This window comes from Anastrepha obliqua, chromosome 3, assembly GCF_027943255.1.
Source record: "Anastrepha obliqua isolate idAnaObli1 chromosome 3, idAnaObli1_1.0, whole genome shotgun sequence".
Lineage (NCBI taxonomy): Eukaryota > Metazoa > Arthropoda > Insecta > Diptera > Tephritidae > Anastrepha > Anastrepha obliqua.
Window position 1 is genome coordinate 22,524,762 of NC_072894.1, and position 60,948 is coordinate 22,585,709.

The 60,948-nt window shown below is 34.8% G+C and overlaps 8 protein-coding genes and 1 pseudogene across 12 annotated transcripts; 4 read left to right on the plus strand and 5 right to left on the minus strand.

The window, feature by feature from the left end:
* Positions 1–1,017: 1,017 nt before the first annotated feature.
* On the minus strand, positions 1,018–14,161 carry LOC129242932 (syntaxin-7). The gene is made up of 7 exons (XM_054879872.1): positions 13,811–14,161; positions 13,456–13,749; positions 13,317–13,386; positions 13,115–13,259; positions 4,344–4,610; positions 2,150–2,305; positions 1,018–2,066 (listed from the first exon to the last, which is right to left on the minus strand). Exons 2-7 carry the CDS (start codon positions 13,595–13,597, stop codon positions 1,971–1,973), a joined length of 876 nt encoding a protein of 291 aa, XP_054735847.1. The 5' UTR covers positions 13,598–13,749; positions 13,811–14,161; the 3' UTR covers positions 1,018–1,970.
* Positions 14,162–14,786: 625 nt separating this feature from the next.
* On the plus strand, positions 14,787–19,152 carry LOC129242931 (actin-related protein 3). Its single transcript, XM_054879870.1, has 8 exons — positions 14,787–15,020; positions 15,214–15,394; positions 15,520–15,726; positions 15,789–15,896; positions 17,540–17,831; positions 17,909–18,153; positions 18,216–18,299; positions 18,360–19,152. Exons 1-8 carry the CDS (start codon positions 14,977–14,979, stop codon positions 18,453–18,455), a joined length of 1,257 nt encoding a protein of 418 aa, XP_054735845.1. The 5' UTR covers positions 14,787–14,976; the 3' UTR covers positions 18,456–19,152.
* Positions 19,153–24,336: 5,184 nt separating this feature from the next.
* On the minus strand, positions 24,337–30,014 carry LOC129242930 (transcription factor 25). Of its 4 annotated transcripts, none has more exons than XM_054879867.1 (10): positions 29,885–30,014; positions 29,553–29,802; positions 28,994–29,179; positions 26,768–26,955; positions 26,399–26,712; positions 25,920–26,327; positions 25,721–25,862; positions 25,316–25,639; positions 24,983–25,248; positions 24,337–24,927 (listed from the first exon to the last, which is right to left on the minus strand). In XM_054879867.1, exons 2-10 carry the CDS (start codon positions 29,700–29,702, stop codon positions 24,749–24,751), a joined length of 2,157 nt encoding a protein of 718 aa, XP_054735842.1. In that variant the 5' UTR covers positions 29,703–29,802; positions 29,885–30,014; the 3' UTR covers positions 24,337–24,748. The 4 variants fall into 4 exon arrangements, with proteins under 4 accessions (XP_054735842.1, XP_054735843.1, XP_054735844.1 ...); XM_054879868.1 differs by having other exon boundaries at positions 29,921–30,009; XM_054879869.1 differs by having other exon boundaries at positions 29,553–29,777; positions 29,921–30,007.
* A 1,841-nt stretch (positions 30,015–31,855) lies between these two features.
* On the plus strand, positions 31,856–33,583 carry LOC129242306 (EARP-interacting protein homolog). The gene is made up of 5 exons (XM_054878878.1): positions 31,856–32,036; positions 32,127–32,250; positions 32,314–32,445; positions 32,504–32,707; positions 32,760–33,583. Exons 2-5 carry the CDS (start codon positions 32,197–32,199, stop codon positions 33,489–33,491), a joined length of 1,122 nt encoding a protein of 373 aa, XP_054734853.1. The 5' UTR covers positions 31,856–32,036; positions 32,127–32,196; the 3' UTR covers positions 33,492–33,583.
* On the minus strand, positions 33,483–34,480 carry LOC129242307 (kxDL motif-containing protein CG10681). Its single transcript, XM_054878879.1, has 2 exons — positions 34,154–34,480; positions 33,483–34,085 (listed from the first exon to the last, which is right to left on the minus strand). The coding sequence occupies exons 1-2, from the start codon at positions 34,345–34,347 to the stop codon at positions 33,590–33,592; spliced, it is 690 nt and encodes a 229-aa protein (XP_054734854.1). The 5' UTR covers positions 34,348–34,480; the 3' UTR covers positions 33,483–33,589.
* Positions 34,481–34,754: 274 nt separating this feature from the next.
* LOC129240974 (ubiquitin-conjugating enzyme E2 C) lies at positions 34,755–36,118 on the plus strand. Its single transcript, XM_054877072.1, has 2 exons — positions 34,755–35,057; positions 35,128–36,118. Exons 1-2 carry the CDS (start codon positions 34,960–34,962, stop codon positions 35,555–35,557), a joined length of 528 nt encoding a protein of 175 aa, XP_054733047.1. The 5' UTR covers positions 34,755–34,959; the 3' UTR covers positions 35,558–36,118.
* On the minus strand, positions 36,085–37,189 carry LOC129240973 (ubiquitin-conjugating enzyme E2 T-like). Its single transcript, XM_054877071.1, has 3 exons — positions 37,020–37,189; positions 36,774–36,965; positions 36,085–36,716 (listed from the first exon to the last, which is right to left on the minus strand). Exons 1-3 carry the CDS (start codon positions 37,090–37,092, stop codon positions 36,430–36,432), a joined length of 552 nt encoding a protein of 183 aa, XP_054733046.1. The 5' UTR covers positions 37,093–37,189; the 3' UTR covers positions 36,085–36,429.
* Positions 37,190–38,372: 1,183 nt separating this feature from the next.
* LOC129240975 (transmembrane protein 267) lies at positions 38,373–39,681 on the plus strand. Of its 2 annotated transcripts, none has more exons than XM_054877074.1 (3): positions 38,373–38,535; positions 38,580–39,199; positions 39,254–39,681. In XM_054877074.1, exons 2-3 carry the CDS (start codon positions 38,909–38,911, stop codon positions 39,626–39,628), a joined length of 666 nt encoding a protein of 221 aa, XP_054733049.1. In that variant the 5' UTR covers positions 38,373–38,535; positions 38,580–38,908; the 3' UTR covers positions 39,629–39,681. The 2 variants fall into 2 exon arrangements, with proteins under 2 accessions (XP_054733049.1, XP_054733048.1); XM_054877073.1 differs by having other exon boundaries at positions 38,619–39,199.
* A 3,872-nt stretch (positions 39,682–43,553) lies between these two features.
* On the minus strand, positions 43,554–44,300 carry LOC129241336 (tigger transposable element-derived protein 6-like; annotated as a pseudogene).
* Between the last annotated feature and the right edge of the window lie 16,648 nt (positions 44,301–60,948).

Below are 60,948 nucleotides of genomic sequence, written 5' to 3' on the forward strand. Positions count from 1 at the left end.
GTACGTTTGATTGTCAAAGTAAAGTATTGGTAAAGTAGAAAACAAATAATGTATTCGCCTTGTTTCATTCTGGGCTGACAGCCGCATGACAACTGCGAAAGAAAAAAACCAAATCAGCTGATTTACCGATACCACCCAAGAATGATAGAGAACATTGCGCCCTCCGAATTCACCGAGTCGTAAGAGTCCATCAATAAACAAACAAAAGGAAGGGGAATTACTTGTTTGTGTAGAAGAAGAGTAGACGAAATCAATGGAAACAACCAAACACAAGAAATTATACGCACACACACACGCTTTCTTCCTATGGCGTCTTCCGCATAAAAACGCAACAGACTGCATTTGGAGGTTTTATATTCATTTATGCTTTAACAATTTAACACTAGGGATACGGTACACTAGACAGGGCTAGTTTACTGGGGCGGCAGCCCTTGGTCGGGAAACACCCAAGTCATTCCGGTAACGTAGAACCGGCTGCAATGGGAATGATTTAACACTAGGCATTTCGTTTGCTTTAGTTTGTTTAATTTTAATCTCACAAATCAAAATACTACAGAGCCATTCACTGAATTTTCACAAGCATGTAAGTTCTCCTACTTTTGTTTGTTTTGTTCTGTATTGCGAAGGGAGCTGGCGTCAAAGTAAGAAACTGTTTTTTTAATGGCGCCACCTTCAATACTCAATTCGCCTTGGATACCACCTTTAATATATTCGCCTTGCTCCACTGTCACCAATTGTTACGAAATTTATTCAAGTAATGATTCTCAAGTAAAATTCTCTATATCAGAAAGTATTTCTTTCTTCATTTGCTTACAATTTCAAAAACTATTTGTATTGGTTTTTAAAAATTTATTTTCAACAGGTGTAAATAATTTCACATCTACTTGTTGAGACTACAGTGCCGCCTTCCTCTGGCGATTTTGTTACAATATTACCATTGTATCCGAAGCTTTTTGGGAAAGCACGAACTAACAAAAGCTTTTTACACTCAATTAAAATAAATAGAAGTTTACTCAGTGCTTTCATATATTTTGTTTATTAATTTCCAGATTATGTCTTTTACTTGGTTCTTACGTTAATCGTTCTTTGTAGGTTTTTGTGTTTATAAACGATTTTGAAATCTTTTCCCACCAAATCAAAGCTATACAATTTTTGCCTCACAATACAAGCACTAATTTACTGTTAATTAGAAACAAAAGTGAATAGAAAAGTCACGCAACAAAACTTAGAGAAATACATAATATAATAGATAGCATACGCGTGCCTAAATTTTAATACAATTTTATGCGAATAATGAGTAATGTAGCACAGTGTAGTGAATTAATATTAAAAGGGTTCAGCATTTACCACATAACGCATTTTCTTTCTTTTTCTTTACAATTACATACTATAATTCCATATATTTGCGTCGCTCATACAAATTTACCTTTATAATTGAGTGCTATATATAGGTATATAGATTAAATAAATACATATTTTTGCATACAGGTATAAATTTATATTAAGGTTAAATAATACAATACAGCATATGTTAATAAATATCTTTCACCACAAAGTAATTTTATAAATCAGAATTTACATTTCACATATTTTTCTTTCATTTTTGGTCTTAATTTCACGAAATTGTCGCTTTACAAGTTTACAGAAGACAAATTAAGAAACCCAAACCATTTTCAAAACTGGAAAACCTATACTATTCATATTGTACAAATTGCGAACTGACAATGGACATGGTATTTCATCACTTATTGGATTTTTGTAAGTGGTAGTATTCGTTTTAGTTTTTTATACTTCCTAAAAAGTGTTTGCTTTCAAATATCACCTGAACAATTCAATATACCTTTCAACATTTCCGTTGAGGCACGCAACAAACTTCAATTACAACTTTGCAGCAGCAGCATACGAGTATGTGTGAATGCGAAAGAAAACATTGCGAGCTAAAAACTACTTTCTTCTGCATGCAATCGCAATTATTGCTTGAACTCGAATACGAGAATCATGATGATAATAAATAATACTACAGAGAGAACGCCAACCAAAAACAGCTTCTTCTTGCGCAGTTTATTCTAAATTTGAAAGAGACAAAAAAATTGATGACCGATTAGGCAAATGAAAAATCATAAATTTTACAAGTAAAAAACTAACTTACTTTGTATGAACTGGCTTTACGCAGATTATCAGCGCCCTGCGACACGAACACACTTGTTTGCTCCACAGACGATTCAATCGAATCAACAGTAAGACCTTGTTCGTACACCATGGCACCGAGTTTCTTGTAGATTTCATTCACGCCAACAATATTTTCCTATAGGACGCAAAGACATAAAGACATTAGATCTGTTCATGAAGCAAATAAATAGTTTGTAATAATTGTTTTAAACCACCAAACTACAACCAAATATATCGAAAAAATTTGCAAAGTAGGGGAAAGTGAGAGAGCGAAATGACATTTCATTTTGGGGAAAATTTGCAAGTTTTTACTGGATGCATTAGGTTTGTTCATGTAAATATTATCGAGTAACTTAACTTCCGAGAATTCTATCTCAAAGAGGAAAATATCGAAAAAAGTAGATCAAGACAAAACCAGTGACAATTTGTAAGTTTTATGACTCAGCTGTTCATTGGCAGAAAAAATCACTTGAGCTACCTCCTATTAAATAAAAACAAAATAAAGCAAATAAAATGCAAAACAACGGGCTTCGGAATCACATGATTTAATTTTGTTCACAATAATTTGTTCCATTTCATCATCGCTGTTAGATGAAGAACATTTCATTAGCAATTGCAATTCGCAAATTTTAATTCGTGTTTATTTTTACTTTGCGATCAGCTGACTGACTAACTTGTATGAATTTGCAAATTAGAAAAACAGCTGATCGCAAAATAAACATAAACACAAATTAAGGGGTTATATACCTTGTGTTGGACTAAAAAATCGAAATTTTTTTATGGCATATTCTAAAAGTGCATCATCCTAAAAATATAAATTCAAAAAATCATAAAGATCGGAGCACTAGAACGAAAGTTACAGACCGTGGAAGCGCGCGACCTTTCTTGGAACGAGAAGTGCACGCAATACTTTAGACGCGATTATCCCGAAGTCGTGTTTTTTGAAAATTACCGTCGCGGTGATCATTATTTATCAAGAATTATTTGACCGATTTGCATAAACTTTTTTTTTAATTATTCGAAGTTACAACCTCGTGAATCTGAACGGTTCACTTTTTATAAATTTTAATTTTTCAACCCCTCAAAAATCCTTTTTTTTTTGTGCAAAGCCGTTCATATCGAGAAAAATTTTTTTTGGATAAATAAATCATTCAGATTCACTAAAAAACATTTTTCTACAATAATCGTTTAATTTTTTTTGATTTCAGTTGAGCTGCTCATGCGCTACCGTGATCACCGTAAGCCTCTTCTAAAAAATGGCGTTTCGGGGGAGGGGCGATATCAACAATAAATAATAACATTTTTTAAAATAAAACACCAAAATGTATTCTTCGAGAGTTACCCTTCAGTATGATATATGCCTCATTTGAATAAAAGTTCTAAAACATATACAAAAAAAAACATTATGACAATCGTCCATTTTTTTGGGCTCACAAGGTATATAACCCCTTAAGATTTGCGAATTAAATTTTAATATTTAATATTTTACTATTAATTTAAAGTTCTAAAAAATAAAAATTAAAATTAAAATGGAGAATGAAAATAAATATATTTTAGATAAAATTTATAAAGCTTATTTGAAGTCATATATCAAATAGGAATCGGCCAATGATATAGAGGTGTGTATATACTTCTGAACCACAGCCTCCAGTCACCGTTGCTGCAGTATCCGAAATACAAATCGAAAGCATTGAAGGTATCTTTTGTGTTTTAATCTTCTACTTCTTAGTTATTAACTAATTTAGCTATATATTTATATATATAATAAGCAAGGAAAATATGAAGAAATCTTTGATTGCCACAATGCAATTGCTGATGCAATGTTCTTCATCTGACAGCGATGATTAAATGGAACAAATTATTGTGGACAATATGAAATCATGTAATTCCGAAGCTCGTTGTTTTGCATTTTATTTGCTTAATTTAGTTTGCAATTTAATACGAGGTAGCTCAACTGAGAAAATATTTAATTTTTTGGATTTTCCCGCCAACAGTTTAATCAGCTGTTCGCTTGCAAATTGTCACTGGTTTTGCGTTCATGTACTTTTTTTGGATATTTTTCTCTTTGGTAGCTAATTCTCGGAAATTAAGTTACTAGCAAGTTACTGGATAATTTTTACATGAACAGACCTATTGTACGATGATTTTTCTTATAAGAGAGTCACTCTATTTACCTCCAGTTCGCGTATTTGCCGTTCTTGTTCTTCTAACGCTTGCAAATCGATTTCCTCTTGCATTTGTGTTTGCTGTTGTGATTGATTTGATTTGCGATTAAAAAAGTTATCCTCGAAGAAAGAACCGCTGCTGTTGCTGCCATTGGTGCCACCGCCACTATTGCCACTGCTGCTGTTCGTACCCGGTGGTTTGCTAATGTTGTAACTATGCGCACGCGCTTGTCGTACAGCATTCTTTTCGATATCGACTGTCTTGCGTTGAACGGCCTTCATAAACAAAGAAGAGTGATATATATATGAGTTTTCAAGTAAAATACTGTTGCCATTGAATAAATAATTACATATATGTGTATGTGTGTAGGTATGTATGTGCATTTTATGTATTTATGGTACTTATTTAGTTGCTTAAGAAATGAGTATCTGTAAGACTTTTAGGTATTTTATAATACATGGCTGTGGGAAGCTACAAATTTGAAATCAATTATTTTTATACTCGTACAACGCAAACTTAAAACTAACAATTTAAAGAAAGTTATTATTTAAATTTAACTGTAAATAAAATATAATGAAATGGAATCTAAAATAAACTTAGGAATAGTCAGAAACATACAAGATAAGGTTAAAAAAAATAATAATAATTGGCGCGTACACTTTTTTTAGGTGTTTGGCCGAGCTCCTTCTCCTATTTGTGGTGGGCGTATTGATGTTGTTTCCCAAATGGAGGGACCTACAGTTTCAAGCTCCGAACGGCAAATGTCTTTCATGAGGAGCTTTTTCATGGCAGAAATACGCTCGAAGGTTTGCCAATATAAGGATTAATAGTAGAAATTAGAGAGACAGAGAAATTATAACTTTTTAATCACAACCACTTTTATCATATAGAAAATAATCGTGTATTTCCACTTTGTAGTTACTCCTAACGAACACAGCTTTGATAGATTCAGTAATTGAGTTCTAAAGCCCCAGAACATTAATAAGAGCAACCTTGCTGAAGACAAGTACCAATACTTGGGGACAATCAGAATTTGATACCTGTTAGATTTCATCAATCTTAGTTTATCGTTAAGGTATTTGGGAGTTTTGACTTAAATTAGTTTATAAAGTACATAAATATTCAATTACTAGCCGCCAGACAATCAAAAACCCTGCATCCTAAAATTTTGTTTTACACAAAGAAATGTGGTCATATCAATGGCCGCACTTAAACAAATTTTAAAACAAATTTCTTTAACTGGACCAATTCTAAGCACTTCTTAAAAATTTGGGGGTTACATTAAATAGAACTTAGACATGGAGTAACCACATCTTTATTGCCATAGGCAAAGTTTAGGGTATACTCCGAAATTTATGGACTACTCAACATTTTACACCAGTAAATTTATTTGACTGCTATTAGCTTAAACGTATTTGTTACCAACATTACTGTATGGTTGTGAGTTATATACTCCTTGTGATAGTTTGTGTAAGTAGTAAGCTTAAGGGGGGAGCCTGGTTTATGAGGTCTAAAAATTGCATCTCTTTGCGATTTTGTTTTTAAGGAAAAAATTAATTTAGCACTGCAAAGTTTTTTCTATCTTTTAATAACATTTAAAAAGTATAAAAAATTTTTGTACTGGTTAAAATAAGTTGAAAAAAATTTTTAACATAGAAATTAGTAGAACGCTGCAACGCTGGAGTTTCCAACTGGCGTACAAGATACAGCTCGTAATTATTATCTAAAGCAAAAAATTCAAATGGATTTCTAATTATCATGATTTTTTATTCTAGATGAACTAAGAAAACTGAGAGAAATTCCAAAATTTCACCTTTTTGGAGGTTTTAAAGAAAAAAATGCCTCTCTATAAAAAAAAAATTCACTTCAACTTGTTATAAAAATCTTGAAAATTTTTTTTTTATCTATTTTGTTAGTTCAAATAGAAGAGAATTTAATAGTGAAGGGAACATGCTATGATTCATTTCAAAAGGTTCATTAGTTTTTTTTCATTCATGTACGCCAATTCAAAGAAATCATAAAAACGAAAAGTCGAGAAAAGAAGATAAAGTTTGTACTATAGCTGTCCGGTCACAGCTCTGTAACTTTGTGTGAATATTCTGAAATATATTAGGAATCGCTTAAGGGGGGACCCTCATTTAGACGGTCGAAAAATGCATCATTTTTGGGAATTTTTTTCTCAGGTAAAATAACTTCAAACGTTTTGTAATTCATAAAGTACTTTAATAAATGTCTTGACTGTCTACAAAAATTTTCGGAGAAGAAAAAAAACATTTTAAGTATGGAAATATACACCTCGTCCATGGCACCTCATTCTATCTGTGTACATTCTAGCGCTCTGAATTTTTTTCTGAAATAAAAAAACCAAATTTTTTTTAAAACTTTAGGATAATACCTTCGATGTGACATTTTGATTTAAAAAAAAAATGTCGAAATTGATATTTTTTACCCAGTTTTATGTTAAAAGTGATTTTTCATGCATAAAAATTGACTTTAAAATTACAAAAAAATATGAAAATCTTTTTTTTTTAAAAAACACTTAATGTCACATTGAAAACAGCGTTCTCAATTGTGTACACAAAATCGAAAAATGATGTTTCGAGAAAAACGCGTTTAAAGTTTTGGATACAGGCGATCAGGCCACCCGTCGCGTCCTGTTAAAAATTTTGTCACTCCTTCAAAAATACAGATATCGACTTGAAATTTTGAAAGTATATTCTTAAATAGTTGTAGAATAGATTAAAATTATTTCCAAAAAATCGATTTTTTTGACCCGATAAATGAGGGTCCCCCCTTAAAACGAAAAAAAAAAATTGATTTTTTTGACCTTATGAACCAGGCTCCCCCCTTAATGATTTGTATAACAACATTGCAAGATACGTTTACTGTAAAAAAACTTATTACCTCTTTTCTGTTTTTGCGAAAACATTGCTTCCGTATCTTTTGACGATTTGCTTAGGTTTAAATGTTTAGTATTACCTCAAATATCGATTTGTGTTTTCAAAGTCTTGCCGTTCGTTAAACTTAGTCCCGATGAAATACAGTTGTTTGGTGACTGAACGTCAATACTTTGTGTTCTCTGTCCGTCTTTGGAATACCTCAGCTCATAAAATTAAGCGTATAAGAAAGCTCGCGCTTCAATCTATTCCAATTAATCCGTACTCCTAATACTACTATTTTTATCTTACTTTCCTTTTTTAATACTTTCTCCAACTTCAACTTCTTTACCACTAGCTGTAATTTTAATTTTGATTGCATTATTAATCCTTTTATCTACGATCTAATTATGTCAACTATTCTTAAGGTCAATCATTGTCAAAATAACTCAGAGTTGTATGTTTGACTTTAATAATAAATAATAAAATAAATAATCCACTAAATAATAAATATTCCACTACTGGACAAATACAATTCAATATCATCAGCATAAGGATGAACATTGAGATACTGAGAGTAAATCACGCACAGAGAGTAAATCATTCGTAAAAAGACTAAACAAAAGGACATAACCTTGTGGCACACCGGAGACAACAACAAAACAAGACATGGAGCAGGCAGCCTTGCGCATTACCTTTTGAGTTCTTCCTAAAAGGTAGCTCATCATAACTATCCGCAGGAAGCGTGTCATTATTCTGTATTACAAAATTCTGGATGACAAAATTCTGTAAATTGCAAAAAAATTCTGCTTTTTAAAATTCTGCTTTCTAAAATTCTGCTTTTTCAAAATTCTGCATGTTTAATGCGAAAAATTCTGCTTTATTCAAGTTTTGTGATTTTCGTCATACAAGAAGAGAGTCAAAGTTCTCATCTCCAGGTAATATTTGATTGCAAACATATGTACATACCAATGTATAACTGTTATCAACTATAATTAATGTAGGTATGTACATATGTACGAGGGGATTCTGCTGTTTCCTTGGCGCCTCAATCTTATGGCGGATTCTTATAGAACTCGACAAAAGAAAACGAAATGAAGGAGTAAAATTTTTTGATATCTCGCTTAGTTTTCGAGATATTGAATAAAAAAAAAGGCTGGAAGGCCTCAATGGTTTTAACACGGAAAGGAGTTCTACGCAAAAATACTGTGGATTGCATAGCCGAAGTTGGACTGATGACGTTAATTTTTTTGAAGCGCAGCCGAAGGCCGCCCACGCGAAAAAAAGTTCTACGCAAAAATACTGTGGATTCTATCGAAACTGAAGAAAAAATTATTATTATTATTATTTTTTATTTAATATCTCGAATAAAAATAAAAAAAATAATAATAAATTAAATAATTACATTACCTCTTTAACATTGTTAACATTATATTTTAATACAGAATTTTGTAATACAGAATTTTGAAAGCAGAATTTTAGAAAGCAGAATTTAAAAAAAGCAGAATTTTAAAAAAGCAGAATTTTAAAAAGCAGAATTTTAAAAAAGCAGAATTTTAAAAAAGCAGAATTTTGTTTTTAGAATTTTGTACATACAGAATTTCGACACCAACCCCTATCCGCACTATCATAAAATCTAAAAAAGTACTTAAACTTTACACCGTTGTTAAACTGCATCCTTATGTCAAGTATTTTTATCATAGCCGTAGAGCAGCTAAACACCGTTATCACGACAGTCGGTTCTACGTAACCGGAACGACCCGGATTTATATCCGGCCAAGGACTGTCACTTCAGCAGCATTCCCGTATATGTATGGGGACAATAAACTATTTTACCAAATGATGAAATTTGCCTACCATCAGCGACTCGCACACCTTTGATTGGTAAAATGCTTATAGGCCTATAATCACTAGAGCTAGTAACATTGGTATTTTTGGCTACAGGCACAGCGACAGCTTTTTGCACTCTGTTCGAAAACATAAAGTTGTAGTAGGGATTAATAATATGTGTTAGAGTGCTTAGAATTAAAGGGTAGCTCAAGTTTCACAAATTTCAAGGTTACCCCATCCTCTCCAATGGCATTCGCCTTAATACCCATGAGAGATATCAAAACTTCTGATTCCGATACCTCATCAAATTGAAACTCATATTTTAAACTAAAATTGCTGATAAAATTTTAAGCTGGTGAAATATTGCTAATTCTCAAAACGCTAATAAAATAGTCATTAATCAGGATCAATCATACTTAAATTTTCCATGTACATTCAGGTTTTTTAAATTACGTCATAAATCTTTAGATAGTAGTGAAGGATTTAATTTACATCTATTGAAGTACAGCCGCTTTGCATTTCTTATAATGGCGGACCTTTATTTCTTGCATTCTTGTATTGTGACCAAGCGTGGTCAGTGTTGGCTCTACTCCATTTTGTATACAATTTGCTTCGAGTTTTTAAAGCTAGAGGGACTTTTTTATTGTACCATGGACAAGAGCTTTTTCATAGCCCGAACAGTACGGACGAGCTGTTGTTGTAACAGCATAAACATTTCACATACCTATACAGGAAATGCTGCTGAAGTGACAGTCCTTGGCCGGACATAAATTCGGGTCGTTCCGACTGTCGTGGGAAAGAATGAGGATAGGATGGTTTGTTGTTGTTGTAAAAACAGCAGGACATAATGGTCAAATAGTTCAGTGAGGGTTTTATTTAAAAAGTCAAGTGTTTCATCTAAAGGAGGAGGAGCAATATGGTAATAATAGAAATACATCCCATTTTTGAAAATTAACCCAATCTACCAAACAATATAAATAATTTAATGACAATCTCGTATACGCTACCCGAATGACCAGGTATTTCACTAAAGTAACATATCGAGCGTCTATGGTATATTCAATACCCTCTATTTGCAATTTTGACGAAAATGGGGTTTTTAGTACGTCCTAATAAAATCATCAATAAAAAGCTTCAATTAAGAAATTGTTTGTTATCACCTAATCCGAGAACCTGATTTCAACGTAATTGCTAACAAAAAAAAGACTCAATTTATAAATTAAGTGCTGCGCAATTTAATACAAGTAAAATGTTATTTTTAAGTGCGATTAGGCAACAAATAAAATGTACTTAAAATGATAAAAATTGGTTGTTTTGTGGATACATTCGCATACAGGCTCTTAAACCAGACAGCGCAGATTTTTTAAAATGATATATATTACAATATAGTTCAAGTTGTAACCATTGAAACATTGGGTTGATTTATTGGTGGCAGCTTTAGTACACACAAATTAAAAAAAGACACAATAAAGATACCATTGGACTAATTCGAAAACGGATAGCGAATGAGTAATGAATACAAAGTCAAGATAAGGAAGCTATAGGATTAAAATTTCTTAAAAGCATTTAAAACATATTTACTAAGTTCATACGTTGCTATGCACATTAGGGTGTTTCACAAAAAATGTAGCGGGATTTCCATCAGAATTATAAAATCTTATATATAAAATAAAGTCAACTTTTTGTGTGTGTTCGCTAACCGGCCGTGTCTTTGCACCGAATTAAACCAAACTTACACACATTGTTAAGTAGGTATTGAAGATGGTTTACGTATAGTTTGGATGCCTATTGGTGGATAGGGCTCGAGATATAGGTCAAAACGTGGACCCGGGTAACCTTCGGATGTGTATGTACCATATGGGTATCAAATGGAAGCTGTTGGTGAATGCTTTAGTACAGAGTATTTTTCATGCCGCTCCGTGACTGGGGTCTCGAAATATATGCCAAAACGTGGACCCGCCGTGTCTTTGCACCGAATTAAACCAAACTTACACACATTGTTAAGTAAGTATTGAAAATGGGTTTCGTAAAGTTTGGTTGTAATTCGGAACACTGGTAATGCGTACAGCGTTCTTTTGAACCAGCCATAATGTCGTTTACTTTTTTAATGCTGTCACTGAACTGAACTTGACAGTGTGAGTTACAATGTGTCAATATTTCTTTCTGATTTGGATGCCATAAGGAGAAGACGTAAGTGCAAAGTGTAAAAATTGTTTGTGAATTTTTTTATAAATTTTTTTGGAGTGGATTTTCATCAGTGAATAATTTCTTACGAAATTTGAGAATTTAATGTGAAATCCGAATGTTCAAATGAAATTATGTGTTCGTGGAAAAAAAAAATTTTCGTTTTTTTTTTTTTGAAAAATATAAATGGATAATGGTTAAAAGAGGTCTACGCTTAATAAAACATATAAATTGAAACGAAAAATTCATGAATGATCAGGAAAAAAGACGATTGTTTCTTAGTTATTCATTTGCGTTGATTTGAAATTTAAAAACAATACTTTTTCCTGATTTTCAATTTATATTTTATATTTACTCAAAAACAAATAGAAAAACAAATATTGTTTATGCCAAAGCGTTTGAATAAAGAATAAAGAAATAAATAATATGAAAACCTTATCTTTTCTGTTCTTAACCATATCTATTCTATTTTAGTGTGCCCAGCGAAGCGATCCGGGTTTACTAGTTTATTATATTTTAAGAATTCCGCTGAAATATGTCGGAAGCATATTAACCCTTAACAACGCAAAAGTGTATCGCTGAAACACTTTTAAATTATTTAGAAATTATTTCTGCGAAACCATCTTATCTAGGTTTTAGCCATATTCAAAGTGGAACCAAATTTTAACATAAACAGTTTAAGGGGGAAGTCTACTGTGAATTTTTCAAAAAATCGATTTTTTTTTATTAGCTTAAAAAATACTTTGAACCCTCTTAAATAAGGTACAATATGTGTTACAGCTGGCTAAATTTTTCTTCGTTGAAATGTCGACCTTTTCCCGAAGCGCGTACCTGCTATACTGAAACTTTAAACGCATTTTTCTCGAAACTAAGTTTTTGTATACGGTGTACACGATATCTCGAGTTCTGATAAATAAATCAGCTTAAAATTTTAATTATATATTCTCTGTAATAGTGTCTCTCGTCTGACATAGGATTTTTTTGATATCGTTATTTGTTAAATTGTTATAAACAGTAGTAACATCAATTTTAGGCAAAAAAAAAAGAAAAAAATTTCAAGAATTTTTTTTTCAACGCCAAAATTTTTTATCGACATAATCCTACGTCAGACGAGAGTCAATACTATGTATATGATAACAATATTTTGTTTTTTTGTTTTAGATCACCGAAACGTAAGATTTCATGTACACCGTTTAGGCACCTAAGAAAAGCGGACCTGCGCTTGCAGAAGTGCCACAGCGGCCATTTTGAATATTTTGACTTAAAATTTTTTTTTCAAAAACTTAAATATATAATAAAGATAAGAGTTTAAATAGATTTTATGTACGAGCAATATTTTGTTAGAAATAAAATCCGGAAAATAAGCCTGTTTTTTCCCTTGTCACAGTAGACTTCCCCCTTAATATTTATAACCAGAAAAAAATTTATAAAATATGTTTTAAGTTAATAATTAATTTTAAAGTTCATCAGATTCAATTGAATTAGTAAAACATGAAAGCCAATATATTGAAGTATATTATACTAATATTAAATATTTTTTTTTTGCAATCAAAATGTCTTTGTTTTTTTTTCAGAAATGTCTTGGATTTATTTAGTGTATCCGCTGGACACTACTGGTCAGATACGTTATAAAAGCATACTGGGTAGCTAGGGATTAAGATTGGCATGAACTGTAGAAATATGAAACTGTCTAAAAAATCAGATTTAATATTTTTCCGAATTATTTTGGCGGAAGTCTTGAAAAATATGCCAGTACCGATTTTATTTTATGGAGTGATGCATCCCAACGTTCAGCCATATTATACATATGTATAGATGTATAATTTCTTGAAGCAAATGGATATTCATAACACATATTAACACCTTATATTTGTAGGTCGTATGTTTACCTGAAACGCAGTTAGGGCAGCAGTAAATTCATCTACCAAGCGGTCGCGTTGAATTTTCAAATGACGTTCTTTGCATTTATCGACCTCTTTCAATTGATTATTTGTATCCGAAACCAGTTGATGTGTGTAGGTCATTATTTGATGTCTACAAAGAATATAAAAGTGAATATTACTAGCCTAATATACAACCTAACTGTCTTACAGCTGTTTCTTCAAATCTGGCGAGTCCTGTGGAGTATTGAATTGATTGACCATGCGTTGCATAGTAGAGACTGTAAATGGGAATTTTATAGTTATTTAAATTGGCATAAACATATTTGTTATCCATAAACATAGTTTACCATTTTGTAAAATTTTTTGTATGCTTGTCGCGATGGTTTGCGCCAGCCGTTGAAAGTCAGATTCACTGAAGCCGCCAGTGGGTACAACACCAGCACCGTGGCCACCACCACTGATGCCATTCTCCATATGCTGCAAATCCATGCTTTCGTATGTAGACACTGTGACTGATGGTATTGACCGATCGGCAATAAAGGAAATATGTATATGCGCCTACGCAATAATTTGTCTTGCAAAAGGGGGTATGAGAATGTACACTTGTCCACGAAATTTATACCTTTGCTCGTTGATTTAAACTAACAAAGCAATTTAAAGAATCTTGTTTGAATAAATACAGTTTATATCGCCTTCACACACCTTTCTTTGTTTAAGAATTTAATTATGGCCGAAGTACGTTGCTCACTTTCTACGTACTTTACTTTTTTGGTACCACACAACTACTGGCACTGCACAATTGTTGTTCGTCCTTCCCTTTACCTTCTAACTTTACAAAAATCAACATCAAACATGAAACTATTTATTGATTATCACAAACTCTTTCACTATACCAGCCTTCTAGTTTATTCTGCTTTGTGTTTCTTTATATTTAATTCGATTTGGAAACAACCCCTGACAATTATCTGCACTTTTACAATTTTTCATATATGATAAAATATTTTATTTTCTTTGCAAAAAACTTGGTCAACTACGTACTGTCAATTCCATTCAGAGATGCCAATACACTTTAAATAAATGAATATTACCTTATCTCATGTATTAGCTGCTTTCGATTCACTTACTACCTAGTAAGCAGTGAGCAAAACAATAAATTTCCCTTTAATCCATGATATGAAGTTTTCGTGACCAAAGAAAAGCAAGTACTTCTAAAAATATACAAAGTAACGATGAACGATTTAATTTGGAAATATATTAAAACAATTTCCCTATTATCACTGGCCTTAGCATGTCGCTTGCGTGCTAAGAAGTTAGAAACAAGGCGATTTTTGCTTAAGTTTTTAGTTTAATGGTTTTTCAAGAAATCGCTCTCATCAAAGTTGGTCGCCAGCAAACTTTGAGTCATTCGACCTTTCTTTCGACCAACCCAAATTTTCGGTCGCCGTCGTAACCGAAATATTCGTTTTGGGAAAAGACAAACATTATTTTTTTGTAAAATATTTGCGCAAATAGTTTCAAACAGTTGTATGCAGCAGATAGCCGAATTTATGAATAAAAACAGTGCCATAATATGCAACAAGGATTGTTGTATTTTTTGTGTTCTAATTTAGCTTTGAAATGGCAATTCTCCCAGCTAGTTCTCTTTTTATTCTTCTCTTTGTAAACTGTCAGTGTGACGCATAGAATTGACAGCAACATGAAATGTCAGTAATTTTTTCTTTTCTCGATAAAAGAAGGAAAAGTGCTTTGAACAAGAAAGGTGTGGTTGGAAAACATAAATTTTACTATTAGATTAATGCAGTTAGCTTATAAAAATTGTTAAAGATCTTCCGGAAAGTGTTAATATTACATATTAGAGCTTCAGCATAATGGCAGGACGTCTACCGGCTTGTGTGATCGACGTGGGCACAGGGTGAGTGAGCGAGTAATTGCTGCAGAAAAGGAGGTCGCTGGTTCATTGATCACTGTATGTGTACGTGTTGGTGTACAAGCGGCCCCCATCAAAGCAAAGTAACCATCAAAAACATACATAACAATACGACCGAAAAAGTTCTGTTAAAGAAAAATAGTTGATTGATAATTAATATTTTATATTACATTTCCAGCTATACGAAGTTGGGGTATGCAGGTAACAAAGAACCGCAATTCATCATTCCATCGGCAATTGCGATTAAGGAGACGGCACGCGTGGGAGATACGAATACGCGGCGAATAACAAAAGGCGTCGAAGATTTGGATTTCTATATTGGCGATGAAGCATTCGATGCCACCGGATACTCGGTGAAGGCAAGTATTAAACAAAAGCAGTATAAGTTAAGGCAGTGACTAATGATGACTAATAGCACAATTCAAGATAACTTTAAAGAATGCAAGAAACATACTTGATTTAACAACTTCGAATATTGTTTTAGTACCCAGTGCGTCATGGTCTAGTGGAAGACTGGGATTTGATGGAACGATTTCTGGAGCAGTGTATTTTTAAATATCTGCGTGCCGAACCAGAAGATCACCACTTTTTGCTAACCGAGCCCCCACTAAATACACCAGAAAATCGCGAATATACCGCTGAGATTATGTTTGAAACATTTAATGTTCCTGGTCTCTACATTGCAGTGCAGGTGCGTCAATGAATTAAAAAAAAAGTATATGAAAACTAATATATAATTGGACGTTGTTTCAGGCTGTACTTGCATTGGCCGCCAGCTGGGCTGCCAGGCCTGTGGAAGGACGCACACTTACTGGCATTGTTGTAGATAGCGGCGATGGTGTAACACACGTTATTCCCGTGGTATGTATTTAAAAATGTTGTGAAGCTTTGTTAGTTTTTTCTTATCTTATCGAAATATAAGGGCGATTGGGTACAGCGTCGAATACAAATTTTGTTCAATAAATTAATTGAAGTAAACTAGTAAGTGCAAATATTTATGGAAAACCAATTTGTTTGTATTAAGGGGGTCTTCTGGTCTCGAGGCCCTGAAATGAAGGGTTTTTTTGGGGATTGATTGTGACAAATCCTGTGAATATTTAAAAAAATTTTTTTTTTTTATTTTGATCACGGTTTTTCCACCTGGGTAATCAGAAAGCAAAAATTAGATATGCGTTGTCTTCAGAGTTGCCCTGGTTAAGTTTTCCCGTGACAGATTTTTTTTTTTTAATTTTTTTCAAAAGTTATGCAACAATTCGCAAAAAAAATTTTTTTTGCTCATTTTTTGAACTTTAAAAGGTTATAAAAATGGAATGAAAAAAAATTTCAAAAATCGTACACGGGGAAACTTAGCGGTAAGTTTTCCGAACCTTTTAAGACCAAAACCATTGAAATCGGAGTATAACTACTATGAAAAGTGTGACCAAAATGCCTTAAAAACACGATTTTCGGGGAAACGCGTTTAAAGATAAAGTTTATGATAAAACGGCCGGAGGAGGGTACACTTCGGTGCCCAGAAAAATGTGAAAAAATGCGATTTTCAAAAAATCCTTTCTGTGGCGTATTCTCACATACACATACAACAAAATTATGCAAAAAAAAAATCGATTTTTTTTTCGCTGGAGACCAGAAGACCCCTTAAGTGAAGTAGTTTAAGGGGTTATATGGGATTATAAGGGAATTTTTCAGAATATTTTCTGAGAAAATTTTTAAATTTTTGATCTTAAAATTTATAGACGTATTATGTTATCTTTTAACTGTATTTTAAGACTTAGTATTTGTAAAAGTATTCATTTGGAAAGGAGCTACAGAGAAAGAGCTCAAAAATACGTTTTGCGGTGACCACTATGTATATCGCAGAACTGGATCTTCTGAAATTAAAAAACCTAACAGATTTCGTTAAAGTTATACTAAATCTAGTAACTAATCAAAGGAATAAGCAAAATAAATTTTTTGGACAAAATGGCGGTTTCTCAAAAAACATCGATTTTTGACCGAAATTTCGGCCCTAAATTGCTTATAACAAAAGAAAATATTTATCGTTGAGAAAAAATCTTCGAGTAATTGCTAAAAAAAATATATTTAAGAAGCTCTTGTTAAAATTTGAGACTAACCGGTTTAGCCGTTTTCGAGTAATGTTGCTTACCGACTTTGAAAACACCGTTTGAGAAAAACGCGTTTAAAGTTTCAAAAGCACTCTGAAACGCCTTTTCAAATTTGTGTGTAACTTCGATAATATTCACCGGAACGATATTAAATTCTGTGCGTATTTGTAAATACATAAATGTACGAGGACATTAAGAAAATAAAATAAAAAAAATCGATTTTTTGAAAATTCTCACTGTATATAACCCCTTAAGTATTATTTGAATGTCTTATTCGTTAAAAAGTCTTAAAATATAATTAAAAAACAATAGCACCAAAAGCCCTAGTCGCCAGTGTGCTAATTAAGTTAGGGTTATATTGTATATATCCCCTACAAATAATAATAAAAACAAATATTTCAGGCCGAAGGCTATGTTATTGGGTCTTGCATCAAACATATTCCAATTGCTGGCCGCAATATCACCTCATTCATACAGAGTTTGTTGCGCGAACGTGAAGTTGGCATACCGCCTGAGCAAAGTTTAGAGACTGCCAAAGCAATCAAAGAAAAGCACTGTTATATTTGTCCAGACATCGCCAAAGAATTTGCCAAATACGATACGGAACCTGGCAAATGGATACGTAACTACACTGGAACTAACGCGGTGACCAAGCAACCATTCAGTGTGGATGTGGGCTACGAACGTTTCTTAGGCAAGTAAAAAATGTGCCAATGAAAAGCTCATGGATTAATATGAAATTTGTGTATGTACACGTTTATTTTCTTTTAGGACCTGAGATTTTCTTCCATCCCGAATTTTCAAATCCTGATTTTACCATTCCACTATCGGAGATCGTAGACAACGTCATACAAAATTGCCCGATTGATGTGCGACGACCTCTATATAATAATATCGTTTTGAGTGGTGGTTCGACTATGTTCAAAGATTTTGGTCGTCGTTTGCAGCGTGATATCAAGCGATCAGTTGATACGCGTCTACGAATTAGCGAAAATTTATCAGAGGGTCGCATCAAGGTATAAATTGTGTTGAAAAAATCGTGAATATAGTATTTTAATTCCATATCATGCATTCGCAGCCAAAACCAATCGATGTTCAAGTCATTACACATCATATGCAGCGATATGCAGTGTGGTTTGGAGGTAGCATGTTGGCATCTACGGTACTTTCATTTCATTTTCATGTAGTGTTTTATACTCATTAATCTTGTTTGTGCTTTCAGCCTGAGTTTTATCAAGTGTGCCACACAAAGGCTGCCTATGAAGAATATGGTCCTGGCATTTGTCGTCACAATCCTGTTTTCGGCACCATGACATAATCATACATCAGACTGTGCCCACATATTTGTTTTCTCTCCTATCTATTAGATTTCCATTTCTTTTTGATTTTGTTATATGCAAAAGTGAAAATATTTACGTCGCAAGCTAAAACAGATTTCAAATAGACGGTACAAGGCGGTGTAATGCACATAACATTTTTTTTTTACGTTGACTCGTTTTCGTAATATAACTGAATTACTGTGTTAAGCTGCTGAGTTATGATATCATATGTTTTATACTTAAAGTCAATAACTAATGATCAAGCTGCATGTTTTCTTATTTTCATAATTGTCACAGCTAAAAAGTAATTATTTTGATGTAGTCAACGCATTTCTTGAACAGTTGGCAGTTTTATACATACGTATACTCGTATACATATGTATGTAAGCATTTAAGATGCGAAGCTTGTGGAAGTGCTGCAGTGGAGCTTGAAATAATGAAATAAAAAAATTAAATAGAATTTATTACTAATTTTGTAACATTACAACTCAACTGCATTACTTACACAAATACTATGGTATGAGCTTCTAATATACTATAACTCTATTATTAATGTAAATGTCATTTTTATGTTCAACTATTAAAGTGAAACAGTATAGCAAAAAAAGGAATATACCTAAATATTTAACATTTTGGCCAATTACAATTAAATTGAAACTATAAATGAATAAAACGTGCTGATGCACCGGAAACTTATTGTGCGAAGGATGTGATTCTATATGAGAATTCAATAAAATCAGTGTGAATATAAAAAAACTAGTCGCTTATTCGATTTATGAGGAATGTTTTTAGCTGTCAAAACCGAGATATGCTATCCTAGCCTTGAAGACATCTAAACTAAAGTAATTAAGGGGTTAGGGGTAGTCAGAGGCGCGAAAAATGAGGATTTTCCATAATTTTTTTTTGTTTGTCAGTTGCTTTATTTTACAAAAATAAAAACATAGCATTAATACATCATGTTTCGACTTGACTTTAGCAAAATTTCAAAAAAAAAATTAATAATTGTTGTTGTTGTTGTTGTTGTAGCAGCATAAACATTCCCCCTACCTACATACGGGGAATGCTGCTGGAGTGACAGTCCTTGGCCGGATATAAATCCGGGTCGTTTCGGTAACGCAGAACCGACTGTCGTGGAAACGAATTAATAATTGTAAAAGTTATCGATGTTTGTGTGGAGCCCGTTTCTCCAGAAGTCCCTTGCGCTGATCATCACAAGTCCGAAGATTCATCTAAAATAAATCGGACAAGAGTTTACAAAAATCGAAATTTTTGAAAAAAAACAAAATCCTTCGATCAGGCACGAGTTTTTTATGTTTTTCAAAAGCAGTATAAATTTTATTGGAATCTACTGACAGTGATCACCAGTTCAAAAAACAGAGTTTTGAGAAAAACGCATTTCAAGTTTTACTATCGATTTATGTAGAGTTACACGAATTATTTAATTACTTACACTGCGTCAGGGGTCTTGGACCATAAAATAGTTTTTCAGTCGTCATAGTAGCTTCCAAAATATCGATTTGCTGTTGCCTACATAGCATTCAAACTTCTCGAAGGTTATCGTTAGCGCGCTTATCTGCCACTTTCAGACGTGCAGCATCCATTTATTCAGCATACGAACGCTCCGGAACGCCCAAGCGCCCTTTGTTAATTGTTGATTAACTCGAAAAGTATTTGTCGGATGCACTTCAAATGTTCACACAATATTTTTAAGGTATTAAACTTTAAGAAAATGCAAAAAAAAATCCAATTTTTTGAAAATTCTGACTACCCTTAACCCCTTAAATCAGTACAAAACACAGCGAGCCCTTATGATGTTGTTGTGTCGGAGTGACCATCGCTGGTCGAATGTAAATCTGGATCGGTTCTGTAAAGTTTGTTCCCTTGCCTACTGTTGTTCAAAAATCGGCACACCCAAGTCCATTAATACTGCAAAGTAATTTTTGTAAGTAATTAAAATCTAATAATATTTATATTTAAAATTAAATTGGTAATAAAAAATGGCTCCAAGATTAGAAGTTCGCGTAGACCTGTCGGGTACCATAAAAATAAATAACTACATATACATGCAAGCCTATATCTGTCTAAGGAAACTGCAACGAAATAAAAAAAAATAATAATTAAAAAAAAATTAAATAACAAGAAAATTCCGCTGAAATTAATATACTTCCAAGACAACATAAAAACTCACGCAAAATCAAACGAAATTTAATCAACAAATGAAAACGAATACACTAAAATAAATATAAAAAAATCGATTCAAAACAAAAATGACTCAACGCAATTTAAGAAATAGAATAAAATAATAATTAACAAAAATAATTGAAATCAGAAAAAACTAGAAGCTGTTATATTACCGGTAGCCCGTACAGTACAGTTTTACGTTAAAATTCAATTTGATCTCACAAACGATGGAATACCCTGACATTTTGTGGATTTTCATACCGCCACTTTAATTAAAATTCAAAAACACAAAAAAGCGGCGAAATGAGAAAACTGTGTTGATATCACAAACTAAGCTTGGAAATAAATTATGTGTACAATAAAATTTGAGCTTATTAAATAACACTGACAATTTAGCTTGGATTATTTAAATGAAGCTGCCAAATATGTTTGACTCTGGTTACTTTAGCGGGGCAAGGCAATTAACTGAATAAGATCTTGGTTCTTACGAACTTCTTTTGCTGAAGCTAGGTCATTCATTCAATCTATGCACAATCGGCCGAGGTGAATATAAATTTTTTTTTATTTTAGAGTGTGTGCGAACTGTACTAATTGCGGCAGTGTTAGTTTTTATGAGACAGCATCACGTTCTGCCACAAAAATTCCGCAACAATGCCAAGGATACGCGTTCTATCAGGCATGAAATCCTCCTGATGATAATAAAAATGAAATGGCTAGTTGGACGGAGAAAAAAGCTCTCCATATATAATAAAATAGCTCTACATAATGAAATTATAAAACCTGTGTGGTCCTATGTGGGTCCAATTACGGGGTTGCGACAGTCAAAGTATGAGTAATATAAATATACCTCAACGACTACAGAATAAAGCCGTTCTTAACTAACCTTGGCTCATTCGCAATAAAGATGTTCATGGTGACCCCAAGATCCTTATAGTCCCTGAAAAAATTAATAAACAAACGCCACTCTCTCAGACTTCAAAGGCACGCGAATGAGTATGCTAGCAAACCCCTCAACAACTCAGGCCTAAGCCGACGACTCCACCGTTTTAAACCACATGATCGGGCATGAGGCTGTTAACTTAAGGAAGGGACTATCTCCTCACAAAACTGTCTTTATGTTACCAAAATTGTATTGTACTACGGGGTAGTTTATTCGTTACTAGTTGCAAACAAAGATTGGTATGTATTTTTTATTTATTTATATTATATATGTATTTATATGTTTGTAATAAATAAATAAATAAAACAAATTATAAAAAAAAAATTTATAAAAATTTAAGTAAGTAAATAAATAAAATTAATTAAAATTATGTAACCCACATACAGTTAGAATTTTCCAAAAATCGATTTTTTTATTTTATTTTCTTAATGTACTCGTGCATATATTTAAGAATACACACAGAAAATTTAATATCGTTCCGGTTAATATTTTCGAAGTTACACGCAAATTTGAAAAGGCGTTTCAAGTGCTTGAAACTACAATTACAAACTTTAAACGCGTTTTTCTCAAAATGGTGTTTTCAAAGTCGGTGACCAACATTGTAAACGGCTAAACCGATTAGTCTCAAATTTTAACACAAGCTTCTTAAATATATTTTTAGTAATTAATCGAAGATTTTTTCTCTCCAACAAATATATTTTTTTATAAACAATTTAAAACCGAATTTTGGTCAAAAATCGATTTTTTTCTTTGAGAAACCACCATTTTGTCAAAAAAATTTATTTTGCTTATTCCTTCGATTAATTACTAGATTTAGCATTACTTTAACGAAATCTGTTTGGTTTTTTTAATTTCAGAGGATCCAGTTCAGAGACATAGTGGTCACCGCAAAACATCGTTTTTGAGAGGAGCTCCCGGAAATCAGCTGTAGCTCTTTTCCATATAAATATTTTTACGAATACTAAGTCGTAAAATACAGTTAAAAAATAACATAATATGTGTACAAATTTTTAGATCAATAAATTTAAAAGTTTCCTCAGAAAAAACTCTGGAAAATTCGCTTTTTTTCGGTCTTCTAACTGTATAAAACCCCTTAAAAAAGCTAATCAACCGCAATGTAGGAGTTGTTGTATACGATAACAAAATTAGTCATCACCAGCCATCAATAAAGAACGTAACCGAAAATTCTCTCCCAAAGAGCACACAAAGCAAATAAGCAAGTAATGGAAATGTGCCATCACTTGCAAAAACCGGTGGAAGATATGTACATATACGAGCTCATATCAGCTGAGATTGTTTAAACAATTTTGTTTTGCCCAAAAGAATTACCATAAATATGCTCATATACTCACATTTTTTGTTGTTGGTTGTTAAATTTTCCATTTTATTGTTTGCACAAAAAATAAATTTGCTTACAAAAATTCAATCATATGCTTGCAGATTATATTTTCGTGATGGATAATTTTTGCTGGCTAAAATTTCTGCACCATAAAACGAACGTTTCTCTTGCATCGCACTGTCGCTTTGCTCTCTCTCTCTTAATTTTTATGCTATTGATACTTCTTCGCCGTTATCGAACGCTTACTTGCAAAAATTAGAAATAACTATTACAAATTTTTGTGTTATCGAACGCGACTACTAGTGAGTGGGGCGAACACACTCTTATTCCTAAATAAAACATCGTTTGTTCAGGGTTAGCATTTATTTTTTTTTTTTTTGAAGTTTCATATTCTTTAAGATTTACCCGTTTATGGATGGATAGAAAATAAGACAAAAAATTAATTTTGCCATAAATAGAAGTTAAACTTTTTTAAGTTTTTTCGGCCCTTCGTTTCCTTTCAAATGCGATATACTTCGCTGCTATTCATTAACTTGGACTACAGTGGTAGCCAAATTTTTCAATTGCATCTTTAAATTTGCGCATAAATAGAAATATTGTGTATTTATATGAATATTTTTAGGAGCGTAGTAAATTTAATAAATTGGTGGTGCATACGTTGAGATAAGATATCGCACATTTTCATCGAGTTTATAACGGTAATGTTCTTTTTTAACAGCAATTCATTTATTTTTCTATTTAAAAATATTTTGAATAGCTAATAATATATAAGTTTGTGTACTGTGTTTGCATATCAAGCGAAAGTGCAATGGCATTGAATGTCTCATTATACCCGCGCACTTGTGCCCAAAAGTGTTATAATTTTGTTCACATAACATTTGTATGTGACAGCATAATATAATCGAAATGTGTAGAAAGAGTTCTTAGAATGATGGGAGACGTAGATATAGCCATGTCTGTCGTTGTTGTTGTTGTAGCAGCATAAACATTCCCCATACTTACATACGGGAAATGCTGCTGGAGTGACAGTCCTTGGCCGGATATAAATCCGGGTCGTTTCGGTAACGTAGAACCGACTGTCGTGGACAGTCTGTCCGTTAGTCCATACGCACGATAATGTGACACAAATAAAACGCGCCGCGCCGCCCACTTTTGGGCAAATGCGGGTACCTCCATAACGAATTAATCGCGCCCAAATTTCGTTAATTTATTGCATACCACCTCGTTTAGATCCGACATAATTATTATTGAGATCGTTCGAAACCACGCCCACTTTTTATATGTTAAGATCAAATTTTCGTCCGTCGCTGTGGTGTTATAAGCTTTCAAGGTGTATGAGTTAGGTTAGGTTGGCCTGGCTGGCTGAAAGCCAAAAGGCGTATGAGTTGGTTTGTTCCCAAAAATTAGCAGTCAGCTCAAATTGAATTTTATTACAGAAATATGCGCGGGTAATTAAATTTTTATTCGGGCCAATTTAACCCTCGTTACTTTTTTTAGTTTCGTTTCTTTTTTCTATTAAAATTTTATATATTTTAGCTTTCACTAAGTAATGTAAATATGTGTGTAAATATAAAAAGCAGATTTTACTAATTGTTTTGTTCTCTTTTAACAAATTTTGAATTAAATTTCTTTTTCTATGTTTATGCAAATGGCATTTGTACAACAAGTTCTAAATGGATTTTTTATTTTGTTCCGCGATTAAATAGTAGTTCTTTGCTTGAAGTACATGTCCAGATGTTCTATCTGGCAACCTGAATAATAGTCGCAATTATGTGGTTGTCTTTGACAGAAAAGCATAAATTTAAAGTAGAAGTAAAGATTAGAACATCAATTCAATCAAAATAATCACTAGTGTCTTCTTCCGAGCTGCCATTTTCTTCACCATCAGCGGCCTGCATGGGCTCCACTATACGGAAATTTTGCAGAAAATCACGCATCGCATCCACAATATTTGTCAATGAATGAGTGAGTTCACGATACGAGGCACCTCCTTCTGTGCCACCAGCAGCATCTAAAATGCCGCTTTTTAATATTAACTATTTATAAAAACAATTTAAGAATTCTACCTTCAGCTGCAGCATTTTCCAAATTTGCATTTAATGCCCGAAGGTGACGATCCACTTGCGCTACTTCGTCGTCATCGTGGCCTGCATTGGCTTGTGGTGCCGGCAAAGCGTTAGCTCGTACTGCCACTGCTTCAACAACAGCATTTTGCTGTTGCTGTTGTTCTTCCCCACCACGATTATTCAGGTTAAATGACGGCATTAGTGATTCGAAAAACATAAAAACCGAGCGATTTGGTCCTGTTGTTGGGCTGCTGGAGGACGATTTCCTGCATAATATAATGAAATTCATCTATATTATATGTATGTATATGCAACTACTATTTTAGTAAATACCGCTCATAGCAATTGACCGAGTCCAGTGGTGGCAATGGATCATACATCATCAACGGATCCTTCTCCTTGGCAAGGAATGGCGCTAATGGCACTTTTTCCTTGTAATCAGAAAGTATCACATGACGCAAGATTTGACGTGGAGGCGACACATAACGCACAGCACGTTTCTGATTATAATCGGTAATCACTTCATCCTTTTGATCCACCATATCCAAAACTACATTAACATTGCGCTCCAGCCAAGGCAGCATATCATTCTGACGCCAGACCACTTTCGCTCGACAAATGTACAGTGCCACAAGTTGGTGCAGTGAGGGTGATTGGCTGCATTTGAACAAATTATTAGTTTCGGGAGTATATTCATAAAGAGTTATTCTGAGTGCATTCTCTGTTTCTTAAACTAACCTGCTAGATATAGAAGTGTTAAAATATGACGACGCTTGAACTCGTTTATCTGTCTGCACAGATAACTCATCTAGCAACGGACGCAACACGCCGGGAAACATTAATAGAGCATACTGCAATGCCTTATCGGATTTTTCACATTCTATAATAAGGGCAATTAAAAATAAAAAAATAACATTCACATTAACGGAATACCCACCTCCCGTTTGGCAAAATAATGCCAGAGCATATGAATACGCCATGTTTGGTAATTGGGAAAGGTTACGCACGGCATCGTATTCCTCATAGAATTTTATAAGCCAAGCGTACTGCTTGCTGCGCAGCGCGTAATAATCTATGATCAGCACTATAGCCAGTGGATCTACTTCTGGGTTAAGACTCAATATCAATTTCGAAAGCTCAAACGCGGTACGGCAACAAGCGCGTGCTTCCAAATACTGAGCATGCTTAAATAACGTAATAAAAAAGGAGCGATTTTCTTGGCGACGGTAATCAAGACGACAGTTGCCCGAAGTCAAACTGAAACTTGGATGTAATGAAGACTCTAGCACAAGTACGGCACGCTCAATGAGCTCAGAAGCTAAACTGTAATTCTCCGTAATTTTGCCTGTTTAGAGAAATCATTCAAAATACAATTAACACGTGTAAGTTTGCAAAATATTATTCCTATTGACCTACACAATTCACTCAGTTGTATTAGGGAATCGACGTGGTAGGGACAGCGCCTAATCAAGCTGATAAAGAAGTCCGAATCAGCACGCTCTACTGCCTGCAGAAACAAATTCTGCACACTTTGATAGAATTGGCTGTGCTCAAAAGCGAACCATTGAGTTTTCTCTGATGCACTGTGACTGCTGCTTGTACTTGCCAATTGTTCTGGCAGTTGTACTGGCTTCATTGTAATGATATTCTTTGTAATTGGCGGCCAAGATTCTTTGGCAGTTACCATGTATGTGGATTTAAGTGTCAACTTTTGGCGGCCACGTTTGTTTCTTGAAGGGAATAAAAATTAGACGAAGGATTTAATCGATGACTAAGGATACTCACTCAATTTTAACGACACGTTTGCCAAAAGTGCGGCGCAACTCATTTTGTTGATTCAAATGTTTCAATTCAACTGTCAATAGCGATTTATCAATCTCTATACGTGGAGGATTTAGCTTTTGATTTTGATTGGTGGCGTCATGCACTTTTCCGATAAGGGAATCAATATCGCTCAGATACTTATCAGTAAGCTGTGAGGAAATAAGTTATTATTTTTATTTTTGGTTCGTGAATTTTAATTTATATATAAATGAAAGTACGTTTACACAGTCGTTGAAAAATACTTATGAACGATACTCAGTTCCATCCATTTGTGACTTTTTTTCATTAAAATAACTAAAATATTTTACATAAAAGGGTTTATTTTATAAATTAACAATGTTTTTCAATCTGTATTGGTCTTTTTGTCTAAGAAAGCCACAAATCTTCTTACTTCAAGTACATAATGCGAGATTCCTTCGAAAAAAATACTTGAGAACGAAGTAAAATAATAGTCAAATCATAAAAAGGCAGGCGAAAGGGAAAAGTATACATATAGATTTGGCACAGCGCACTTGAATTGAAATTATGAAACCTTTACAACGTACAACAGGAATGGATTCCCACGCTGCCTCGGCCTCTTTGAATAACTGATGCAATTTTGCGATATTCTGCGTACTGAATGCATTTCTTACGTTATTCCAAGGATGTTCTATTGGATTTAAGTCGTCACTCGAAGAGGCCCAATCCACGTTTTCACGACAGTCGGTTCTACGTTACCGAAACGACCCGGATTTTTATCCGGCCAAGGACTGTCACTCCAGCAGCATTCCCCGTATGTAAGTATGGGGAATGTTTATGCTGCTACAACAACAACAGAACGTTGATCGAATTGTCTTCGAACAACTTTTTTGCAACACGAGAAGTGTTATTCGGATTATTGTCTTGTTGAAATTTCCAAATCACCGGTAAATTCTTTTCCGCATAAGGTGACATTGCATTTTGAAGTATCTGAACGTACTTGACCATATCCATATTACTTCCAATACGATGAATTGACCCGACACCATTCCACGAAAACAGCCCCATACCATTATTGAACATCTCCCGTGCTTTATGATTGGTGAGACTGGCTTGGGGTCGAATGCTATACATTTTGCCCACCGTATGTGCTTCTTAGCATCTGGGTAACTCTATTTATAAGTGCAACTGTTCTTTTCGTTATTGGCTTTTCAAGTTAACGAAAATGTCTCGATGAATGTCAGCAGTGACGACCATTTTATCAATCTGGCTAGCAATATTTCGTGCTTTCTATTTTCTAGGAACGTTTTCTGCTGTTTTATATTTAAAAAAATATTTCCAAGCATTAAAAACTATCGTTTTAGATACATTTAGTTTTATTGGAACAGCACTGTAAGATGTTTCGCAAATCTATGATTGCTTTTCGAAGAGCTGGATTGCAACTTTCCCCTTTCGGCATTATTGAATCGTTTCAACTAAAGTAAAATGTTGCTGGAATACGCCAGATACTTTATTTTTTTCTTACTTAACTGGTAACTGGTACAATATAAAATAGAAGACAATTAACAACAACACTTTCAGTGCTCCTACTAAAACGCCAAAAAAATCAATGCGTACCGTTCAAGAAAATTAGATTAATGAACTTATTCCCAATGAATGTAATCACAGCAAATATATTCAAGTGCAAAAGTACCGTCACGGCACCGTTGTCAACGCATCGTTCTTAAGTATTTTTCAACGGCTGTACTTATATATGTATGTAGTATGATCACGTTTAAATTATCTTTTCCTTTTCAAAGCAGGGCTTATACGACAATCATGTTTATCAAAGCGGTTTAAAGACGGTTGGCTCTACACAGCGCTAGCATGCAGTTATTGAGTAAATTGGAAATAAAATTTGGAAATTTTTTGATATCCCTACTGTAGTCACTGCATTAATAATTCTGGAGGATACAGAAACGCGAGAAGCAATCAACAGCAAATATTCGTAGAATTACGAAAATTCCCGCAAATCAAAAAAGGAATTTAAAAATTAAGTGTTTCAACCAACCGATTGAATCAACTATTTGTCGTATACCCTGCTTAAGTAAAATAAATACCTCTGAACGCGTACATTGAATTACTTGACCTAGTGACCAACAAAATCGGAAAAGCACTATACAATAAAAGCCCTTTCTTAAGCCCTCCACCCTACAAATGGTTTTTAGTCACACACAAATTTCCACTCACCTCATTATCCTCGCTACTGATGTGGTTGCCGGTGTACTTCGTCTTTTTCTTCCGTTTTTTCTTCTTCTTTTGTTTGGCTGCACCCACACCACCAGCACCACTTGGCTGATTTGCCGCTGTTGATGCATGCTCAGTTTCGTTATCATCTTCCTTTACCTCGCTCTCGGAGAGGCTTTGTTGATTCAACTGGTGTGACAAAGGTGGCAGTTTTTATGTTGAAAAGTTTGAGTGAAACGCATGAAACCAAAACAGAAATAAAAAAGGTACATACAAAAATTTCATTCAATATGCGTCGTTGCAATAGATATAGTGAATGCAATTCAACTTCGTTCGAACACATTTATGTAGCCCTCATTAAAGTCACCCTCTGTTCATTTATGGCAATGTTTTCCTAGTATTTGTGTCTGGCTTTCATCTGTGGCTATCGACAAATTTGTGTCAATTTTCAGTATACGTCACCTACTTAAGATCGTATAAATTGTTTGGTATGCCCAGATACTCCTCTGAACCTTTCGAATATCTCCACCTAATCTATACATTAGATATTTATAATACTTACCAGATCAAAAGGATTCAAGTGTTTTCCTCGTGCAACTTCCAGCTCATCATCGTCATCGCTTAGTTGATTATCATCGACGTCGTCTTTGACATCAAGCATTAAATCTTTCCCTGCAGCACCTTGCAATTTTTTTAGTGCCCGAGAAGACATCTTTTGATAACCTGGGTATTTCAGCCGCCTGAATAATTGTTACCAGCACGATGACGTCTTCACATTTGACTTGATCTGTAATGCTTAGCCTCAGTTGTTGCTTTAAGTTTACAATTTTTAAACAGATTAATTTCTTAGTTACTCCAGTTGCTTTATCACGCAACTCGTCACTAGAATATTACCAATCAATGGAAAGCAAATTTGTGTGTTTTGATTACTTTTGGTGTTGAGAGAAAATCAATATCCTCCTCAAATGTGCGAATTTACCTTCTTCACTTTCTGCGGAAATCTATGAAAAAAAAGAATGAAATATCAGCTGCGTTCCTTTACTTTTCTGACAAAAGTCTGAAAGTGTCAAAATGAACGAGCGTGAAGGAATTGCTCTCAATAAGGGAGAATAAAACGAGCAGTGTTGATAACTCTTGAATTTTACTAAAGCACTGAAACTTAAAAAAACGCTCAATCACGCTAAAAGTTTTTCACCAAATAATAGTTTTTGTATTAAAAAAACGTTAAGACAAAGTCGGTAGCGGATTATATAATTCAATGACACAAAATTTATTCGTTTATAACGATTCAGGGGGAAAAAATTTCCCACAAGTTATATACCAAATTATTTTAAAATTATTTCATTTTCATTTTAAACTTGTAAGCTCAAAATTGACTTCAAGTCATATTTTGTATTTTTTTATACAGTAAACACGTTCCATATGGCTATTTTCATCATCTGGTATATCATAATTATCCCAAATTTCTCTCTTAAGCGGTTTTCCACTTGAATCAATCCATTTACTGAAAAAAATTCAAACGGTTAAGAATTTTCCTTTTAAAAGTATTCATTGCACTGGAAATGTTCTCAACTTCTGCCTTTGAGTATGGCAATGCCAAGAGCCTAATTTAAAAATTTACCACATTTTCAAATAGATCCATTTGAGTTTCAGTAGGCCAGTTGAGTCTTTAAACGCTTGCCTGGCACTCATTTTAGTGCACTTAAATTCGTATATTCTTGCTAATTCATAATTCAGTGCTAGGCACAGTGCGTTCAACTATCTATGAGAAATGCGTATAGATTGCATTTGAGTTGAGAAAAAAAAAATCAACACTAAAAAGGGTACTAAACAATAATTTTATGGCGTATTAATTTTTAAAAAGCACTAAACTGTCAACTACGAAAAGTAAAGGCTGTCTACATACGACTACGCGTTGACGTACGCTTCGGTTTGACGAAAAGCGAGAGTCTCGAGTGGTGAATTATGTACATAGTTCGAAGGATAATTGGGAAGTAAATTACGAATTCGAAAGCGATTTAAGCACCGTGGGAACATAGCATAAATGTGTGTGTTCGTAATCAGCTATCAAAACGACCCCAATGCTAACGCAACGCTAAAGTTGTATGTAGGTAAATAATCAGGTATTAAGGTAGGTATTAAGTAATCACAAAAAAAAACAACTATGTAGAGCCACAACATATTACACGCACCTTACAGATGGCCACTGACCCAACTAAGTAGCCGGGCCGCACGGTGTACATAATTCTAAAGGTGGCACCTTCCGAAAACCGTTACGCTATTCTCGCCATTTTGACAACCGTTTGACGACATCACTTGAAATAAAAGGAATAATCAATCAAGAGGAAGATAAACTACTTTTTTATAAATATTCAGTGAATAACTTAGTAATGATGGGATTTTGAAATTAAACAAATGAGTAAAACGTCCCCTTAGTATAACAATAGCCTATTTGCTCATAGGCTATTATTTTTTTATTGAATTTTTGGATTCTCCATCGTCGATTTTATATGTGGTCAAAATTTTGTCCAATTCTAGTTCCACAAAGTGGGTCAAAACGTCAGTCAAAAAATATTAAATATTTACAGACATAACGAGATTTGAGTGAGAGCTACTTTCGACAAAAAGTTTGAAATTCATTTTCTCAAAACATCAAAAAATTTATAGGCTATTTTAATACTAAGGGGACGAAAAGTGAAGTTCCGCGTGTTAAATTATTCTCTTCCCAAGCAAGTAATATCTCTTCCATTTCTTTGTATACTCGCAGCGTTGACGTCACAGCAAATGCGGTAGGCGTCACTTTATACTCTATATTCTTGATTGAATCATAGTAAATATTGACGAGAAAAATTTTGAACAAGTTCAAATATCAACATGTTTTTGTTAAATCGAAAATCGGGATATTTATTGAACGTGTAGCATACGCCATATGTTTGACTGGTTTACCATTTACTCCACGCAAAACTGACGCAACAAATCTGAATGTGTACCCGGATGTAATCATTTTATAGAAAATAAGCCGATAACAGAATCAATAAAAAACATTGTAAATATGGAAGAAATTTAGGAAATTATGAGATATTAATAAATATAGTTTGGAATAATAACTGTGTTGGAAATTTGTTCTGTTTTCAAGTTAAACACCAAGCCCATTGCTGACCTTAGCAAAATAAGAAAAATATTCAAGGCAACAACAAGCGAATCATATGGTTTTGACTATGGAGGAATCAAATGGATTAATTTATGGCCTGGAGTTACAAGTACAAGCAATAGAATATTAAGTATTGATATACTAATGGATTATTTATATATGTATTTCATAGGCTCGCGCTTTAACTCCACAATATGGGGAAGGTAATGAGGTGCGCTTTTTCATAGCGACCAACTCTTTAAAGCCAACTAATCAAGTTCATTTATTAGAATTCAATGAGGAAAAAGCTAACGTAAAATCAAAAGTAAGTAAATGGAAAAATAAAAAACTTTCAATTTTTACTATGAATTCTATTTACTTAGATATTTGAACATTCGCTGGGTGAAGTATGGAAGTTAAACAGCAGCCCACATGATGAAAATCTCCTCGCCTCCTGTTACAATGTGCTTAAAGGTACACAGGTTCAAACGAATGCAGCACTCTTGCAGTTACCTACGAATTTGGATGAAGATAATGCAAAAATGGAGTTTATACCTTGGCAAAAAATGGAGACTTTAGATACAGAGGTACACATTGTTATAAAAAAAGGTTAATTGTTACTAGTATTTGCACTTTCAGAAACTTGGCGATAAAGTAAAAACCGTCGAGTTTCATCCAAGTTTTAAAAAAAGTTTAGCTTGTGTTGTTGATGGGAAAGTAGCAATATTTGATCGTGCTGAATCACAGACGCGTCTTATATCGGAAATTGTAGTCCCAAATGCACAAAAAAATTCACCGCCTTTGACCACTGGTAAGTGGGCGCATCATCATCAGGGGCATCAGTTTCTAACATTACATGATTGTAGTGTGCGCTCGTATGATATTCGTGACACACAACACTGTGCATGGTCCATTGAGCATGCACACAGTCAACTTATTCGTGATTTGGACTGTAATCCAAATAAGCAATGTCATATTGTGACAGGCGGCGATGATGGTGCAATCAAAGTGTGGGATTGCCGAATGGCAAAAGAAGCAGTGTTTGCCCGCAACGACCATGCCCACTGGGTTTGGACTGTAAGATTTAACACATTCCACGATCAATTAATATTGTCTAGCTCCAGTGATTGTAAAGTTTTGCTCACGTGTGCTGGTTCGGTATGCTCCGAGGCGACTAGTGATGCCATGCCCGAGGAACGACGGCGTTTACTCCCTGACGGATTGCTTCAAACATTTGATCAACATGAGGATTCCGTATATTGTGTAGAGTGGAGCAATGTTGATCCTTGGATATTTGCGTCTCTTAGTTACGATGGTCGCCTTCTGATCTCGAAGGTACCCAATCAATATAAATATCAAATTATATTTTAAATAAACATGTATTTTAACTCTATGTGTGAATGAGGATTTCATAAGTTATACTTGAAGATATTATATAAATAAAAAAAACTATTGGAATTTAATATGATCTATCCTGTATCCTCAGATGTGCAGTCTGAAGAATCATTTGGATTTGTTGTTTCAATTGAACAAACTCGTTTAATAAGCTCATTCTCAATTGGTTTGCCATTGTCCACTGCCTCTTCCATTTGGACATATTCGACTGTCGTACTTTTCTTTAAAGTTTCTGCATTCTTTTTGCCAATTGTGTCAGCAGTAATGAGAGTATTTTCTCCGTTTCTTTGCTCTTCTACCGATCTTGTACCCGCCGCTTCTGAATCATCTTCCGCCTCTTCAGCTAAGCTGTTTCTTTGAGGCTGGGCTTCAGCGTAAGCTAATGGATACTGTTGACTTAATTTCTGTTTAATGGATCGCACTTTACGGAAAATGTAATCAAGATCCTTCTTCATTTCTGTTAACAATTTTACATGCTTTTTGAAATCATCATTTGCATTTTTTAACCGACTTTGTGACAATTGATTACAGTTTAACATCATCTCATTAGTTTTTTCAAAACGCTGTAGCCTAAGGTGATATGAAGAAAACGTTTGCAATGTAAATGACAAAATGGCTTGTAATGATATTTGATTTACATTTGCTTTTGTGCACGTATCATGGTTTCCACATCCCCTTGATTGACTAAGCCTGCCAGCCCTTGGATGAATACTTCTGCAGCTGTGTAGTTGTGATATCCTTCAAATTCACTTTCAGGTGTCACATTTTCTGTTGCGACGCCATTATTCCCCTTTGCAGTGGGTGATTGCGGTATTTGTGCTGACTGGGCCATTTCTTCCCTGTATCGAATTTATCAAGACATCTATATACAAGATCAACCTTGTAGATTTATTATTTTTGTTATTTCCTTTTATATATGTTTATTGATTTTGTTTTTACACAAATACAATTCAGAGATGTTATTTGGAAATATCTTTCTTAGATTGTAGACACAATATTGGAAAAAATTATTTGCACATTTCACGAAAGTAGTAAAAAAAAATACGTTAACCATTTAATTGAAGTTTATATTATAAATGAATGTAGTTTAACAATCTTTTGAAAATATTATTTTACTCATTTTTTAGTTTGCAACTTTTATTTTACCTTTCGTTCTTTTATCTCAACTACTCACCGCCAGATGTTCGCATGCTGAATGGCTGAATGTGCTTTCATTCAAAATCTCCATTTTGTTTATAACTGTCAAAATACACAGCGAATAGAAGAGGAGACAATCGAAAAAGTCATCAAATAGAGAAAACAAATTAGCTGCTGAAAAAATTGTTGCAACTACACAGCGCAATTATTGGCATCGTAAAAATAGAAGAACCCTGCTAAAATTATACTTACGTAAGTCTGTGAATTGAAAGCGTTCGAGATAAAATAAGAAATTGCTTAAAACGCAATGGCTCAGAACATCAGTCCAGAGCACAGCGGCGTAGACACGGCCAAACAAGGTTCCAACTCCTGTGCAGCAAAGCATGGTCATGCAGTTAGTAAACGGTATGTGAAACACCGATACATTTTGATAAAAAGTTTTTTTATATTTATCCACTTACCGTAATATTTGCAGTCTTCAAAAGGAGCTAATGAACCTTATGATGACCACGGAAAAGGGTATTTCAGCATTTCCCGATGGCGAAAATATATTTAAGTGGATTGGTACAATATCTGGTCCCGCCAACACTGTGTATATGGGTCAAAAATATCGTCTTTCACTAGAGTTTCCAAATTCCTATCCATACGCACCACCAGCAGTAAAATTTCTCACATCATGTTTCCATCCGAATGTTGATCTAGCTGGCAGCATATGTTTGGATATATTGAAAGATAAGTGGTCTGCACTATATGATGTACGCACAATCCTGCTATCCATTCAGTCACTATTGGGCGAGCCTAATAATGACAGTCCGCTTAACGCCCAGGCGGCAATGATGTGGGCGGATCAAGTTGAGTACAAAAAATACCTGGATGCCTTCTACGAAAAACACAAGGACACATAAATTCTTAGATCTTTAAATGATGGAGAGCATTGCGATAGACACTTTGATTGAGAATAACAACTTACATATGTATTGTACCTAACTGTCGGGTAGTGGTGTTCTCGTAAGGATGGCTAATGTCAACGAAAGAGTCTTCGCTGTGCCGCTCGCACAACACATTCATACATTTAGTAGTACACTACCAGTCTCTGCATTACTATGAAATCCATCTATAATCGACTTTATTTTGTAGTTCAAAAAGTTTCTAAGATTTGTTGTCAGTTCACTACCGACGCTGCCACCGTGAGCCTGAGAGCAAACACAAACAAGTAACGTCGCTTACTAAGAGATATGCGCTATTTATAAGAACATTTTAAGTAGGTTTAATTCAATTTTTTTAACACTGCTTTCATGTAATTATTTTGCTATTATTTAGTATTTAAAAGTTTGTTCATATCTTATACATGGTACAATCCCATTTACACAATGATTCTGATTTAGATATATTTATGTAAAAACAATGATGCGGCAGTTCAACAGCGTAACAGTCAAATAGATAAATAAATGTTTATTTGTTAATTATTGGTTTAGTTTTCGTTATCAATTATATTTCGTGAATTTTACGTTTTAGAAGTGTTAAATAACTTATAGAACATACAAAGCAGCGCACCTAGCGTCTAAGTGAAATTCGCAGTTTAAAATTTCGATACGCCCATTATAATTAAAAATGCTAACTAAATAATTGTCAGAATAATACTAATTAAAATAAACTGAATTGTATTGATTAAAACATAATTGTAACGGTAATAACCACTTCGAGAAATGAAGACATTAAATTAGTATTGTATTTCCTCAGAAAAATTCGATTGTTTTCTTTTTAAGTTTGTGGACATTTAGCTAGATTTAACTCGCTTTGGCGAAGGACCTTCCTTTGTAGGGCTTGTGCTTTTTTTAGTACCTCCCGCAGTCGAGTCAGCTTTATGTATTAATTCGCTCGCTTTAATATTGTACAGCTCCCGATTCGTTTTGAAGAGATCTGCCGCTTCACCATTCAACGGGTCGTCTGGGTTTGGCGAAGCTAAAAGCAGCTGTATTGACAACAAAATTGACTCGAGGGTAATCGTAGGATTGTAAGAGCCAGTAGGTGGCATACGCAATAAATCCAAACATATTTTGCCCGCTAGTGAATACATTCTTCTCAATAATTTGTTTTCGTTAATTTGATTAATGAACTCACAATTGTCAATATTTGGGTGATAGATTGGCGTCAACAATTTGAAAGTGGGTGGTTGGAAAGGATACTGAGTACCCAAGCCAATGTTCACTTCGAAAACACCACCTTCGTAGGGAGAACCTTTTGGACCAGGTATTTTGGCTATCAATTGCGAGTAATTGTCTTTGTTCGAATCTGCAGGAGCGCAAGTAATTCCTGCAATAAATCAAATAGTTAATAAAAACCAATAAAGGTTTTCCATGCAATTACCATGCACATTATTGCTATTCTGCAATTGTCTAAGCTCAGCCGGAATGCGAGTTTTTTTAATATTTATGCTCATTTTCTTTTTAATTTGACGGCATTACGTTTGATTTCCGCAGCATTCAAAAATGCAACATTGGTCGAACAGCTAATAAATTTGGCGCGCTAAAAGGGAGAGACAGAACCAAGGCGAATTTATTACAGGTGACAGCAAACACATATAAGTAAAACCCTACATGTATTTGTTGTTGCGTTTGGTGCAAGCATCATGTCAAAATCAGCAAGCAAATGTAAACATACCAATACATACAAACAAAGCATATCATTTTGACGTAAGCCATCACTACGGCGAAAAATTCAGCTGGGTGAATGCTGTCACCTTATTAAATCCACCTTGGACAGAACATTTGTGAAACTGATTTGCAATTACACAAGGGTATTTACGTAGATATCGCTCATTCCAAGGCGAATTTAATACAGGTGACAGCAAACACATATAAGTAAAACCCTACATGTATTTGTTGCTGCGTTTGGTGCAAGCATCATGTCAAAATCAGCAAGCAAATGTAAACATACCAATACATACAAACAAAGCATATCATTTTGACGTAAGCCATACCTACGGTGAAAAATTCAGCTGGGTGAATGCTGTCACCTTAATAAATCCACCTTGGCTCATTCGCTGCAGGAGTGTCATAATCCAAATACATTTTTTTAGATAAATATGCAAAATAACTACCAACTCGAATTCTCTCCACCATAATGGCAACTGTATTTTTTGATATAATAGACTTTCAAATGAATATTTGCGACCAACTTATAACTCAAACAAATTATAGAAATCGATGTGGCATTAAGTAACGTGGAAAAATGACGTTTAGATGCGCAGACGTATGTAGAGAGAGAAGACAACGCTTAGTTTGGGTTTATTTATTTTCTGTACTGATGCCATCCGATTGTCAAATTGGACAAAAGTAAAATAGCAAGGCGAATTTATTACAGGTGACAGCAAACACATATAAGTAAAACTCTACATGTATTTGTTGTTGCGATTGGTCCAAGCATCACGTCAAAATCAGTAATCAAATGTAAACATACGAATGTAAACATACCAATACATACAAACAAAGCATATCATTTTGACGTAAGCCATACCTACGGTGAAAAATTCAGCTGGGTGAATGCTGTCACCTTAATAAATCCACCTTGTACATACAATAGCGTGCAACATCATCTTGTAGATTTTTGCATTTCTAGCATGCAACCTTGGGTAAGGAAAACAAAGCACAGCTGACTCAACCCAAGGTTCTTAAGTTCACAGCCGGTAAAAACAACACAAATATGGGACATGCAGTATATATGTAGTAAACACTGTAAATGATTACAAAATTACAAAAAATCCGTGAAAAAGGATTTAGGGTATTGTAACAGTGGGTGGGTACAGAAAATTGCCACCTCACTTTAATTCGCACATGGCCAATTCAAAAGGTATCGCGTGTGCAGCTTTGAAAAATCGACACAGGTAAAACTCAATATTTCCGGATTCTTATTCCAACACTTACATAGTTTTGATTTGTTTTATATTTTTCTTACTCTGTGAATAAGTGGATAGCAAAATCAAAATTTATTGTGTACAATAGTGCCTTTTTAGCCAAGTGTACATTTACGAATAACAAATTTAACGCACAACTTATACAACAGTTATGTTACAAAATAAAAAAACTAACTTGCAATTGCCAATAGACGACTATTAATTGCATGACGAAAAATATAACAGCAGAAAAAGCTTTGGTCCGTCCACAAAAAATAGAATATACGATTTCCTTCTCCGTTAAAATCAGCCTGCTCCGCACCGCACTTGAATTCCGTAACTTTAGTTTTTGCTCAAACTGCAAATGCACTGCCATATCATGGTGTATGTACGCATTGTGCTTACAACGCTATTGACCATCACCTGCCTTTTGGGAGATAATTTCGTCGAACTAACACAACATCCACTACTGAAGGCCTTAGCCGATAATGCCACACACGCTATAATTGGCGCATTAACAGGAATCGCGTTCGCTGTGCAATTTCACGAGCGCACCAGTAATTTACTTGGATGGTTTTTGATATTCACCTGCTTCGCAGTATCATCTTTGATTGATTTAGATCACTTTATAGAAGCGCGTTCATGGTATTTGGAGGTGAGATTGTGACGTTTTCCTAACACAATATTTACTATAGATTCTTATTTTCAGGATGCCACTAATTTACCCCGTCGCCCCTTTTTACACTGCTCAAGCATATTTTTTGTACTGCTTACGTTCTACCTATGCACCGCATGTTTAAACTATTTTAAGACATCTCTAACTTTTGGAGTATTGCTCTGTGCCTTCATCACACATCACACGCGCGACGCTGTGCGTAGGGGTTACTGGTTTTGCCCAGTTGGTCATACCGGTCGGATGCCGAATGTTGCCTATATTGTACTCACAATTTTAACACCACATTTGGTAGCATATTTACATGGCGTTTGCCGTAGTGGACCAGTACAATACTTCCTTGGGCAGTATATTAAGTTGAGTGATAATTACCGAATCGGAAGCGGCGGTTACCGTTATATGAATGTATAAATTTTTATAATAATTAACATTTAATTTTAAAATTTGTTGAGTAGTCATACCAATATACATATGTATGTAGTGATGTAAAATTAAACGTAATGTTCAAAAGGAACTAATACGAAGTGATAGCACAACGCAATTAAGCTTAGCTTATATATTATACTAACTTAACTAGTAGCAATAATTTATTATATATTAGAATTTCTTAAACTAAATAACGACTTATTAAATTTCAAGCAAGAAAATGGGCAAACAGAGTAGCACCTAGAAATATAACGTTTCCCAGAAAAGTATCCAGTACAGAGTTATATAGTACCTATCATTTAATGATGCGCTCATCTTCCAGTCAATGATACTTGACAAAAATATTTAATAATACTAAATAAATATTGTACTTGTACCATGTACTACATGTAAAACGTATTTACGACATATACATAGTTATATTTATGGAAGTAATGAAGTATCCAGATGGGGCTCCTAGAGCTAGATAATAATTACTTTTGCATTAGAACAATTACGATTACGTAAGTAATATCCATGACATTGTGATATTTTAATCATTACGAAATACAAAAGTACATACGTACGTACATTAAATTTTAAACAATATATTAAAAATATAATAAAAATTAAAGAAATTTAGAATATCACATAGCGTTGTTTTCCACATCTACAATATTATTATAATAAACGGATAGAGCGAATCTTTCACTGATACAAAGTCTGAAAGTCAAAACATTCAAATCAATTTCGCAAATATCAAATTTTTAATATCTTATGCATAACTTTTTCGTACCTACCAAAGGTATTTACTTACATATGTTAGTATGTAGTTAATTTTAGAATCTTTGTACATACATACATATTTAATACGTATGTTTTAATTCAAAATTGCAAATTTCTAGCTTGCCTCACTATTTAATTTAATGTTATTACTACAGGGTCTGTAATGTATACTGTACTGCTCTTTAGAAATTAAAATTTTTATTTACGTAGCAAAAAAATTCACTACAAAACTTAATGCTTGCCTTTAATAATAAATAAAATGCTGAACTCATGTTTAAGAATCATTTTACTACATAACACATGGACCTAACACGTAGATGGCACTAGTTTTATTGCATTCACCTATTTTTCTGTTAGTAAAGAAAAAAAATTTTCTAATAGTGGTCGCCCTTCGGCAGGCAATGGCAAACCTCCGAGGTTATTTCTGCCTAATAAAAAAAAGAGGTTGTCTGTTTACTGACGATAGTTTAACGTGATAACGTCATAAGAAAATACTGATTGAATGGTTGCATTTTTCAAAAGAAAATTTTAATTTTATTTGTTTGATAGATGAGTTAACATTAACATAACATAATATACTTTCACATAACATAAAATAACATAACATAACATAACATAACATAACATAACATAACATAACATAACATAACATAACATAACATAACATAGCATAACATAACATAACATAACATAACATAACATAACATAACATAACATAACATAACATAACATAACATAACATAACATAACATAACATAACATAACATAACATAACATAACATAACATAACATAACATAACATAACATAACATAACATAACATAACATAACATAACATAACATAACATGCTGTTCAAGCAAGGTAACGACGCATGAGCAAGATAAGATAAGATACGCATTTTTTAGTGCGTGCAGCCGGCTACATAGAATTATAAGACGTTGTCACGTCAAAAAATAATAATAACATTAAAACAACAGGTATTATTAACAAACTTGGTTTTATTTTAAGTTCTTCAAGTAAATCAAATTAATAATAATCAACAAGAAGGCATATGCAAATACAAATACGTGAATTTATATATGTATATGTGCGCATATACATACACATATACGCTCACTTAAGTAGGAGAGAGCAAGATGTCGAACGTTGCCGTTCGTTTGCTTTGTTTGCTTTGTCGTTCGTTCCGCGCTTTCGCTTGCAGTTCATTCAAGGTAACGGCAATGAGCAAGGTAACGACAAGTGAGCAAGGTAACGGCAATGAGCAAGGTAACACTAATGAGCGAGATAACGGCAATGAGCAAGGTAACACTAATGAGCAAGGTAACGACACATTTTTTCGTGCGTGCAGCCTGTTAAATCGAATTATAAGACGTTATCACGTCAAAATGTCTGCCCTTCGGATTCGGGTTAAAACTATAGGGTCCTCCATTTGTGGAACATTGTGGATATCCCATTCATTAGCTCGTGACTTATTGTGCTAAGAGTGACGCTGCTTTTGTTATTTTCAAAACAATGGCTCAAAACGAATTTCGTGTTTGCATTTTATACCGTAAAAAACACCGTTCAAGCGAAGCAATTGCTTGAAAAGTGTTATAAAGACTCCGCTCCATCAGAAACAACTATAAAATGTTGGTTTGCTGATTTCAAACGTGGCCGTAGAGACACCGATGATGCACAACGCAGTGGTCGTTCAAATGAGGCGGTAACACCAGAAAACATACAAAAATACACAAAATCGTTTCGAATGATCGAAAAGTGAAGTTGCGTGAGTTAGCTGACATCGTACAGATATCATAAGAAAATGTTGGCTTTATATTGCATGAGCATTTGACTATGAGAAAGCTCTGCTCAAGGTAGGTGCCGCGTTTGCTCACTGTAGACAAAAAACAAGAATGTGTTGATGAATCAAAACAATTGCTAAACTACATGAATTGAATTTCTAATTGCTCCCACATCCACTGTATGCGCCAGATTTGGCTCCCAGGGCCTATTGGCAGACCGGTAAGAAATTTCGCACGAATGAAGAGGTTATCGGTTATCGCTGAAACTGAGCCCTTTTCTGAGGCAAAAATGAATCGTTCTACGAAAGTGGTATTGAAATGTTAGAGCGGCGCTGGAATTATTGCGTTGTTCTTGATGGAAACTATGTTTATGAATAAAGCTAATTTTGGACGAAAAAAAATCTTTTCTTTTTTAAGCCCAGTACTTTTCAGCCCACGTGTTATGTACATACAGTGAAATTCCTTATAACCGGACACTCGCCGTCGCAGTGTTTTTGTCCGGCTATGGGGGATGTCCGCTTATAAGAGATGAAGTCACAAAATATATACCACACATATAAATTGTATTGTACATAATTTATTTCAAAGTTTTTGGAAGTAGAGAATATTTGTGCTGACAGCTACATAATAATTTTTTGCAAATTGTTTCAAGCCCGCAACAAGTTTTAAAGCCTCATCATATGATGTTATAGGCTCACTTATTTCTTCTGAAAATTCATCTTTTGAATCACTTATGTCATAGTATCATCTTGTTGGTCAAATTGAATTTCTATATTGTTGTCCTCAGTGAAAACATTTTGATCCATTTGGAGAAAACCTTCCAAATCATTTGCCAAGTCTAGTCCTTCCTGAAGCCTAGTATAGATTGCCAGTGGAATATCATCTTCAGAATCAAAATCTGGAAGATCCTCATAAGTTTCCAAAAATCCTGCTTTACGGAAGCAATTTCGGACGGTTGTGGCTTCCACTTTATCCCAAGATGCTTTGATGAAATACACAGCTTCTAGTACATTAATCAATTTTGAAAGCTCTGAGGCTGAACTTGTATTGTCAATTTTAGATAGCAAGTGTTTTAAAACTAAGCTTCTATACAAAGTTTTAAAATTTTGGATTATACCTTGATCAAGGGGTTGGCTAACTGCCATTGTATTTGGCGGCAAGAAAATAATTTTTATGTTGGTTAAGTTTAATTCCTTTGGGTGAGAAGATAATTTTTCGATTCTGGGCTTTCATCCTTCGATTGAACTGCTGCAGCCATTCACTCATTACTTCTCGAGTTATCCATGCTTTTTTATTAGACTTCCAATCCACTGGCAGTTTAGCGATTGGAACATGTTTAGAAGATCGAGGACGGGCTGCTTTACCTATAACCAAAAGCAGCTCCTTATCTCCAGCCACGTTAGCACAGAACAAAATTGTGAGTCTTTCCTTTGATAGTGTACCGCCACGCATTTTTTGGATTTAAGGGCGAGGGTTTTGTCAGGTAAGGCACGAAAAAAAGTCCACTTTCGTCTGCGTTGTAAACGTCTTGAGGCTTGTAACCGGTCAACAGAGATGGCAGTTTTGTCCTAAACTGTTCGACACCATTCTGGTTTACATCTGCAGCTTCACCAGATACGCATTTGAAAGCAACGTATTCCTTATTCGCCATTTGTTTAAGCATCCATCTGAAGCATTAAAATTAGGTACACCCAGTTTGTCTGCAGTTTCCATTGCCTTTGCTTTCAAAATGGGACCAGAAATCGGAATGTTTTGACTTCTAGCCTTAGCGAACCAATTAAAACACATCTTGTCTATTTCAAAGCCGCCTTCTTTAAGAAAGCTTTGCTTTTGATGAACATTAACTCCAGACTCCCATTTAGAACAATTTTTTTCTTTATTTTTATCGATTTCAGCAGCTTGTGTTTTGCCAATATTGAACCTTTCAAAGCAAAAGAAACGTGTACCTACCATTAAATTTTTGGGCTCACTATACTTTACCTTTTTGCAATTCCACGTACTGATAATTTATCTTTTTCGAAAACATTAATAATTTCCCTTTTTTCTTTAATAGAAAGTACCTTCTTTTTCGGCGCCATATTATTACGAACTTTGAACGCAACCATTCGCATGCAATTGACTTAACAAACTGAATGGAAAACTACTCTTAATTTAAAACACAGGGCTTGAATGTGTGCATACATGTTAAAAGGGGAATCACCTATTTCATTTTTATAATGAACAACAAAGATTGCTTGTGATATTTTTGAGTTTTGTCCGTTTATGAGAAATTTTTTTATGAAAATGGTTTGAAATACTTTGTCCGCGTCCGGTTATTACAGTGTCCGTTTATTAGGATGATATTTGTATGAAAAAATGAATGAAAAACCTGTGTGCCCAAAATTTGTCCGGTTATTGGAGCTGTCCGGTTATAAGGATTGTCCGTAATGGGGAATTTCACTGTATATACATTTTACGCTAAACTAAACTTAATATATGAAATTACATTTTTGAAAAAATTTCCATTTTGCACCAGCTATTCAATCCACCCCAGCTGCCCATCTCAATCTCTCGGTCATTTTAAAACTCTACAATTTTGGTTTAAGGTTTGGTTTAATATAAGAATCGGAATATTTTTTTGCAAGTGCAAAAATTATGAGAAATAAATCGTTTCCATTAGAGCCTGTTCTACGTGAACGGAACGATCTGCATTTACATCCGGACAGATCTGCCACTTCAGCTGCATTCCCCAAAATGCATGAGCAATATTTTAAATATTTTTTAATTAAAAAAAAAACTGAAAACAAATTTTATTGAAAAAAAAAATTCAAAACAAAAAAAAAAAAATAAATAAATAAAGAAAGTAGTGTAATAATAAACGAAAAGTTTTCTAATTTAAAACTGCGAATCGAACGACAATCAGAGTTGAACGAACAAGTATACAAATTGTAATTTTTCAAGTCTTTATAGGTTTATAGGTATTATAGTCCGGGAGCCAGGGGTCGATTTTGGACTGCGTTTTTATACCGTTAAATTCTTGACTATACTGTGACTTAGCTTTCATAAATAACGAAAGTGAACGTCATCTGTATTATCCGAAAGAAGAAACGAGAGGCCGAAATACGTGAGTGCGAAGAGCTTGAGATGCTGGCCAACAGGAACAACGCCCGAAAATTCTATCAGAAAGTTCGGCGGCTTACAGAAGGTTTTAAGACCGGGGCGTTTTCCTGTAAGAACAAAGACGGCGAACTGGTGACTGACGTACAGAGCAATCTTACAATATGGAGGCAACACTTCTCGAACCTATTAAACAGTGACAGCTGCGCATGTCACCGAGAAAGTGAAGATCCCGATACCCCAATCGTTGACGACGGAATTGTCGTTCCGCTACCCGATCATGACGAGGTGAGAATAGCGATAACGCGGCTAAAGAACAACAAAGAAACTATTCAAACATGGCGGCGAGGAGCTGGTAAGGTGCATGCATCAGCTCCTATGCAAAATATGGTCGGATGAAAGCATGCCTGCCGATTGGAATTTAAGTGTGCTCTGCCCAATCCATAAGAAGGGCGATCCTGCAATTTGTGCCAATTATCGCGGGATTAGTCTTCTAAATATCGCCTATAAGGTTCTAGCGAGCGTATTGTGTGAAAGGCTGAAGCCCACCGTCAACCAACTGATTGGACCTTATCAGTGTGGCTTCAGACCTGGAAAGTCTACCATCCACCAAATATTCTCAATACGCCAAATCTTGGAAAAGATCCATGAAAGGAGAATCGACACACACCATCTTTTCGTCGACTTCAAAGCTGCATTCGACAGTACGGAAAGGAGTTACCTGTATGCCGCGATGTCTGAATTTGGTATCCCCGCAAAACTAATACGGCTATGTAAGATGACGTTGCTCAACACCAGCAGCGCCGTCAGAATTGGGAAGGACCTCTCCGAGCCGTTTGATACCAAACGAGGTTTCAGACAGGGTGACTCGCTGTCGTGTGACTTCTTTAACCTGATGTTGGAGAGCATCGTACGAGCCGCAGAACTTAATCGCTCAGGCACAATTTTTTATAAGACGAACAAAACTAACACTCTGCAAGATTCTCATCATGCCCGTCCTAACGTATGGCGCAGAAGCTTGGACGATGACAACATCCGATGAAGCGACGCTTGGAGTGATCGAGAGAAAGATTCTGCGCAAGATTTTTGGACTTTTGCACGTTGGCAATAGCGAATATCACAGGCCATGGAACAATGAGCTGTATGAGCTTTACGACGACATAGACATAGCGCAGCGAATAAAGATCCAGCGGCTACGTTGGCTGGGTCATGTCGTCCGAATGGATACAAACGCTCCGGCACTGAAAGTATTCGATGCGGTACCAGCTGGTGGTAGCAGAGGAAGAGGAAGGCCTCCTTTTCGTTGGAAAGATCAGGTGGAGAAGGACTTGGCTTCACTTGGTGTGTCCAACTGGCGCCGGTTAGCACGAGAAAGAAACGACTGGCGCGCTTTGTTAAACTCGGCCAAAATCGCGTAAGCGGTTATAGCGCCAATTAAGAAGAAGAAGAACGTCATCTGGCGCACCCGCGGTGGGTGTGATTGTGGGAGGGTACGAAACGTGTCGAAAAAAAATTTCTACCTAGCTGACTTATTTTCCCCCCTCTACGGCGCAGCTGACTATTTTTTTTTATTCTCCTAATGTCAACAATACACAAAAAAAAATTTCAGCCGGTATTAAATGAGTTGTTAAAAATTTTTTTTCGACACGTTTCGCAGCATCCCACGCACGTACCCACCGCTACTGGACCAGGTGTCGGTTGGTTTCGTCATTCATTGGATGGCGTCTGCCTTCAGTATTAAAATCTGTCGGCATGAAATGATGAGGTCAAAATGACCACTGGCTCCCGGACTATTAGCTTCTCGCTTAAAAAAGTTTTATAAATGTGTCAAAGTAAAAATAACTGCTATAAGAAGTTCTCTGTTACTGTTTGTTTATGGATTTGTTCTTGATATAAAAATTATTTATTTAATTGGCTACTTAGGTTACTAACTTCTATTAAAATTTTTTTATTTTCATAAATTTTTGTTAATGAAAATTAATAAATCGTTGTTTATTGCATTTTGACTAAGTTTAAGCAAATTGAGTCTCGGTTCAAATTCCGTGATCACGAAATTCTGTCACTTACGATAATCACTGATTTTGGTATCCCTGATTTTCGCATACAAATTGTCCTATAAATTTGTTTATTCCAACTCTTTGACAGCAATAATTCCTTTTGTTAAATATACATTAACGTTCTCTGCTATAAGTTTTTAAGCATTCCATGATTCTTAAATCACCATTTTATTGCCAGCTGCTCTCTTTTTATCTCTCGATATTTTGTCATTTGAGTGCTGATTAGTAGCTAATTAGATGTTTTGTGTTGTTGCGTAACCAACAACAGCGCTTGTTAACTTGTGCGAGAGTTAAGAATAATTTTTGTAGTTGAATGTAACCGCTTAACTTTAACATTAACATTAACATTAACTTAACATTATGTTCGAAGCAGGGAGAAAGTTTGTGGTGCTAACAGTTCTTTTGTATTGATTGATATGAATATACTTCCATTACGGTAAATTCGGAAATTATTTTTTTAAATAATTTCTTATAAATGGATCCCATATTCTTCACACACTTCTAAAGATTACTATTGGCGGCATTTAAATCCGGTGACTCGACACCGATTTTCGTGGGAATAAATTGATTTTGAATATGTTTATTACACACTCTTAACCCTTAGAGTACGGAGCACATAAAGGACGGAATGGGGTCACTAAAGTCCTCCACACAAAAAATGTTTTTTTTTTATTTATAAGTTGGCATATTAATATTACAAGAGATGTTGGTATTATAAATTAAAAAACGATAAGTTTTTATACAGGATTTAAAATAAAACTCGAGTACCTGCAGGGGAAAAAAGGGAAAGAAATTATTTACGAGTTATTAAAGAAAAACTAATCTTGGGGGACCTTAAGTCTCCCACTCCGTACTCTAAGGGTTAAATGCGTTTCTATCTTCCATTATTTTGAACTATGACACAAGCTTTATATTATGATTTTTTGAGAATTCTTCTCAAAAGTCTCTTTAAATTCAAAATACATTTATAAATATTTACAATAAAGGCGTAAAACTGTAGATCTGTATATTTGTAGAAAAACATCAAGACGAACACCACAAATTGCTTCTTCGAGAAATGATAAGAACTACAGTAGTTTTATTTAAATTTTTGTAAATAGACACATTAAAATAATTATAATTATTTTTTAAGCAAACAACGACTCATTTCAAACGCATATATGGAGGCCCTCCCCTTTGTGCTGTTAATATCTGAAAGATATAACTTTATAGCATTTCTATTTTGTAGATAAATGACAATTTAACCTTCTTATGCTTAAATTTACATTTTTGACGTGATAACGTCTTATAATTCGATTTAGCCGGCTGCACGCACGAAAAAATGTGTCGTTACCTTGCTCATTAGTGTTACCTTGCTCATTTGTCGTTACCTTGCTCATTTGTCGTTACCTTGCTCATTTGTCCTTACCTTGCTCATTGCCGTTACCTTCAATGAACTGCAAGCGAAAGCGCGGATCGAACGACAAAGCAAACGAACGGCAACGTTCGACATCTTGCTCTCACCTACTTAAGTGAGCGTATATATGTATGTATATGCGCAAATGTACATATATAAATTCACGTATTTGTATTTGCATATGCCTTCTTATTGATTATTATTAATTTGATTTACTTGAAGAATTCAAAATAAAACCGAGCTTGTTAATAATACCTGTTGTTTTAATGTTATTATTATTAATTTTTTTATTATATATGAAGGAAAAAATGCATGGTAATATTTACCATATACCTTATAAGATATGTTGTATACTAATATATGTATATAAACATGCATATACATATACAATTTCGCGCAATTTTCAAAAAGAACAAATCTATATGTAAAGATGCATACAAGTCATATGGACATATCAAATATACGAATCTATTCCGTACGCAAGCAAATGTAAGCTAATGTGCTTGAACTGCAAGGGAGAGCGCGGAACGAACGACAAAGAGCACAATCGGTCCCCGCGTTCGGCAACGTTCGACATCTGGCTCTGTCCTACTTGAGTGAGCATATAGACATATGTATGTATATGCGCATATGTAGGTATATAAATTCACATACTTGTATTTGCATATGCCTTCTTCCTGTGTGCATGGCAATGAACCATTTCTCTGTTGAGAATAGGACGATGATAGAAAAAGTAGGAAATGAAAGGGAGTGTTTCGAGTGCAAAGTGTCTTGAAAAAGGCAAATCGATGATGGTGCCTCTTCGTGTTGTTGACTTATTAACGTCTGATGCACAATCGAAATTGAAGATATCTTTCATGAATTTGATAAATGTTTCGTCATTTTTCACGTTTGTGTAAATGTAACTTGACCTATTCCATTGCAATTCCATTTACCTCCTCCTCTATATCCATACAAAATATCTATCAAACAAATAAAATTAAAATTTTGTTTTGAAAATTGCAACCATTACATCAATATTTTCTTATGACGTTGTCACGTTAAACTATCGTCAGTAAACCGACTTTACAGACAACCTCTTTTTAAATACAGTGCCTTTTGAAGCATTCAGTATTTTGTGAAAATTTATCCCACCATTGATTCGCACCCAAAAAACTTCCGTTTCCAGTTGCTACAAATATTTGGGATAGGACTGCATTCAAGTTAAGCCAGCCTTTTTTCTCACAGTATTGTATTCCATTCAGTTTGCTTCGAGTTTTTATACTGCTGGTATAGGTATGTATTGATATTGGTAGGTAGTTGCTAAGGCAGATTCTATTTTCACAATCATGTTTGAATGTTACTCTATAAACGATTGTGGTTCGTGTTTGTTGGAAATAGTTCTTTTCCCATCCATTTACTATCCAATAGCAATGATTTTTGCGAGCTCTAAATATTTGCTTCTCACTTCGCAAAATATTCTATTTCCTTTCCTTTCTTCGCAGCTGGTACTTCGTTCGCGGTCTTATATGAACAGCTCACAAGTAGCTCATCTGAAGTGATAAAAAATTGAAGGCATAAATATTATACATATGTATGTAGGGTATATCTGTATGTATTATAAATTCGCGCAAGTACACTTTGAATTTTCTGCAAATGCTTTGGCAAACGTTTTATTATAATAGATTTTTACACCTCTTTCTATTTTTAGTTCTTGAACAGAAATTAAATTAAAAGTACTCTGTGCAACGTCAATTTCTAAATAAAAATAGCTTAGATTTCTGTTAAATAAAAAAAAACATCGCTTAAAATACTTAAAATTATAGTTATGTTCATACTGGTGTTCATGTTTCCAAAAAACTTGCACAGTAGGGGAAAGTGAGAGAGCAAAATGACATTTCATTTTGAGGGGAAGTTGGAAGTTCTTACTGAATAAATTTTTACTTGTCAAGATAATAATAAATACAAATTCGAAAAATTCAAAAATACAAATTCTTTTTTCTTTTATGCTTGTTCCTCTTGAATATTAACTAATTTGGCAATATCGAAATCGAGATAAATACAGATATATGTATATACATGTGTATACCGGAAAGCTCAGAATAGAAGTTGATAACTCGAGAAAAAATTCCTTTACTTCCATGATACTTGGTAGACATCTATAATAATGGTAACATTCCCATATAATGCTAATTTGAAAATATGTTATATGTATTTCTATTACAACTGACGCTGGATTACTAAATTTGGTACTATTATAAATTTACATTTTGCCCCTTTGCAACTCTACGTATGAAGAGCTGTAATTTTATATTTTTATCAAAAAGTTTGTTATTTTTTAGCATAAACTTACATATTTTACAACGTGTGAGAATTTGTCTCGTCCAAAAGATGGAATTAACTTGTGAAAATTTTCGTGCAATGATTTGTTACGATTTTCGACGTTGACTATCGAGACAAGAGTGCATTAATCAATTCACTTTGACTTTTGGTGCTGAAACACCACACTTAACACCTGAGAAATGCTGCCGAGTCCCAATGTGACCACCGATCTTTGCTAAATGAATTTCGGAATGCCGTCCAAAAACAGTTGTTGTGCCAGCAGAAAACGATGATGTGCGTTAATTGATAAGGGGGCGTCCATAAATTACGTGAGATTTTTAAGGGGGGGGAGGGGGTCGAGTCAAATCTCATCTAATCTTACGTTAGAGAGAGGGGGGGAGGGTCTCGGCAAATATCACGCAATTTTTTTTCTAATTGAAACAAAAAAAATTATACTATTTTGGTCCATTATCCAGATTGTACATGCTTAAGATTTAATCTTAAGCGTAATCGTGGTATGATTAAGATCATTCACTAATTCGTTCGAAAGAAAATAATTTCATTCATACTTTGACGTTATATGTACATTACTACTGTCATACCACCATATTTGTTTTATCCCAAATAGCTCAATTTAATCTGAATTTACGGTACAGTGTAGCCCGTCGTTTGTTTTCGCGCCACTATCAGCCGAACGCGCGACTCGATGAACAAGAGCGTACGAGCTGAGTGGCAGCGACACACGGACAAGTTCCAACCTTCTTTGACACACGGACAGATTCCAACCTTCATGTAAATGTTTTACTCGACTAAGTTTATGCTCTTACTACTGCCACGACGATGTCATAAAATTATGGAATACTGCGAAGCAAAAATTCCCGAAGAAAGAAGAGTTAATACATCGCATTAAACATGAGATTGAACGGCTTCTCAGGGAATCCACTGAGAGAAAAGTTCGGTCTACTTTAGCATTCCTTCAAAAGGTAGGTTAAATATATATTTTTTTAAGAAAATACTTTTTTTTTATATACAGTTTATTGTTACAATTAATAGCAGTGAATTTCTTGATAAAAAATGCTAAAATCATAACTACAAAATATTAGCGCGGTCATTTCCTTCACTGTTTTCACATAATTCAAAATCAGGTTCTTGTGATCAGCGATGATGAGGATGAAGCTATGTCGGCGTTCCCACGACAGTCGGTTCTACGTAACCGGAACGACCCGGATTTATATCCGGCCAAGGACTGTCACTTCAGCAGCATTCCTCGTATAAGCACGGGGAATGTTTATGCTGCTACAACAACAACAACAACATGAAGCTATGTCGAACACTACACCATCTAACGTACGTCTCACTCCAGCACAAGATACTATGAAGAAACAGATTGCTAAGCTGCATATGGAGCTTGACCTAAGTGCTGCAGCGCACGCCGGAGTGATCTGCATATAATTCTTCACGACCGTTTTCTGCCACCTCCATACCCTATTACTCAGGTTGATGGACGTTTGACAATTTCGGACTTTAAAGAACATGACGGAAAGTCATTCGCTCCATTTCGAGTACGCCTACCGATTCAACCGCTGAATGCCTTCATCAGCACGCCTTATGATCTCTATTGCCCAAGTATACGTGATAATTTAGAGAAAAGATGCTGCAGTACACGCGGCATTTACTTCGCATCTATCACAAGAGCTGCAGAGCACAGGCGAGCAGCTCACATTGCACCAGCTAAGCAAGCGCGTATGTTCCGCAAAGTGCGACCCTCACGGATTGTCACAAGACGAGCTAATGAGTTACTGTGCGCGCGCATCAACGGCTTAGAGTGGCTAGATCAGAACGAAGTTGAAGGAGCAGATGATTTTACTGAAACTCATACGGATATGTTGGTCCTAATAGTCTCTCTTGAAACAGTGCATGATTCTCCATGGACTGAATTAGAGTAGATATTCTTTTTTTAATCGCAGTAGTTACGATTTAAGTCTTCTATTGTTAAATTTTTATTACACTTATATTTTAAATTTTTTTTCTCTTTTTACAATAACAATCCAACGCGTTTACATAAGAAACCCACATTTTGAAAAATCTCACGTGAGATTGGCTGATGGGGGAGGGGGTTGAATAAAATCTCACGACATCTCACCAGGGGGGGAGGGAGGTATGGAAAATTAAAAAAAACACCTCACGTAATTTATGGACGCCCCCTAACGGAAGATCGCCATGTGACATATCGCGAGATAGAGACATCCTTGCGCATTAGGGGGAATGCCTTATGATACATTTAATATTGCATTTTATCGTGAAGAAGATTTGTTCTCCTTGGATACCGCATAATTTGAAAATTGCCTAAAAACGGGCTCATGTCGATTGGTGTAAAGAAATGTTAAAGAAATTTCCTCGTGATAGTTTAAAGCACATCTATGAGATCGTAACAGGTGATGAATCTTGAATCTATGAATGAAAGTTGTTCGCAGAAGGTTCACCTCAAAGCAAAAGGTCACCAGCTTTTGGAAAATCTAGTCATCTTGCTACTGTATCACTAAAGTAACTTAAAACAGCTAATTCTGAATGGTACGCAACCGTTTGCTTGCCATAAGTTTTTGGAAAATTATCCTTTGCCAAGATAATGCGAGCTCTCACGTATCGGCTCACACTAGAGAATTTTCGGGCACTGAAAAGGTCGCATTAACAGGCCATCTGCTTTACAACCTTGATTTGGCACACAAGGATTTCTTTTTATTCCCGAACATCAAAAATAAATGTAAAGTCAACGTTTTTCAACGCCTGAAGAAGTTGTTGAAGTCTATAAACAGCCCTTTTTGGAGGTATCCACTTCTGAGTGGCAAAAATGTTTTGAAAATTGGTTCAAGTGAATACAGAAGAAGAATATTTTGAAAAATAACAAAGCCATTTTCATTATTACTTTATATTACGGTTTTCATTAATGGGCGCAAAATATAAAAAGTAACCCTCGCACGAATGTCGAGACCAAGGAAAGAAATACAAGTAAGTAAAATTTGGAAAAATGAGCTTTTCCAAGACTACTTTTGTGTAGATAATGACTTCATAAAACTCGCCCAAAACTGATACAAGTATAAAAACACGCCTACTTTTTAAACCAAAAACATATATTTTTGTACGTATATCTGATGTTACAAGTTATAACTCTTATTGTCTATAAATTTGTTTGATTCCAACAATTAACAGGCAGCTCGAATTAAATTTTATTAAAATACGCGCGAGTATAGCCGGAAATTCATTATAAAAGCTAAAGGTTTCTCGCTAAAATATTAATATCCTTGTGGAATATCCATTATTTTTGCGTAAAAATGGTTTAAGACTGTTGTATGGTCGAACTTTAAATGTTTCTAGGCAGTGCTACGACTGTCGGATAACTTCTATTATTTCTGTGATTTTAACGACATTTTTTTTTAACATCACAAATGTTTGAACGGAATCGACGAAATCAAAATTGAAGGTAATTCATATTTTAGCGACCTGGCTTGCATTATCGCATTTATCAAAGAAGAACTGTAAAACGTACCGAATTTTCTCTTTGCTGACTTCGATTGTTAACATCCTGCAACATCCACTAAAAAACAGCAAACGATTTTTTTTAGTGTGAAATCATGATTCAATTATACAAGGTTAAGTAAAGTTTGACAACTGATTTCGGATGCTACTTAATCCATTGATGCAATTTGGAAGCAAGGGAAAAAAGGGCATAAGCTTATCCCCTTTCTGAAAATGTAGTAAAAAATTGAAAAAGGTCGTTGTAAGCCATAGAATAATTTTATGTTATTTTATAAGTGGTACTTAATTATTTATATTTTTAACTTAACTATTCCCATGGGTTTGTGTCATATATGTATGTATTTTGACCATGCATCGGATAGGAATCTATATGTGCCATTTGTAAACCTACACTGAAGTAATAAATAAAACAACTTGAGAATAGTGGAAGCTCTTAACGAGGAAAAACCACTTTTATTTCGTCACGTCCGCTAATCATACATTTGATTTTTTAACGAGATTACCTGCAAAGTTAGAAGTATAAAATCTGTGTTAAAAAAAGATAAATTTATATACAGTCACTCACATTCAAAGTCGGGCAGATGCATACGAAAACTTCTAAACATAATATCTATGTTTTGATGAAAGAAAACACGTTCTACCTTTTTCTGTTTTTTCACAAAAATTGTTTTATTTAAAAACAACAAAAAAAATATATTCCAAGTTGCTTTATAAAATGTTAATGTATAAAAAACTGAAAAAGGCCACTTCTCTGTCTCACATTTAAAGTCGGGCAAACCATGTTTTGCAAATATGCATACCGTTATTTCTAAATTTTCTATACGTGTATTAAAAGTTATTGTTCATTGTTGCCTTGTCAATCATTGGGTGAGTTTATAAAAGTATTTTGCAAAATGCCGCGTAATGGTAAACAGTCTACATTGGAGGAACGCAAAATAGTAGTTCAACTGCACTTAGACGGAAAATCTGAGCGAGCAATATCGAAATTGATAAAAAAAACCAAGTCAACAGTGCACGATATTATTGCTAGATACAATGAAAATGGTTTCATTGCAAATAAGCATCGTGGAACCCGTCCAAAGAAGCTTTCCTCCAAAGATGAGAGCATGGTGCTAAGGGAAGTGAAGAAAAATCCATTCATTTCTGCTCCAAAATTAACTGCGATGGTTAAAGAAGCTTCTGGGGTGGAGGTAAATCCCGAAACAATAAGAAGACTTCTTCGAAAAAATGATTTTCACGGCCGAGTTGCGCGGAAGAAGCCCCTAATAAGCAAGAAAAACCAAAATGACCGGCTTGTTTTTGCTCGCCAATATATGGCTAAGGATTTCGATTTTTGGAGCACTGTAAGTGGGGGAAAAAATAACAATTTCATGATTTTAATATTCATTCTTTAGGTATTATTTACTGACGAAAGTAAATTTAATTTATTTGGATGTGATGGAAGGGGTAAAGTGTGGCGCAAACCGAACAAGGAGCTGGAAGGCAAGAATTTAAGAAAAACGGTGGTGGATCTGTAATGGTTTGGGGATGCATGGCGGCGTCAGGAGTTGGAAAATTGCATTTCATTGATGGAATAATGAATAAACACGTTTATTTAACAATTTTGAAACAAAATTTGAAAGAAAGCGTGAGAAAACTAGGCATCGAAAGTAGTTTTCAATTCTACCAGGACAACGATCGCAAACATTCCTCATATGACGTCAAGAGCTGGTTGTTATATAACTGTCCAAAGGTAATAAAAACCCCTGCCCAAAGTCCCGACCTCAATGCCATTGAGCATTTGTGGGATGAATTAGGTCGCCGGATGCAGGAAAGGCAGTGTACATCAATTCAACTCTTGAAAATTGCTCTGCAGGAAGAATGGAATAAAATAAGCCCTGATGTTTGCAAAAAGTTAGTGGAATCGATGCCAAGCCGACCACAAGCTGTTGAAAAGCAAAAAGGTGGAGCAACGAAGTATTAATTTTGCGTTGTGTACAAATTTTTTCACACCTGTGTATATAAATTTTAAGCAGTTATTAACACAAAATCAGATTGATAATCTGCAACAAAAGACTTACCTAAATGTGGCTATGTAGCAGCTATTTATCAATGTAATTTTCACAAAACAATATTGCCTGCTAACTTTTTCAGCAAAAATTTTAATTTCTACGCTTTTGAGTACTTTTTCTTTAGAATTTGCTCTGAAATAAAAAGTAGCTTTTCCAAGAGGACAACACGGATTTATTAAGTAGCTTCAAGATGGCTAACACAGGGTGAAAATTGGCTACTTACATCACCTTTAATTATTGCTTCATGGTGTGAAATGTCCCTTTGACAATGGACCTAAATTTAAAATTGTTCTTCTAACAAACTTTTCCTTTCCTTCTTTTAGTAAGATCTTTCCCATGGATATTAATTAGTAAAAATCATTAAAACAAACGCAACACTTTTTATTTTTAATTCTTGCAACTCTCCTGCCGCCAATGATGCCATCGAATTTCATTTAAATAATTGTGTATAAAAATTTGTCATAAATGCTTCGCAGCACTTCCTTCATAGGTATTGTGTATGTAAACAATCGGAAATTATATAAAACATTTCAAAGTAAAAAAAAAATATTTACTACCCAGGGGTTTTGCAATAAAATCGTTTGTAGCATGTTTCTGTTTTGCTTCATATTTTCACTTTTCATTATATTGCATTGATTGTGTGCAAAATATTATATTAAACATACGAGCATAGTTTTTTTATATTGCAATTTTCATTGTTATTACTTTTCGCGCGCGCCCACGACTACAATGTGAAGCAATTAAATTTCGTTCATAAGCGAAGACTTGCGCTGATCGACTTATGATAATGGCAGCATATGTATGTATGTATGTATGTATTTACAAGGGATGCTGATATTAGCGGAACATTTGATCCCGAGATTCCGGGATATTTTTAAAATAATGAGAGAAGACACAAGTACTTTTGGGGGAAATATTAAAAAAATAAGCATTTAATAGAAATTAACAAAAATATAAAATAACAAAACATTATTATTGCATTTAAAAAGCGTACGTAAGAACAGCAAAGCATTTAAAGTGGAGTATTCTAATCTACCCGAAACCTGTTACATGAAAAACCTGCTGATGAAAAACTGTTCTCGATAGATGGCTGCAGTCATCGATATCTCTTAAAGTGACTATCCACAAGTTTCAGTTTATGTTCGTTGTGAAGGTGACATTTTACACTAAAAAATTCTTTTGTTGTTTTTTATTTGTTCCATTCAGTTGGGAGGATGCTAACAATGGAAGTCAACAAAATGAAAATTCGGTACATTTTAAGCGGTCGTAATTCACCCTGGCTTGCATAGGCCGCTAAAAGTTGAATTACGTGCAAATTTGGTTTCGTCGATTTCGTTAAGGCATTTTTGATTTAAAAAAAAAATCGGCATGTTAGTAGTCCGAGCATCGCCCAGAGGTTAAAAATCGACCATACATCAGTTTTAAACCCTTTTGTGCAAAGCTGGATTCAAAATGAAGCTCGATGTTTGGGTGTCACACCAATGAACACCAAAAAAGATGATGGATCGAATTTCCATTTACGAAGCCTTGGGCATACGGAATGACCCGGATGGTGACTGGATAAGAAATGGGGTACATAAGACAAAGCGTGTTGAAGCAGCTCGAACGATGAGTGAACCACCAGGACTGGCGGCGAGGAAGGTTCTAGTGCGTATTCGGTGGGACTTGAAGGGAATCATTATGAGTTGCTTACGCATGGCCAAACCGTAAATTCAGATCTCTACTGCAAACAACTGGACCGTTTGAAGCTAGCTATTGATCATAAACGGCTAGAATTCGCCTACAGATGAGGTGTTATGTTCCATCAGGACAACGTAAGGCCACACACGCCTATAGTGACGCGTCAAAAACTCCGGGAGCTTGGTAAAGAAGTTTTAATTCATCCACCATATAGTTCGAACCCAGCACCAAGTGATCACCACCTTTTTTACTCATTGAAAAACTTCCTGAGTGATAAGGAACTGGTATCAAGAGAAGATTGCGAAAATCTATTACTAGAGTTTTTCCCTAATAAGGACCAAGACATCTATGAGAGAGGAATTATGGAGATACCTTTAAAATGGCAACAAATTATACAAGAAAGCGGTGCATATTTGACACAAATCGGGCAATCCGAAATATCTTAAATAATGTTTTAAGTTTTACACAAAAATAATGGATTTATTTTTTCCCAAACTAATATTTCAAATTCTTTTATCAGCACGTCGGATCAATTACAAGTTTTTCAATTGAAGGAAATTTGCGTAGATTCATTTATGCAACTTTTGCTTAAAACGTTATGTTTCATTTATATTAGTGACGTTATGAGTACAATTATTTAAATATTTTTCACAAAAATGCTGAGGTTATAATTTTAGAAGCATAGTTTGAAGGCCTTTCTTAATTGTAGTCAAGGATGACATTTTAAAAAAATCATGCTTCAGCTCTTCAATGTTATTAGGAACCAATTAGAAAAAAGAAAATATTCGAAATGATCTTTAGAAGCTGTATAATTTTTCCTATAGTTGAATAAGTAAATTAAAAACGTTTATTGGAAACTGAAAAGCTTTTAATTTAATAAAATTGTGTAATAACATTTTTTTTAATTTTTTCAATTCCATATTGATGAATTTCGGTACTCCGGGACTAATATCCCTAGTACGTACTTATATAGCAGTAGACTCTGGTGGTACAAAGCTTCGCCATGAATATCAATTTTTTCAGAATTTTTCAAGTCACTGGCAATGTCAACTGTTAACTGTCAAACTGTCAGAGCAAACTGATTTAGTAGCACCTTCAGTAATTGTATTGAAGAACTGCCCAGCAATTATTACACTCCTGACACTGAAAAGAAATCATCATGTTCGTGGGTTTTTGTAGACGACTCGCAACTTACGACTATTTCTCCTCTTTTACAATGGTAAATGATTCCTATAATTTTTTTTTGTCGGGACAGACTAGCAAGTACAGCAATCAGACAACATTAAGTCCATTGTACTGCACTTGGGTTCCCTTTTTAATTTTCTTTAAATCTACCCGACCTCCGAAGAAATCTGAGTGTCGGTGTCAAGGAGCCGAGGTGGCCGCTTCTTAACACATCAGTGCCAAATACCTCAAGCCTGATTAGAGCGAAGGCCGGGCAGATGCAGAGAAATTGGTCAGCCGTCTCATCCTCATCTGCCCATGCTGGGCAGAGTGCATTGTCTGAGATGCTAACCTTTTCCATGTGCTTCGTCTTTAGGAAGTAGCTCGTCATTAGTCCAACCAGCTGCATACAGTCTCTCCAGCTTAATGGCGGGAGGATCTGCGTCAGTTGGTCGGACATGACAGGTAACATCAGTTTTATTCATCTGCAGCCTCTCTCAGCCTGCCAGGCTTGCTTGTGAGTTAAAGTAATCCTCTTGCTAATCGTGGCTTTGATGGCTGCAGAAGGGAGTGGCACCACGGCTGAGATTTCATTACTCACGAGATCCACGTGCCCCGGGACCTATGTTAACATCAGGATATTATATCTATCGACATAGTTCAACCTGGATAATTACAAACCCATTTTGAAGCTACCGACTGTCTCCGTATTGTTGGTCAAACTTACTGTTGGCCAATTAAGAGTCTCATTTCATCTAAAAGACATGGGTTTATTTTCGGACGTTCCACAGTTTCGTTCCACTGCTTCGTCTCGTTTTCAGCTTAATCTCAAGTTGATTGCATATATTCGGAATTTTCGAAAGCGTTTGATACATAGAAAAAGCGTTTTATGGATAAAATATTACTTACCTATTCCTACATTGTCTAAAATCTGACGTAAACAGTAGATGCTCTTCTTCTTCTTGATTGGCGCGATAACCGCTTACGCGAATCAGGCCGAGTTTAACAACGTGCGCCAGTCGTTTCTCGTACTAACCGGCGTCAGTTGGACACACCAAGTGAAGCCAAGTCCTTCTCCACCGGATCTTTCCAACGCAGAGGAGGTCTTCCTCTTCCTCTGCTATCACCAGCTGGTACCGCATCGTATACTTTCAGAGCCTGAGCATTTGTATCCATTCGAACGACATAACTGAGTCAATGAAGCCGCTATTCACTGCGCTATATCTACGTCGTCGTAGAGGTCATTATTCCATCACCTCCGATACTCGCCTCCACCATCTTCAAAGGTCCAAAAATTTTTCGCAGAATTTTTCTCTCAAACACTCCAAGGGACGTCTCGTCGGATATTGTCAGCGTCCAAGCTTCTGCGCTATACGTTGGGACGGGCATGATGAGAGCCTTGTAGAGTGTTAGTTTTGTTCGTCGAGAGAGGACGCCACTACTCAATAGCCTACTTAGTCCAAAGTAGCACTTGTTGGCA

Bases quoted from the DNA above. Each gene is read 5' to 3' on its own strand.
- LOC129242932 (XM_054879872.1), bottom strand. From the start codon at position 13,597: ATGGATTTGCAGCATATGGAGAATGGCATCAGTGGTGGTGGCCACGGT. The intron at 13,260-13,316 runs GTAAGACAGTTA...TATTCTTTGTAG, and splicing joins CCAGATTTGAAGAAACAGCT to ACATCAAATAATGACCTACA. The intron at 2,067-2,149 runs GTAAGTTAGTTT...TTTCAAATTTAG, and splicing joins GTAAAGCCAGTTCATACAAA to AATAAACTGCGCAAGAAGAA.
- LOC129242931 (XM_054879870.1), top strand. From the start codon at position 14,977: ATGGCAGGACGTCTACCGGCTTGTGTGATCGACGTGGGCACAGG. The intron at 18,154-18,215 runs GTATAAATTGTG...ATGCATTCGCAG, and splicing joins TATCAGAGGGTCGCATCAAG to CCAAAACCAATCGATGTTCA. The intron at 18,300-18,359 runs GTACTTTCATTT...TTGTGCTTTCAG, and splicing joins GTAGCATGTTGGCATCTACG to CCTGAGTTTTATCAAGTGTG.
- LOC129242930 (XM_054879867.1), bottom strand. From the start codon at position 29,702: ATGTCTTCTCGGGCACTAAAAAAATTGCAAGGTGCTGCAGGGAAAGAT. The intron at 26,328-26,398 runs GTAGGTCAATAG...TTCTCTAAACAG, and splicing joins AATACAACTGAGTGAATTGT to GCAAAATTACGGAGAATTAC. The intron at 25,249-25,315 runs GTATTTACTAAA...TATATTATGCAG, and splicing joins TCGGTCAATTGCTATGAGCG to GAAATCGTCCTCCAGCAGCC.
- LOC129242306 (XM_054878878.1), top strand. From the start codon at position 32,197: ATGGTTTTGACTATGGAGGAATCAAATGGATTAATTTATGGCCTGGAG. The intron at 32,251-32,313 runs GTACAAGCAATA...TGTATTTCATAG, and splicing joins TTTATGGCCTGGAGTTACAA to GCTCGCGCTTTAACTCCACA. The intron at 32,708-32,759 runs GTACACATTGTT...TTGCACTTTCAG, and splicing joins TGGAGACTTTAGATACAGAG to AAACTTGGCGATAAAGTAAA.
- LOC129242307 (XM_054878879.1), bottom strand. From the start codon at position 34,347: ATGGCCCAGTCAGCACAAATACCGCAATCACCCACTGCAAAGGGGAAT. The intron at 34,086-34,153 runs GTAAATCAAATA...ATATCACCTTAG, and splicing joins ATACGTGCACAAAAGCAAAT to GCTACAGCGTTTTGAAAAAA.
- LOC129240974 (XM_054877072.1), top strand. From the start codon at position 34,960: ATGGCTCAGAACATCAGTCCAGAGCACAGCGGCGTAGACACGGCCAAA. The intron at 35,058-35,127 runs GTATGTGAAACA...TAATATTTGCAG, and splicing joins GGTCATGCAGTTAGTAAACG to TCTTCAAAAGGAGCTAATGA.
- LOC129240973 (XM_054877071.1), bottom strand. From the start codon at position 37,092: ATGAGCATAAATATTAAAAAAACTCGCATTCCGGCTGAGCTTAGACAA. The intron at 36,966-37,019 runs GTAATTGCATGG...GATTTATTGCAG, and splicing joins GAATAGCAATAATGTGCATG to GAATTACTTGCGCTCCTGCA. The intron at 36,717-36,773 runs GTGAGTTCATTA...TGTATTCACTAG, and splicing joins TCACCCAAATATTGACAATT to CGGGCAAAATATGTTTGGAT.
- LOC129240975 (XM_054877074.1), top strand. From the start codon at position 38,909: ATGCACTGCCATATCATGGTGTATGTACGCATTGTGCTTACAACGCTA. The intron at 39,200-39,253 runs GTGAGATTGTGA...TCTTATTTTCAG, and splicing joins CGCGTTCATGGTATTTGGAG to GATGCCACTAATTTACCCCG.